General features: G+C 38.1%; 4 protein-coding genes across 7 annotated transcripts; 2 read left to right on the plus strand and 2 right to left on the minus strand.

The window, feature by feature from the left end:
* Positions 1-4,164: 4,164 nt before the first annotated feature.
* LOC103453543 (uncharacterized) lies at positions 4,165-25,966 on the minus strand. 2 transcript variants are annotated; one of them, XM_070817378.1, is made up of 7 exons: positions 25,825-25,966; positions 23,795-23,983; positions 23,160-23,261; positions 22,499-22,549; positions 12,979-13,023; positions 4,827-4,879; positions 4,165-4,740 (listed from the first exon to the last, which is right to left on the minus strand). In XM_070817378.1, exons 2-5 carry the CDS (start codon positions 23,970-23,972, stop codon positions 13,004-13,006), a joined length of 351 nt encoding a protein of 116 aa, XP_070673479.1. In that variant the 5' UTR covers positions 23,973-23,983; positions 25,825-25,966; the 3' UTR covers positions 4,165-4,740; positions 4,827-4,879; positions 12,979-13,003. The 2 variants fall into 2 exon arrangements, with proteins under 2 accessions (XP_070673479.1, XP_070673480.1); XM_070817379.1 differs by lacking the exons at positions 4,165-4,740; positions 4,827-4,879; positions 12,979-13,023; positions 22,499-22,549 and adding an exon at positions 22,853-22,978.
* Positions 25,967-33,792: 7,826 nt separating this feature from the next.
* LOC103453664 (protein THALLO) lies at positions 33,793-45,534 on the plus strand. The gene is made up of 17 exons (XM_008393227.4): positions 33,793-34,258; positions 35,729-35,860; positions 36,137-36,228; positions 36,602-36,668; positions 37,152-37,294; positions 37,471-37,617; positions 37,775-37,914; positions 39,674-39,761; positions 40,824-41,003; positions 41,876-42,049; positions 42,145-42,222; positions 42,353-42,492; positions 42,572-42,695; positions 44,437-44,690; positions 44,902-44,968; positions 45,074-45,142; positions 45,233-45,534. The coding sequence occupies exons 2-17, from the start codon at positions 35,740-35,742 to the stop codon at positions 45,362-45,364; spliced, it is 2,016 nt and encodes a 671-aa protein (XP_008391449.2). The 5' UTR covers positions 33,793-34,258; positions 35,729-35,739; the 3' UTR covers positions 45,365-45,534.
* Positions 45,535-48,366: 2,832 nt separating this feature from the next.
* On the minus strand, positions 48,367-51,402 carry LOC103427476 (uncharacterized). Of its 2 annotated transcripts, none has more exons than XM_008365531.4 (4): positions 51,024-51,402; positions 49,275-49,333; positions 48,769-48,950; positions 48,367-48,556 (listed from the first exon to the last, which is right to left on the minus strand). In XM_008365531.4, the coding sequence occupies exons 1-4, from the start codon at positions 51,184-51,186 to the stop codon at positions 48,484-48,486; spliced, it is 477 nt and encodes a 158-aa protein (XP_008363753.1). In that variant the 5' UTR covers positions 51,187-51,402; the 3' UTR covers positions 48,367-48,483. The 2 variants fall into 2 exon arrangements, with proteins under 2 accessions (XP_008363753.1, XP_008363752.1); XM_008365530.4 differs by having other exon boundaries at positions 49,275-49,336; positions 51,024-51,383.
* A 3,495-nt stretch (positions 51,403-54,897) lies between these two features.
* Positions 54,898-58,323, plus strand: LOC103427475 (uncharacterized). Of its 2 annotated transcripts, none has more exons than XM_008365528.4 (5): positions 54,898-55,580; positions 55,977-56,290; positions 56,402-56,458; positions 56,725-57,158; positions 57,615-58,323. In XM_008365528.4, exons 1-5 carry the CDS (start codon positions 55,198-55,200, stop codon positions 57,921-57,923), a joined length of 1,497 nt encoding a protein of 498 aa, XP_008363750.1. In that variant the 5' UTR covers positions 54,898-55,197; the 3' UTR covers positions 57,924-58,323. The 2 variants fall into 2 exon arrangements, with proteins under 2 accessions (XP_008363750.1, XP_008363751.1); XM_008365529.4 differs by having other exon boundaries at positions 56,734-57,158.
* Positions 58,324-71,523: the final 13,200 nt, after the last annotated feature.

The following is a 71,523-nucleotide window of genomic DNA, read 5'->3' on the forward strand; positions in this document are numbered from 1 at the left end:
TTGGAAGATTGAAAATGCAAAAAAGAAGGAAAGCAACCGACAAAAAAAACATGTAAAATGTCTAACTGATAGAAGCATATTTATGCGACTTAGTGAGCTTGTTCTTGTGCATTTACGTTGTGTTTTCTTAGTTAAATTAGTCTTTTAAGCTATTTTCATGTGTTTTCAGGTTTTAAGGGAAAAGTATGCAAAGTAGTGCATTTTGGAGCCTTTTTGAGCAAAATTGAGCTTGGAATGGATATCACATGCTTGGAACGAAAGGAATGGACGAGATTGAAGGAGTCCTAATTGAAGAAGGATTCCTAATCAACGAAGGAGTCCTAATTGAAGAAGGATTCCTATTCAATGGAGAAGTCCTAGTCAAAGATGGATTCCTAGAAGAATGAGGATTCCTACTCAAACAAGGTTTCCTACTTGAAGTAGGAAAGTTAAGCCTAAAGTTTCCTATTTTGGGTTGATCTTTCCTAAACCTAAATGGCCTTAAGTTTCAGCAACATTGAAGGTTTCCTAAGCATTTTTGGGACACAAAGAAGGTTCTAGAACAATTCCCTATACCTGTCGCACCTAAGGCATTCTAGAAACCCTTTTTCCTTGCCTTGCAAGTCATTCTAGAAGCCTTATCCTTTGTTTCCTTTGCTGCTGCCCCTTTTGGCCTTTTCCCTTGGGGATTCTGATTGTTTAAGCCTTTTTTCCTTGTGGATTTGGATTTTACAAGTCCATATCTGATTTCCCTAGGGTTTTATGTGCCTATATATATTGTTATTTATGCTTTGACCGAACTACCACCTCTCATACACATCATTCACGCCAGAAACATAAAGCCACTCTCTGCCGTAGCCTTCCACCACCATTCTCCATAATTCCTTATCCTAAACACCCCTTGCCGCACCAACCATCCATCCTAAACACCACCATACTATCCCCCATCCATTCTACACCATTCATAACCCCAAAACCTGTCCCCAAACTTTGTGCCGCAGCAAGGAAGAAGGAGAAGTTCGTGGATGCACCTGTTGTCCAAGTTGGAGTGTCTAGGTGTTCTCTTTCTTTGGATTTCAATGTCTAAATTTGTTTATCTTTGTTTTGTGAGTATGAGAACTTAAACCCCCCTTGGCTAGGGGGGATTCGAAACCATGTTTATGCTTGCTATATAATTCGATTACTTTCAATTGCGTTTCATAAGTTGTAAATTCAATTTGCTTATCTACATGAATTAAAATTGATTTGTGTGTGTTGGTTGAAAGTGCACGCTTAATTTTCATGCATAAATCTAATGCTAGGATATAAGGGAGTTTTACCTAATCGTTTTGAACTTATATTCGCAAGTAGTAAAGGTTGTTGATCACAATCGCGTTAAGTAAATTCTTGGCATAAGTTTCATGCAATTCATAGTAACAAGTGTCTCGTCAATGCTTATGATTTTCATAGAACTTAATGATTCTTGCTTGTATCTTTATTATGCAATTCATGTAAAGAACTTGTGGGGAATGCTTTGGGTTGTTGTATGCAATCATCCAATTCAATAACTTTAGGAAAATCTGAGGGTTAATTAGTGCAATTCCCGGTTAATCTGGGGCATTGAGGATTCATAGTTTATTGAAAAGCAATTGGAAATCGTTTTGTATGCAAGTGTGACATGTGTTGATGCACAAAATCAGTGAGGACTTTGGTACAACAGAAAGTGTCAGGTTTTGTAACCTTCGCTTCGTTGCTTCGGTCACTAGTAAGGATAAGTATGTAAATGAATAGAGACAGAGAAGCAAACACAAGATATACGTGGTTCACCCAGATTGGCTACGTCCACGGAGTCGGGGAGTTCTCATTAATTGTGAAGGGTTTACACAAATACATAGGTTCAAGCTCTCCTTTTGTGAGTTTTAGTGAATAGTTTAGTACAAAATGACATTAGAGATTATTGTGGGAGAATGATCCCTATTTAGAGTTTCTAGTTTTGTTCTGACATTGACACGTGTCGTGTTGTGATTGGCTTCTGATGTTGACACATGTCGCGCTGTAATTAGCTTCTGATGTCGACACGTGTCGCATTGTGATTGGCCTCCTGGTTGAAGGGAAGCTCTTCTGGGTCCTTGACGGTATAACGTTGACCGGTGCTCAGTAGTTTCGGGATTGGTCAAGTATGGTACAAACAACATGTGTGGAGAAGAACCCCTTAGCTAGCTTTCCATCCATTCACTTTAATCAAATTCGTTTTAAAATCTATTTTAGTTTACAAAGTTTTTGTTTGTTTTCAATTTCGTCAAAACCAATTCCCCCTTTATTTTGAAGTGTTAGATTAGTTAGAAATCAATTTAGTTTGTGTTTTTAAGTGTCTTGAGTCAAGTTATAACCTATTTTCGTCCAAATTTGTGTTTGGTGTTCAAAACTGTTCAGATTGTGTTTTTAAGGCAGTTTTGAGTGTTTATGTGCTGTTTTGAGTTTTTTGGTTTGTTTTAGTGTTTTAGAGTTTAGTTTTGCATTCTTTGAGTCTAGTTTAGTGTTTTAAACTTCGTTTTTACGTTTTTGAGTCAGTTTTCAAGTGATTTAGCAATCCCTCCTAATCCCCAGCCTAGAACGATCCCTACTTAAATACTTTGCTACAATTGATAAAAAGAGGGTTTATTTTGTGTGCTTATATATTTCGCATCACTAACATCATTCGAAAAAAAAAATTAAGAACTCTGGGTTAAACTAGAATCACAGAGACAGCAAGGGACCTTTGAACAATTACAGAATCACAGAGACAAAACTTAAACCCAAAAAAAAGAGAAACCAACAGACCTTTGAACAATCACAAGATCACAGTGACAACCAAGAATGAGAAACAAAGCAAAGGGAAACAAATAATATAAGCCCAGAAAATCAAACAATAGATTAAAAAACATAAAGTCATGTTGGCTCAAGAGCAGATTATGAAGTTGCGATGGGAGTCCGAACTAAAATGCAAAATATTAGAGAGATTCAGAGTAAGAATTTGAGGTGAAAACAAATGGACACAGGGAAATGAACTTAATATGTGATAGTGTAATGGACTTAATCTATGATAGTGCAATGGACTTAATCCGTGGCACATTCCACATATACAAAAATGCATTTGGACTTAATTTTAGAAAAAAATCACTGCAGAAACACCACCATTGAGCCACTCAACACTACAATTTTCTTTTCCTTTTCCCCCAATTTTCTCAGCCACCAACCAAAAGGTAAGCCTCAAAATATCAAAATTGAAACCATGTTTTTGAGGTTAGTTAGATTGCTTGATGAATATTGTGAACAGCTTTATAGCAGAATAGCCTTCGGTTCCTTAGTGAAGCGTCAGATGAGAGAAAAGATAGGGTTGGGAAATTACTGTGATGATATTTCACCATACATTGTGCTTTTTTATATAGTAAAAATAATGGGCTTACTTACCGTACAAGTAATACAATGTTTGCTAGGAAAGGATAAATTCACATAGGATTCGTAAACATAATCTATTAGGATTTACACACACATGTGATGTAATTCTAACTACAACTACAACATGTTCGTATTTGTAGAGATTTCACTAATGATGTCTATAGTGTAGAGCATACAAAACATTGTGAGGTCATAAATAGTCATTTCATATTGGGGCAAAAAATTTATTTAAGATTAAAATATCTTTATTTTTTTTATATTATTTCTTGAAGACATTTTAGCCAAAATGATACTTGAGATTTGTATAACTCCTTACTTTAGTTCCTGAGATTTGAAATCGATAAAACTAGTTCCTGAGTATGTCCACCATCAATCATTTTGGTTCTTCCGTGAAATTCTTTGTTAATAAGGACCAAAATTACAAAACTACCCTCAATTTTAATAAACAATGGACAAAATATTTTGAAAAAAAAAAGTGAGGATATTTCTACCATTTTCTCCTTATTTAATGGAGATTTTTCATAGAATGACCAAATTGATTAATGGTGGACAAACTTAGGGACCGGTTCTATTGATTTCAATCTCAATGACCAAATTAAAGAGTTAAGATAATCTCAGGGTCCATTTTAGCTAAAAAGCCTTTCTTAAACTGTTTCTCACTAACATTAGTAGTTGTTAGCGAGACTATATACTGAAGTAATGATTTCTATCATGAAACTAGTAATGCCCACATAAAGTAAGCAACCACATATAGCTAAGGGTAAAAGGTGGAAGAATAGAAGTCAAAATTATATTGCTTAAGGGGGGTGGAGTTGCTACAGAGGCCACAAGAGTTGGACATAGAAGTACTAAGAACTAAAAGGTAATCTAGTCTATTTAGGGCGTGTTTGTTTGCCCTCCTTAGCCCTCACTAAATACTAACATATAGTCTAATTTTGTGTTTGTTAGCAGCAGGGATTAGCATTAGTGGGACTAGGAGGAACTCACATTCACTAAAGCCTTCACTAAAGGGTCTTAGCGAGACCCTCCAAAAACAGCCGGACTACAAAGACCAGCTTCGTTCACCCCTCTAATCCTCTACGAGCTTCGTCGATCTCGCCCTTTCTACTTTCAAACCCATGGTTCTCATCCTTCGCACATCAACAACAACAACAGTAGCAAATCGATGACTACGTCATCAAATCGATCCCGCCTTCTATGGAGGCGACGCTAAGGATTAATGGTTTCAGAGGAATCGATCGACGGCAGCAACTCATGCTTCTTTCTTTCTACAGTCCAACCTCTCTTCCTTTTACAGGTAACGAATCAAGGTACTTTCTTCCTCCTTTTCCTCTTTTTTTTTTCCTGATTCAAAACAATTTCAAAGTTTCAAATTGCAGATTGAGAATTTGTAGAATTCAATCTGGCAAAGAAAGACGTCAATCACGTACTGGAAAATCAGGACAGCGGTCTCGCACTGCAGATGCAAGACGGCGATCTCGCACTTCAAAATCAAGACAGTGATTAGAAAAATCTCTTGAAAAATTTGCGTCTTGCAATAAAAATAGTATTGAAGGATCTGAATTGTGCAGAAAAAAGATGGAGAAACGAAGAGAAAGTGATAGGGTCAAAGAGGGAGAAAAGCAGAGAAGTTTCTAGGGAAAGGAGAGTTCTTAAGAAAATGAAAAATGTTGCACAATAATAGAATATTAATAAGTATGTATTAAAATATTAATAGATATGTATTAAATAATGTAATATTAAAGTTTGTTAATCTTTTTATTTTTAGTCCGGCGTTGAACTAAACGTAAAGAAGTACTTTGATCCTATTAGACGGGGGAGGGTGAAGAAGCTAGGACAGAAGGGTAGAGTTCAAGAGAGCAGAATGCGTTTAGGAACGTGGAATATAGGAACCTTAACGGGAAAATCTATGGAAGTAGTGGAAGTTATGGTGAGGAGAAGGATAAATATTATGTGCCTACAAGAAACTAAGTGGGTTGGTCGTAAGGCAAAGGATCTAGAAAACTCAGGGTTTAAACTTTGGTATTCGGGCACAAATAGAACGAGAAACGGTGTTGGCATCATCGTGGACAAGACCTTGACACAAGATGTTGTAGATGTCAAGAGGGTAGGAGATAGAATCATGGCAATCAAGATTGTAATAGGACAATAACTTATCAATGTGATTAGTGCGTACGCACCTCAAGTAGGGTTGGATACGAGTTCAAAGGAGAAATTTTGGGAAGACCTTAGAGACTTGGTGCAAGGAATTGCTCAGACGGAGAAGTTATTCATAGGAGGAGATTTAAATGGACACGTGGGCAGGGAGACAGGCAACTATGGAGGTTTTCATGGTGGCCATGGTTTTGGGGAGAGAAATGAGGATGGGGAAGCTATCTTGGATTTTGCAATGGCATATGATCTTTTCTTAGCCAACACCTTCTTTAAGAAGAGAGAAGAACATGTGATCACCTACAAGAGTGGGTCGTCAAAAACACAAATAGATTTTCTTCTAATGAGGAAAGGGGATCGTATAACTTGTAAGGATTGCAAAGTTATACCGGGGGAGAGCTTGGCTAATCAACATCGCTTGTTGGTGATGGATGTACATATCAAAAGAGTGAGAAAAAAGAACAAGACTTGGAAGTGTCCAAAGACAAGATGGTGGAATTTAAAAGGAGAAAAACAAGTCATTTTCAAAGAGCAAGTAATCACCCAGTGTGTGTGGGATAGAGGGGGGGAAGCTAGCCAAATGTGGGATTCCATGGCTAGCTGTATCCGAAAAGTAGCAAAAGAGGTATTAGGAGAGTCCAAGGGCTTTGCTCCATACCAAAAGGAATCTTGGTGGTGGAATGAGGAGGTACAAACAAAGGTGAAGGCTAAGAAGGAATGTTGTAAAGCCTTATACAAGGATAGGACCGATGAAAATGGTGAAAGGTATAGAAGAGCGAAGCAAGAGGCAAAGAAAGCTATGAGAGAAGCTAAGTTAGCGGCTTATGACGATATGTATAAGCGACTAGATACCAAAGAAGGAGAGTTGGATATCTATAAACTAGCTAGAGCAAGGGAAAAGAAGACAAGGGACCTAAACCAAGTGAGGTGTATCAAGGATGAGGATGGAAAGGTTCTTGCTACAGAGAACGCGGTCAAAGACAGATGGAGAGGTTATTTTCATAATCTTTTCAATGAAGGACATGAAATGAGTGCTTCTTTAGGGGAGTTGAGTAACTAAGAAGAGTGTAGAAACTACTCCTTTTATCGTCGAATCAGGAAGGAAGAAGTGGTTGTAGCTTTGAAAAAGATGAAGCATAGAAAAGCAGTGGGCCCAGACGATATACCGATCGAAATGTGGAAAGCGTTGGGAGAGACAGGTATAGCATGGCTCACTGACCTTTTCAATAGGATTTTGAAAACGAAGAAGATACCAAACGAGTGGCGAAAGAGCACCTTGGTGACTATTTACAAGAATAAGGGCGACGTACAAAATTGCATGAACTATAGGGGTATTAAGCTAATGAGTCATACAATGAAGCTCTGGGAGAGAGTCATTGAGCATAGATTGAGGCAAGAGACACGGGTTTCGGACAACCAATTCGGGTTCATGCCAGGGCGCTCAACCATGGAGGCAATCTATCTCTTACGAAGATTGATGGAAAGATATAGAGATGGGAAAAAGGATTTACACATGGACTTTATAGATTTGGAAAAAACGTATGATATGATCCCAAGAGACATTCTTTGGAGGATTTTAGAGAAGAAAGGAGTACGAGTAGCATATATCCAAGCTATAAAGGATATGTATGAAGGAGCAAAGACTGCCGTAAGAACTCATGAAGGACAAACCGAAAGCTTCCCCATAACTGTAGGATTACATCAAGGCTCATCCTTAAGTCCTTACCTTTTTGCGTTGGTAATGGATGAGTTAACAGGACATATTCAAGATGATATTCCTTGGTGTATGCTTTTCGCAGACGATATAGTGTTGATAGATGAAACTCAGGAAGGGGTAAATGCGAAGCTTAACCTTTGGAGAGAAGTGTTGGAATCTAAAGGTCTTCGCCTAAGCCGATCAAAGACAGAATATATGGAGTGCAAGTTCAGTGCAAATAGAGGCCAAAATGAGTTAGGGGTGAGGATCGGAGATCAGGAAATACCAAAGAGCGACCGTTTTCGCTACCTAGGATCTATCTTGCAAAAGAACGGAGAATTAGATGGAGATCTCAACCATAGAATACAAGCTGGATGGATGAAGTGGAAGAGTGCATCCGGCGTGTTGTGTGATCGTCGTATGCCACTGAAGCTTAAGGGAAAATTTTATAGGACGGCGATAAGGCCGGCGATGCTGTATGGCACAGAATGTTGGGCGGTGAAGCACCAACACGTACACAAAATGGGTGTAGCGGAGATGAGGATGCTTCGTTGGATGTGTGGGCACACGAGAAAGGATAAGATTAGGAATGAGGATATCCGAGGTAAAGTAGGAGTAGCCGAAATTGAAGGAAAACTGAGAGAAAATCGGTTACGGTGGTTTGGACATGTGCAAAGAAGGCCTACTGACGCTCCGGTTAGAAGATGCGACTACGGGACAGAGGTTCAGGGCCGAAGGGGTAGAGGAAGACCTAGGAAAACTTTGGAAGAGACTTTAAGAAAAGACTTAGAGTACTTGGATCTAACGGAGGACATGACACAGGATCGAGCACAATGGCGTTATAAGATTCATATAGCCGACCCGACTCGGTGACTTGGATTTTTCAAGTCTCCAACCGAGAAGTTTTCCCCACTCGGGAAATTAAGGGAACACTACCTTAACCTACATGCTCCACTCACAAAGCTTCAACATACAAGCTTCAACAAAAGAAAAATTCAAAGAACTTAGTGAAGAAAGCTTTGATGTATTTAACACAATACGTTGAAATGAAACAAAGCTTATTTATTGATATCTCTAAGAAGTTACAAATATGTACATATACACAAGTCAAAATAAACAAACAAGAGGGAGCCTTCACAAAGGTTGCTTAGGAGAAGTCTCAGCAGTCGGTAGAGCCCCAGAAAGAGAAGGCACCGGAGGGGGATCATTCGGAGCCTCAGTACTGGACAGCACCCTAGAAGGAGGAGGCATCGGAGGTTGATCATTTGGAGCTTCATTACGCGGTACAGCCCCAGAAGACGAAGGCAATAAATGCCTTTGGAACAAACCCACAAACCTCTTATGATCATGTAAAATCTGACCATCAGATTCCTTCATCTGGTCAAGCTTCCTCTTCATGTTTGTAGCATAGTCATGAGCGAGCCGGTGCAACTGTTTATTCTCATGCTTGAGCCCTCTAATCTCCTGTTTGAGACTCATCACTTCAGCCGCCAATGATTCAACTTGGCGGGTTCGAGCAAATAGGCGTTGAGCCATATTAGACACAGAACCTGCACACTGAACACTGAGAGCCAGAGAATCCTTAACAGCCAACTCATCAGACCGTTTGGAAAGTAGTATGTTATCTTTGGGAGTAAGAAGGTTCCTGGCCACCACTGCAGCGGTCATATCATTCTTCATCACGGAATCCCCAACAATAAAATGACCAGTAGGGGATAAGAATGATGGGCGCCATATGTTGTCTGGAGAAGGCGTGGCTGCCTCTTCAACAAGGTTCAAGTCAAAACGACGGTCGGAGGGGCCAGACATTTTCAAAGGTGTTGAAGAGAGAAGAGGTCGGACAAATCAAGATCTTAGAAGTGCAAGAAGGGAGCTTCTACTGGTGGAGATTCAAGTGTGCTTTGGAACTTAATACCAGCCTCTATAAAAATCCGCACTCGACGGAGCTTCAGAAATCGAAGAGGCGCCTGCTCAGAAATCAAAAAGGCGTTTGCTTTCTCAAAAGCTGGGCTGCTCAGAGACCACGAGGGCCGATCTCAGGAATTGAAGAGGCGTTTGCTTTCTCAAAAGCTGGGCTGCTCAAAGACCACAAAGGTCGATCATAGAAATCGAATAGGCGCTTGCTTTCTCAAAAGCTGGGCTGCTCAGAAACCACGAGGGCCGATCTCAAAAATCGAAAAGGCACCTGCTTTTTCAGCCTTGTCAGCACCTGTCACATGCACACTCAACTTTGCAGAAATTACGGGCATTCTGTCGAAGATTTCTAGTGAAGTGGAAAGCACGTGAATGTTACTGTTCAATCATTCACTTTCCACACGCAACATCAGCTCACGGGTACCACAGATAACTTTGCAAAAAATCTCTGACAAAGTTTAGACACGTGAAGCTTGCACCTCCTATTACATCGCTATGACCAAGAAGGGTAAAAGAATAGCCAAGAAACAGCACTAACAAAGTTTAGACACATAAATTTTGAAGATCTAGCTACCATATTATTACCCACAAGGGTAAAGGAACAGGACCATTGCTGGATAATTGGAAAGTCCCTGTGGGTCAACCTCTGTGCTCCGTGGCAAGGTAGACTAGCAAACAGGCCTAACATTTACTCACATTCGAGAAAACACTCCCAACAAGATTGCTTGCTTCAAGATCGAAGAGGCACCGTCCTCCGAATCTCGAGAGCCAGACTCCCAACATGATTATTTTCTCAAAAAACGACGAGACACCGCTCTCCGAATCTCGAGAGCCAGACTCCTAGCAGGATTGCTTTCTCAAAAATTGAAGAGGCACCGTTCTCCGAATCTCGAGAGACAGATCCCCGACAGGATTGCTTGTTCAAAAACCGAAGAGGCACCGCTTTCTCAACTTCGAGAGCCCCTTAAATAAAGCTTGTCTGTAATCCTCACACCGCTTCCTCAACTTCGAGAGCCAGATCTCCTTGGATAAAGCTTGTCTGTAATCTTCACACGTAACATCAGCTTTCCAGATACCACAGACCACTTTTTCAAAGTGCTCTGACAGAGTTAAAACACGTGAAGCTGGCAGCTCCCACTACCGTGCTATGACCAAGCAGGGTAAAAGAATAGTATTACTCCTTGTTAGGGAGACTCCTATATATGTCGACCTTCATCCTCAACGGACAGGCAGACCTGCAAAAATGCTCAACCCTTCCTCATATCTGAGAGGGCACTCCCAATGAAGCCTTTCGAAATACTCAGCTTTCTTTCCCCCCGAGAACACCTCTGCAAACAAGCTACACTAGAGCAAGAATATCTCATATCATCAGGGTTAAAAGCAAGAGTATCCCATATCATGCTTTTTCCCTATCTTTTCCTTTGGCCTTGTTCTTACCTGCAAGACAAGGAGAAAGAGAGCAATCAGTCAGCACTTGGAATCAAGCTTCCAGTCCGGAACTGATTGCCTGGAACCCCATTGCTCTCAAGTACTCGTCTTCAACATCTTATGCTTCCCGAGAAGATACCACATCTGCCTGAGGAACAAATAGGGCAAGTGAGAAAGATACAAGGAAGCATGTGGAGACAAGCGCAACAGAACACGTGCCGATACAACCACTACTTTGTCAACAGCAAAAGTATCCCATATCAGCAGGGTCGAACGTACTCTAGATTTGATGGACTTGTTTTGACCCTCAAATTCTTCAGTCGGCCTTATACTCTGGTGGAAACAAGAAAACCCTCCAGCCCAGTTCAAGAATAAGCATGTGGAAAGTTACTTCTTCAAAAGCAAAAGTATCTCATATCACATTTTCTCCTTTTCTTCTCTTTATCCTTCATGCTACCTGCAAGATAAGGAGAAGGATAACAATCAGCCGGAACTCGAAATCAAACTTCTAATCTGGGACTGATTGCTTGGAGCTCTGATTGCTTACCTTGTCTGTCACCTCTTTCAGCAGATCCCCTAACTCGGCGACTTGGGGGACTCCTACTACATGGTTTGTATCGCGCTTGACAAAGCCTGAAACTACAAGTAAGCGTCAAGTGAAATTGATACATTACCTTGTGCATCTCCACCAGTTAAAGATACCACCCCTGAAGGGAGGAAGAGTACTTCCAAAGAAGATGCCACATCTACCTATGAGACAGATAAGGCAAGTGAAGATGATACCACACTTCGGTACTTAAAAGTTTCGTGATTATGAGATCATTCTTCCACAATATTTCCTAATGTCATTTGTACTAAATCATTCACTTGTACTCACTAAAGGAGAGCTTGAACCTATATACTGTGTAAACCCTTCACAATTAATGAGAACTCCTTTACTCCGTGGACGTAGCCAATCTAGGTGAACCACGTACATCTTGTGTTTGCTTCCTGTCTCTATCCATTTACATACTTATCCACACTAATGACCGGAGCAATCTAGCGAAGATCACAAACTTAATATTTAAGATGATATTCTTTGGTGTATGCTTTTCGCAAACAATATAGTGTTGATAGATGAAACGCAGGAAGGGGTAAACGCGAAGCTTAACCTTTGGAGAGAAGTGTTGGAATCTAAAGGTCCTCGCCTAAGCCGATCAAAGATAGAATATATAGAGTGCAAGTTCAGTGCAAACGGAGGCCAAAATGAGTTAGGGGTGAGGATCGGAGATCAGGAAATACCAAAGAGCGACCGTTTTCGCTACCTAGGATTTATCTTGCAAAAGAACGGAGAATTTGATGGAGATCTCACCCATAGAATACAAGCTGGATGGATGAAGTGGAAGAGTGCATCCGGCATGTTGTGTGACCGTCATAGGCCACTGAAGCTCAAGGAAAATTTTTATAGGACGGCAATAAGGCCGGCAATGCTGTATGGCATAGAATGTTGGGCGGTGAAGCATCAACACGTAGGTGTAGTGGAGATGAGGATGCTTCGTTGGATGTGTGAGCACACGAGAAAGGATAAGATTAGGAATGAGGATATCCGAGGTAAAGTAGGAGTAGCCGAAATTGAAGGAAAGAGGAGAGAAAATCGGTTACGGTGGTTTGGACATGTGTAAAGAAGGCCTACTGACGCTCCGGTTCGAAGATGTGACCACGGGACAGAGGTTCAGGGCCGAAGGGGTAGAGGAAGACCTAGGAAAACTTTGAAAGAGACCCTAAGAAAAGACTTAGAGTACTTGGATCTAATGGAGGACATGACACAAAACCGAGCGCAATGGCGTTCTAGGATTCATATAGCCGACCCCACTTAGTGGGAAAAGGCTTTGTTGTTGTTGTTGTATCTTGTTCAATGAACGTGTTTGTATGGCTTTGATTTGGTTCACTTATGGATTTAAGCTTCAGCTTGACTTGATTCTTCAACAAACAAATATTAACAGGCTTTTTCTCAAGCAAAACTTGAGCTGCTCAAGAGCAGAATTACAAGGGTACATGGGTACTCCCCACACCAAAAAAAAAAAAACATTTACTTGCAGTCTTAAGGTGAGAAATGACAAAAAACTACATATTTAAAATGCTTTCATCTTATCTTCTCGATTATCAGAATTTGGATTTTTTTTTTTTTGTTTTTTTTTTTTTTTTTTTTTTGAGAAACGAGGACTGAGCCCAATTTTATCAGGAACAAGAATTCATTGTAACACTAATCACTAATTATTAAGATAAATCCGTATTTATGTTTTATGAAAAAAAACTTTTTCTTTTTTGAATGGGCAAACCCCCTATCCCACCCCTCCCTTATGAAAAGAGAAACGGAGAGCTAGAAGAGAATCTGGATAAAGAAATATGATTACCAAGTTCTTGCTCAAGAGAGCCTGATCAGCATTTTCTATCAAGGCCTGCAATGAGAGAACAGATGCAACAGTGTGAGTTAGACATGATAAGTTCTCAACAGTTACAAATTAGGTTACAACTTTACAGGTAATACTGACTTCCAAGCCATTGAAAGGCACACGCCTAATCTAATATTGTCAGTAATCCAAGGAAACTTTTCTGAATACATGGAGAAATATAATAACATGTGGATCCAACTGTAGGAGGATCCATGAAAATCTTTTATCTCTACCTGTGGATCAATTTATGGTAAAAAACCAGCAGGGACAAGATCTCTTCCTTATTATTGATCCAGAAAAATTCACCAAAACTTGAATGTGGTGAGGGGCAATGGAATTGAGGGAGAATTAGGTTAGATTTGTTAACCGAATACAATGAGAATTATAGCGTATTTGTTTCTTTTGAATTAAAATCCCTTTTGAACTCGAATGTGATTCTATCTGGCATAAAGTGATGAGAAGCAAGTATGGTCTCAGTGACAATGGCTGGATTCCAAGATAAAGCAGAAGTCCTCAGAAGAAGAAGAATATTTCCAAAGGTTATTGTTCTTTTCTGGAGTGTTGCCATTTTTGGGAAGACATTTGGCTGGGCGAAAACTATCTACAGTTCTCATTTCCTAGGCTGTTCAACATATCCAGGTTTCATAACAAGAGTATTTCTAGTGTAGCGAGTTTTGCTCAATATTCTGTGAGTTGAGACTTTGGCTTTAGAAGGACTCTGTGTGATGTGGAAGTAGACAATTTGTCATCTTTCTTGACAAGATTGGATAAGACTCACGTATTTTCATTGATTTGTGAATCTCAAGCCAATGGCTACGCAGTAGAGGTGGAGAGCCAGGGGTGTTGATACACCCTTCAAGGGTTGATGCAAGAAGTTGGATTCTTGATTCTTCATGAAGCTTCTCTGTTAAATCTTATTGTGGTTACCTAATCAAAACCGGAGACCTAATTCATGCCTTCCACCTGATTCATGCCTTCCACCTGATTGGTGCATTTTATGCAACAAAGGTTCAGTTTGTTGATCATTTGCTTCTTCACTGTCCAGTGGCTTTACATGTATGGTTGAAGTTGTTTAGGGAGTTGGGTATCAGTTGGGTTTTACCCAGGGATTTTATTCTTTTATGGTAGAGAAACATAAATTACCAGGAAAGGGGAAGAAAGCCAAGGTCTTATGGGGTTATATGTAGTTTCAGCTATCTTTTGGGCCATTTGAATGGAAAGAAACAAGCTGATTTTTTACAACTACGTAGTTAGTAGAAGGGAGGATCTTAGGGATAAAGTTGGGTCATGGTCATCTAGGTGGGCATCGGCTACTACAGAATATAGAGATTTTTATTTTTCAGAATTTGGCGTAATTGGAATGCTGCTAGTAGTTAGTTTTGTGTCTTGTTTGTTCTTTTGCGGACTTGTTGCCAGCTCTTGTATTTTTATTGTTTGTTTGCAATAAAAATTTGATTGTTAAAAAGAAATGCAATCTCATTCTTACTCAGGTCGTGCTGATCCATGCTTCATTCTAAAAGATATGTAACAACAGGTTACTTAAAAAAGAAAATTATGCAATACAAATGCGTGTATAAAATCGGTATTAGTAGTCCCCACGAAGCTTTCGGGAAGAGGGGTAGTCTTGTGTGTAAGCATAGCATCTGGTCCAACCCGCCCAACCCAACTAAGAAGAACCAAACCTGACAAACACGTCTTTTTCCTTTAAAAAGCCATCTGTACTGAAATTTCAAATTACTGATACACAACAGGTTTGAAAGTCCAAGCTTTCTTTTCCTTCTCCTTACTTTATTGGCAATCATATAGAGATTAAACGTCGTAAAAATTTAGCAACGCTTCAGTTGGAAAGAAAGGCTACACATTATTGGAATGGTGTATTTATTATTTATTATTTGTATTCTCTTACATGGCCGGTCCCAAGCCCGGATAAAGGAGGAGGGGGAGGGCGTCAGGTAGTCGACAGCCGGCACTCCATGATCACGTCGAATCCTTATGAAAATGAATCCAGAACAAAATAGCGCTAAAGCTAGGGCGTCACCCGTAAGTGGCGCGCTGTGCGGCCCGAGCACAGTGATAAGTGAGCAAGGGTCGCTGTATCTCCATCGGCACCCGGATGCAGTGTTAAATGAGCAAGGGGGCCATAGAAACTTCTTTTCGAACGACTCCACTCAAAGTTGTTTGGGAGCATATGCTCCTATCAACTTTACCCGGGACACACAAAAGAAGTACTTTGATCCTATTAGACGGGGGAGGGTGAAGAAGCTAGGACAGAAGGGTAGAGTTCAAGAGAGCAAAATGCGTTTAGGAACGTGGAATATAGGAACCTTAACGGGAAAATCTATGGAAGTAGTGGAAGTTATGGTGAGGAGAAGGATAAATATTATGTGCCTACAAGAAACTAAGTGGGTTGGTAGTAAGGCAAAGGATCTAGAAAACTCAGGGTTTAAACTTTGGTATTCGGGCACACATAGAACGAGAAACGGTGTTGGCATCATCGTGGACAAGACCTTGGTACAAGATGTTGTAGATGTCAAGAGGGTAGGAGATAGAATCATGGCAATCAAGATTGTAATAGGACAAGAACTTATCAATGTGATTAGTGCGTACGCACCTCAAGTAGGGTTGGATACGAGGTCGAAGGAGAAATTTTGGGAAGATCTTGGAGAGTTGGTGCAAGGAATTGCTCAGACGGAGAAGTTATTTATAGGAGGAGATTTAAATGGACACGTGGGCAGGGAGACAGGCAACTATGGAGGTTTTCATGGTGGCCATGGTTTTGGGGAGAGAAACGAGGATGGGGAAGCTATCTTGGATTTTGCAATGGCATTTGATCTCTTCTTAGCCAACACCTTCTTTAAGAAGAGAGAAGAACATGTGATCACCTACAAGAGTGGGTCGTCAAAAACACAAATAGATTTTCTTCTAATGAGGAAAGGGGATCGTATAACTTGTAAGGATTGCAAAGTTATACCAGGAGAGAGCGTGGCTAATCAACATCGCTTGTTGGTGATGGATGTACATATCAAAAGAGTGAGACAAAAGAACAAGACTTGGAAGTGCCCAAGGACTAGATGGTGGAATCTAAAAGAAGAAAAACAAGCCATTTTCAAAGAGAAAGTAATCACCCAGTGTGTGTGGGATAGAGAGGGGGAAGCTAGCCAAATGTGGGATTCCATGGCTAGTTGTATCCGAAAAGTAGCAAAAGAGGTATTAGGAGAGTCCAAGGGCTTTGCCCCACACCAAAAGGAATCTTGGTGGTGGAATGAGGAGGTACAAACAAAGGTGAAGGCTAAGAAGGAATGTTGTAAAGCCTTATACAAGGATAGGACTGATGAAAATGGTGAAAGGTATAGAAAAGCGAAGCAAGAGGCGAAGAAAGCTGTGAGAGAAGCTAAGTTAGCGGCTTACGACGATATGTATAAACGACTAGATACCAAAGAAGGAGAGTTGGATATCTATAAACTAGCTAGAGCAAGGGAAAAGAAGACAAGGGACCTAAACCAAGTGAGGTGCATCAAGGATGAGGATGGAAAAGTTCTTGCTACAGAGAATGCGGTTAAAGACAGATGGAGAGGTTATTTTCATAATCTTTTCAATGAAGGACATGAAAGGAGTGCTTCTTTAGGGGAGTTGAGTAACTCAGAAGAGTGTAGAAACTACTCTTTTTATCGTCGAATCCGGAAGGAAGAAGTGGTTGTAGCTTTGAAGAAGATGAAGCAAAGAAAAGCAATAGGCCCAGACGAGATACCAATCGAAGTGTGGAAAGTTTTGGGAGAGACAGGTATAACATGGCTCACTGACCTTTTCAATAGGATTTTGAAAACGAAGAAGATGCCAAATGAGTGGCGAACAAGCACTTTAGTGCCTATCTACAAGAATAAGGGCGACGTACAAAATTGCATGAACTATAGGGGTATTAAGCTAATGAGTCATACAATGAAGCTTTGGGAGAGAGTCATTGAGCATAGATTGAGGCAAGAGACACGGGTTTCGGACAACCAATTCGGGTTCATGCCAGGGCGCTCAACCATGGAGGCAATCTATCTCTTACGAAGATTGATGGAAAGATATAGAGATGGGAAAAAGGATTTACACATGGTCTTTATAGATTTGGAGAAAGCGTACGATAGGGTCCCAAGAGACATTCTTTGGAGGATTTTAGAGAAGAAAGGAGTACGAGTAGCATATATCCAAGCTATAAAGGATATGTATGAAGGAGCAAAGACTGCCGTAAGAACTCATGAAGGACAAACTGAAAGCTTTCCCATAACTGTAGGATTACATCAAGGCTCATCCTTAAGTCCTTACCTTTTTGCGTTGGTAATGGATGAGTTAACAGGACATATTCAAGATGATATTCCTTGGTGTATGCTTTTCGCAGACGATATAGTGTTGATAGATGAAACTCAGGAAGGGGTAAATGCAAAGCTTAACCTTTGGAAAGAAGTGTTGGAATCTAAAGGTCTTCGCCTAAGCCGATCAAAGACAGAATATATGGAGTGCAAGTTCAGTGCAAATGGAGGCCAAAACGAGTTAGGGGTGAGGATCGGTGATCAAGAAATACCAAAGAGCGATCGTTTTCGTTACCTAGGATCTATCTTGCAAAAGAACGGAGAATTAGATGGAGATCTCAACCATAGAATACAAGCTGGATGGATGAAGTGGAAGAGTGCATCCGGCGTGTTGTGTGACCGCCGTATGCCACTGAAGCTCAAGGGAAAATTTTATAGGACGGCAATAAGGCCGGCGATGCTGTATGGCACAGAATGTTGGGCGGTGAAGCATCAACACGTACACAAAATGGGTGTAGCGGAGATGAGGATGCTTCGTTGGATGTGTGGGCACACGAGAAAGGATAAGATTAGGAATGAGGATATCCGGGGTAAAGTAGGAGTAGCCGAAATTGAAGGAAAGATGAGAGAAAATCGGTTACGGTGGTTTGGACATGTGCAAAGAAGGCCTACTGACGCTCCGATTAGAAGATGCGACTATGGGACAGAGGTTCAGGGCCGAAGGGGTAGAGGAAGACCTAAGAAAACTTTGGAAGAGACTCTAAGAAAAGACTTAGAGTACTTGGATTTAACGAAGGACATGACACAGGACCGAGCACAATGGCGTTCTAAGATTCATGTAGCCGATCCCACTCAGTGACTTGGATTTTCCAAGTCTCCAACCGAGAAGTTTTCCTCACTCAGGAAATTAAGGGAACACTACCTCAACCTACATGCTCCACTCACAAAGCTCCAACAAAAGAAAATTCAAAGAACTTAGAGAAGAAGGCTTTGGTGTATTTAACACAATACGTTGAAATGAAGGAAAGCTTATTTATTGATATCCCCGATAAGCTACAAATATGTACATATACATGAGTCAAAATAAACAAACAAGAGAGAGCCTTCACAAAGGTTGCTTAGGAGAAGTCGCAGCAGTCGGTAGAGCCCCAGAAAGAGAAGGCACCGGAGGGGGATCATTCGGAGCCTCAGTACTGGACAGAACCCTAGAAGGAGGAGGCATCAGAGGTTGATCATTTGGAGCTTCATTACGCGGTACAGCCCCAGAAGACGAAGGCAATAAATGCCTTTGGAACAAACCCACAAATCTCTGATGATCAAGTAAAACCTGACCATCAGATTCCTTCATCTGGTCCAGCTTCCTCTTCATGTTTGTAGCATAGTCATGTGCGAGACGGTGCAACTGTTTATTCTCATGCTTGAGCCCTCTAATCTCCTGTTTGAGACTCATCACTTCAGCCGCCAATGATTCAACTTGGCGGGTTCGAGCAAATAGGCGTTGGGCCATATTAGACACAGAACCTGCACACTGAACACTGAGAGCCAGAGAATCCTTAACAGCTAACTCATCAGATCGTTTGGAAAGTAGTCTGTTATCTTTGGGAGTGAGAAGGTTCCTGGCCACCACCGCAGCGGTCATATCATTCTTCATAACGGAATCCCCAACGGTAAGAGGACCAGTAGGGGAGACGAAGGATGGGCGCCATATGTTGTCTGGAGAAGGCGGGGCTGCCTCTTCAACAAGGTTCAAGTCAAAACGACGGTCGGAGGGGCCAGACATTTTCAAAGGTGTTGAAGAGAGAAGAGGTCGAACAAATCAAGATCTTAGAAGTGTAAGAATGGAGCTTCTACTGGGGGAGATTCAAGTGTGCTTTGGAACTTAATGCCAGCCCCTATAAAAATCTGCACTTGACGGAGCTTCAGAAATCGAAGAGGCGCCTGCTCAGAAATCGAAGAGGCGTTTGCTTTCTCAAAAGCTGGGCTGCTCAGAGACCACGAGGGTCGATCTCAGAAATCGAAGAGGCGTCTGCTTTCTCAAAAGTTGGGCTGCTCAAAGACCACGAAGGCCGATCTCAGAAATCGAAGAGGCGCGTGCTTTCTCAAAAGTTGGGCTGCTCAGAGACCACGAGGGCCGATCTCAGAAATCGAAGAGGCACCTACTTTTCCAGCCTTGGCAGCACCTGTCACACGCACACTCAGCTTTGCGGAAATTATGGGCATTCTGTCGAAGACTTCTGGTGAAGTAGAAAGCACATGAGTCTTACTGTTCAATCACCCACTTCCCACACGCAATAGTAGCTCATGTGTATCACAGATAACTTTGCCAAAGTTCTCTGCCAAAGTTGAGCACGTGAAGCTTGCAGCTTCCACTACATCGCTCTGACCAAGACGGGTCAAAGAATAGCAAAGAAACAGCACTAACAAAGTTTAGACACATAAATTTTGAAGGTCTAGCTACCCCATATTATTACCCACAAGGGTAAAGGAACAGTATCACTGCTGGATAATTGGAAAGTCCCTGTGTGTCAACCTCTGTGCTTCGTGGCAAGGTAGACTAGCAAACATGCCCAACCTTTACTCACATTCGAGAAAACACTCCCAACAAGATTGCTTGCTCCAAAATCGAAGAGGCACCGTCCTCCGAATCTCGAGAGCCAGACTCCCAACATGACTACTTTCTCAAAAATCGAAGAGAGGGTAAAGGAACAGTACCATTGCTGGATAATTGGAAAGTCCCTGTGTGTCAACCTCTGTGCTTCGTGGCAAGGTAGACTAGCAAACATGCCCAACCTTTACTCACATTCGAGAAAACACTCCCAACAAGATTGCTTGCTCCAAAATCGAAGAGGCACCGCCCTCCGAATCTCGAGAGCCAGACTCCCAACATGATTACCTTCTCAAAAATCGAAGAGACACCGCTCTCCGAATCTCGAGAGCCAGACCCCCAGCAGGATTGCTTTCTCAAAAATCGAAGAGACATCGTTCTCCGAATCTCGAGAGCCAGATCCCTGATAGGATTGCTTGTTCGAAAACCGAAGAGGCAACACTTTCCCAACTACAAGAGCCGGATCTCCTTGGATAAAGCTGTCTGTAATCTTCACACGCAACATCAGCTTTCCACATACCACAGACCACTTTTTCAAAGTGCTCTGACTGGGTAAAGGAATAGCATTACTACTTGTTGTTAAGGAGACTCCTATATATGTCAACCTCCATCCCCAACGGACAGACAGACCTGCAAAAATGCTCAACCCTTCCTCATATATGAGAGGGCACTCTCAACGAAGCCTTTCGAAATATTCAGCTTTCTTTCCCCCCGATAATACCTCTGCAAACAAGTTATACTAGAGCAAGAATATCTCATATCATCAGGGTTAAAAGCAAGAGTATCCCATATCATGCTTTTTCCCTGTCTTTTCCTTTGGCCTTGTTCTTACCTGCAAGACAAGGAGAAAGAGAGCAATCAGTCAGCACTTGGAATCAAGCTTCCAGCCAGGAACTGACTGTCTGGAACTTACTTACCTGGCATTGCTCTCGAGTACTCATCTTCAACATCTTATGCTTCCAGGGAAGATACCGCATCTGCCTGAGGAACAGATAGGGCAAGTGAGAAGGATACAAGGAAGCATGTGGAGACAAGCGTAACAGCACACGTGCCGATACATCCATTACTCTGTCAAAGCAAAAGTATCCCATATCAGTAGGGTCGAACGTACTCTAGATTTGATGGACTTGTTTTGACCCTCAAATTCTTCAGTCGGCCTTATACTCTGGAGGAAACCAGAAAACCCTCCAGCTCAGTTCAAGAATAAGCCTGTGGAAAGTTACTTCTTCAAAAGCAAAAGTATCCCATATCATCTCTTCTCATTTTTCTTCTCTTTATCCTTCATGCTGCCTGCAAGATAGGGAGAATGTGAACAATCAGCCGGAGCTCTGATTGCTTACCTTGTCTGTCACCTCTTTCAGCAAATCCCCTAGCTCGGCAACTTGAGGGACTCCTACTACATGGTTTGTATCGCGCTTGACCAAGCCTGAAACTACAAGTAAGCTTCAAGTGAAATTGATACATTACCTTGTGCATCTCCACCAGTTAAAGATACCACCCCTGGATGGAGGAAGAGTACTTCCAGAGAAGATGCCACATCTACCTGTGAGACAGATAAGGCAAGTCAAGACGATACCACATTCCGATACTTAGAAGTTTCGTGATTACGAGATCATTCTCCCACAATATTTCCTAATGTCATTTGTACTAAATCATTCACCTGTACTCACTAAAGGAAAGCTTGAACCTATGTACTTGTGTAAACCCTTCACAATTAATGAGAACTCCTCTATTCCGTGGACGTAGCCAATCTGGGTGAACCACGTACATCTTGTGTTTGCTTTCCTATCTATATCCATTTATATACTTATCCACACTAATGATCGGAGCAATCTAGCGAAGATCACAAAAAGCGACCGTTTTCGCTACCTAGGATATATCGTGCAAGAGAACGGAGAATTAGAGAGATCTCAACCATAGAATAGAAGTTGGATAGATGAAGTGTAAGAGTGCATCCGGCGGGTTGTGTAACCGTCGTAGGCCACTGAAGCTCAAGGGAAAATTTTATAGGACGGCAATAAGGCCAGCGATGTTGTATGGCACAGAATGTTGGGCGGTGAAGCATCAACACGTACACAAAATGGGTGTGGCGGAGACGAGGATGCTTCGTGGGATGTGTGGGCACACAAGAAATGATAAGATTGGAAATGAGGATATTCGAGGTAAAGTAGGAGTGGCCGAAATTGAAGGAAAGATGAGAGAAAATCGGTTCCGGTGATTTGGACATGTGCAAAGAAGGCCTACTGATGCTCCGGTTCGAAGATGTGACTACGGGACAGAGGTTCAGGGCCAAAGGGGTAGAGGAAGACCTAGGAAAACTTTGGAAGAGACTCTAAGAAAAGACTTAGAGTACTTGGTTCTAACGGAGGACATGACACAAAACCGAGCGCAATGGCGTTCTAGGATTCATATAGCCGACCCCACTTAGTGGGAAAAGGCTTTGTTGTTGTTGTTGTTGTTGTATTCTAGGTAGGTGCAGATCAGCACCACATTAAGCAGTAGAGCCTTCAGGAAGGACTACTACTGCTAGAACCATGCAAGTTCAATTCCAAAAGAAAGTAAAATGATGACATATTTTACGCACCAAATTTAGTGATGAGTTGCACAGCATGAACATTTCCAATTCCATGGACTCCTGCAATTATAACAACCAGGTCCAAACATAAAATCCAATGATCATTTTTACAAAAGATTAAAAAAAATATATATCATTTGAAATTCCAGTATCCTTTCCCAAAATTAGATATTCTTATAAGCAAGTGTCATTCATTAGAACTCCATTTTCCTCCCCCATTGCTGAACTAAGGACAAGAATCAACTAACCACTCATTCCCGGTCCAAATCTAAGTAGATCCGTCTCAAGTCATCAGTTTGATGCCAAGAGAATTTGTGTAGATACCTACGATTTTTCTTCATTCAAATCAACTCAATTGCAACATTTGAAATAAATGCTCTCTTGCATTTCATTTTTAAAATATAATGAATGCGGGACTGGCACTTTCCCAGGGTGGACATTGTTCTCATACAAAAATATCGTCCTGAGGCTGATGAATGGCATCTCAAGCTACAGGAAAAATTCACTGAATTTCATCTCTCACTTGGTATTCATAAAATAAAGCATCTAATATCATGCTATAACTAAATTTTAATAACTGGACTATTATCCAGTAAAAAGGAAAAAAAATGAAATAATCACTTTCCTCCCTTCTCATTTGAATTTTCACAAAAAACAAAACGAAAATAACCTGGAATATTATCGGATTTGTCACCGACAAGTGAGATCACATCAACCAACTGAGAAGGTTGAAGGCTTCCATATTTTTCAGCAAAATCCTCCATAAACCATACTGAGAAATCAGTACACATACATCAGCGTCTCAACTCTACAAATTCAAATAATAATAAATAGAAAAATATATGACTACAAAGTTTGGGACTTTCATCCTCCATAAAAACTGTCAAAAGAAGAAAAAAAACTGGTACACAGCACCATTTTCTTTACAAATTGTCAAGAAATGCTGCTATTTTAATTAATTTAATGTAAAAGAAAATAATACTGATGAATTCTGCCGCAATATGAGAATTTTAAGTATCCTAAACCGATCAGACCACATTTTCTGTTTGTTTTTTTATTTTATTTTGAGCAAAATTTTCTTTTCTTTTTAAAATTAAGAATTTTGAGACAATCAATCACCACTTGATGATTTCTAGAACTAAAAAAGCAAGGAATACACCGAGCGGCAGAGGTATTTTATGCTAAACAATATTGCATGAACATAAGAAATTAAATACAAGCAAACATGTACAGATTTTAAGAATTTTTATACAGGTTAGAACATACATTACTAAGTAAAGATAGAAATTCAATAAAGTTACTTACTCAAAGCCACGTGGAGCAATTCGTAGAAGGCGCAGCGAAGGAGATAGAATCTGAAAAAAGTCTTTGTCTGGGGAGACAACCCGTACCTGTCAAAATTTAGGTCGTCGTACCCAGTGCACAAGGCTCCCGCTTTACGCAGGGTCTGGGAGAGGTGAATGTCGGCTAGTCTTACCCCCATTTATGGAGAGGCTGCAATTCAATCAGAAAAATGACCGAGCAAAACAATTCATACAATTCTTTTCAATTTTCATACATCTATCCTACCATGTTATCTGTAAAAACTATAAATGATTTTGTTATTACACGAATTCTATATTCTCCATGGAAGAATGCTGATAGAAGAACTATATCCCACTTTCACGGGGAGAAAATCAGCTAATGGTTGCATAACTGTCTAAGACTCATCCAATCCCACAGTCACTAATTATCCAATCCCACATTCAGTAATTATCCAATCCCACAGTCATTAACTATCCAATCCCAGCACATAAGAAGTGGGGTCAGCTGTATGAATCCTAGAACACCACTGCGCTCGATTTTGCGCCAAGTCTTCCATTAGCTCCCAATCCCAGCACATGTGATGCAGAAAAATTATTATCTGGTTAATCTTACTAGGTATTGAGGAATACTTATGCATAGAAAAGCTAATGGGTTTGGTGGATTATTAATGTTGTATGTATAGTCTTGGTAGTTGTTATGGGAGTAGTTGTTATTAGTGATGTATAGGAAATTTAAAGATTCTATCTGGAAAGACTAGAGTAATTACTAATAAATTATAAAATGGCATGAGCTAGTCTGAGAAGGGACTTCAGTTTTGGACGAAGTTTATCAATGACACCAGTTTTCTCTGAAGGCTTTCCTTGACCTCCCCTTAGAAATCTCCACTTCAATGGTAACTTGGAGTATCTTGTTCCTCTTAGAACTAGGATAACTTCTACCTTGATATTATTTAGGACCTGTTTGGGACTGCTTATTTAGAAAGCATGTTTGCTCATACGTGCTTTTGCTAGAAGTGCAAGTATTACAGATACATTGAAATTTTTATTAAAATCCAAGTGATTCCTAGAGAAACACTTGGGAGTGCTTGGTGAAGGAGTAGATGTCAGGTGCTTTTCCAGAAAGTGCTTCTATAATCAAAAATGTTTTTAAGTTTTTCTACTAAACACGGTCAAAAGTCTTTTGGTTCGTTTGGAAGTGCTTTTAAATTACTGCAAGCACTTTTAGAGAAAATATTTTTGGGTTCAAAAGCACTTGAAGCCCTCCCTACAAGAAGAACAAGTTAGGTGCTTCTTGCAGGAAGCACTTAAAGTGCTTTTCCAGGATTAACTTGCAGTTTTACTAAGGATTGGTTTGAAAACATTTTCTCTAAAAGCGCTTTCAATCATTTAAAAGCACTTCCCAAACGAGCCCAAAATGTCAAACTGCTAAACCATAAATAGTTTTGAGACAATGACTGCAGCCAAACGTTTCACCCCCTTCTATTTACTAGCAAAAAATGTGAAACTGTTAAACCACAAACAGTTTTGAGACAATGACTACAGCCAAACTTTTTACTCACCCACTTCTAAACATTTGAACCCTTTTTGGGTTGTGACTAATGAAACAGGAATTCAGTTTTGTCACACGACAAAAACAGAGAGAACACAAGATTCATTAGTCACAACCCAAAAAGGGTTCAAATGGAACACAACCCTGGTTATAGAAGACATTAAACAAAAACCAAATCACTTTAACTAGATCACACAAAAAGGTAGGAAACAATATATTCTTAGATTTCTAATTACAATTAATCTCGAACACTCTGGGAAGGTGAGCAGAGATTGAAGTCCCACTTGACAATCAAAGTGACCTATTTTCATATGGATAGAAATGAAATTTTGTTTGTACCAATTACCAAAAAAAGAAACGAAATTTTATTTAATCATTCTTTAGCTACAACCAAAAATATAATCATACTTGGATAACATTAAGTATATTTAAAAAATAAATATAGAATAGTCTTCTTTCATAAAATAACTTAAGAGTTTTACCTTGTACCCACTATCAACACTTCTAACAGCCAATGTCCCAATCACATCATCAGCTTCCACACCGGGCACCTGCCTTTGAGTAGACTCATGATCAATCACAACATACCTATGGGGTTAACTGGTCATATGAAGCTGTGATATGGAGCTATTTCCTCAATCACCTTAATGGACATAGCCTTGATTGATGCTTTCAAGTATTGGAGTCCCTGGACAATGGTGTCAGGTGTAGGGGGGCGACTGCTCTTGTATGCGGGGTACAGAGTATGATGAAAATTCAGGCCTTCAAATAAAATAAAGATAATATAAAGACACATCATAATCTCTTATTGTTTTAAAACATTAGCTTACAAATCTTAAGACAGACAAATAATGCTGGGGCAACAAAGCAAAAAAGAAGGAAGGAGAACAAGGATATCAGTAAATGCTAAAGTCAAAACTTACTTCACATGGTAAGCTTTAAATTACTTCAAGGTAAAGGCGTACAAATGAAAAGATGAAATACATGATATAAAGCAAAATGTGACTCTCTAAACAAAGATGAAAGATAGATAAACATTCCCAATTTACCTCCCATTTGGGTCTAAGTCAGTACATAAAACGGAAACCGGTCCAGGGTATACTAGGTTCTATGGTAGGGGCTACAGTTACACTATGTTCTATGGTACAGGGTAGGCTCTAATGCACATACTACATACATCATTAGGGGTTTTCATAATTGATTGATAATTTGGGCCGTAATCATTTTAAACTATAATCCAGAAAGGTTCAATTACTGTATAACGTTTCATATATTCTATAATTACATCGACTTATGTTTATATATTGTGATATATTAACAAACGAAGGTTAATAGGACAATAAATGATGCATGCAAACCGACAAACAACCACTACTTTCTTTTTCAGAATGGCCTACAATCTCAACTCCAACATGCAAACCAAGGGAAAAAATAAAATAAAAGAAGCATACCTTTTCCTTTTTAACACTTTCTTTGGATGAATTACATGTTTGACCAAATGAAATTCCTGAAAAGAGAATGTCTGTCTTATCAAAATTGGGCTTGGAAAACATGCTCCCCCACCTACATATTGAGCACAGTAAGTACGACTTCACTAGCTAAACCCAAGACTTTATATGTATATAGCATTTAATGAGCTCTATGGTGATGCAATTTGGAAGTGTACAAGTAAATACAAATATAAGAATATCAATAACAAAATGAAGAGGCCAACAAAATTTGTATCACACCATCACGGTCAAACACCACCTACATGAAAAGACAAAAAAAAGAAGAAGAAAAAAGTTATTAGTTGTGTTACAGGACAAAAGTGGGGGACTATGATATCAGAAATTGAATAAACTCAAGGAGAACAAAACCAAGCAAGTTTAATGGCTCCATGTCTACTTATAAATAAAATTATTTCTAACAACTAATATCCGCATTTTATATGAAAAAACATTTGAAAGTTGAAACCACAAAAAACGGAAACAACGATAACTAGTTGATGGACAATGAGGTAAAGAAATAATTTGGGAGGAATACAATTCAATTAAGGAATTCAGTTAACTATGGATTGCCGATTGGGTTATGGAGCTACTTAATTTGATGTAGTTGATCATCTAGCTCTTCAAGACATGCTTGCATTATGGAATACTGAAGCCTGCCTATAGTTCTCTTTCGAGTCTTCCCCTCTCCTTCTCATCTCTCTGTTTTCCCTACCAGTTCAGCAGCACTAATCCTTTTAAGTTTGTTTAACCAAGGTAGAATGACCCGATCAATATGAAACACATTGCCAGCCAACTCCGTAAAAATAGATAGAGAACATGCAAACTAGAAGTCTAGAACCTACAAGTGAAATAGAATGAAAATACACAAAATACATACTGGAATAAAATCACACTGCCACATGGGAAGGGATAAACATCAGGACATCAATTATCTGCAAGAAAATCAATTAAAAAAAAAGGCCTTAGACCAGAAAAATTCCAAATGACAAAAGACAATGTGTCTACTTTTGGTTTGGGTTCAACACATCCATAAAGACTTGTTAGTGCATTGCACCTTATATAATATTGCTATACCCAGTTATAGCACTTTAGAAAGGTTCACATATTTATCAGTGAAAAAGAAATTGTAACACGAAAATTATCATAACAAGAGGATACCCCATGGTTGTGCATATGGTCTAACTTAATCAAAAGATGCACAACTAAAACACTTCCAATTTAACCAAGTTACACCCTCAAAAAGCCCTAGAGTGACATTTAATAATAAAATAAATATCTTTTAAATTATTATTGGGATCAGGATGCCTCGATTAAATAGAAAAGATCATCAATAAAGTTTAGTTTTATTACACATCATATATTTACACAACAATTAATGTATCTTTGCTGTTCAGTCAACAATCTATAGACACCACAACTTCTTGAGTACATTGCAACTGAAGAGGAGAATAACATACGTTTTGATCTTATTACAAGTACATGAAAAGAAAAAACAGCAAAAAAGCTCAATCTTTTATATAAATATCACTTACAAGAGAAAGTGCTGAGAAGATGGTCAACACCCAATCTCCGTTTCCAACGGCATGTGACAGATGTCCATGATGCAGCTTTGCTACTCTCATCAACAGAAACAAAGATTAGTGGATACTATCGAATGAAAAAGAAAACAACATTAACGAAAATCAAATAAGCTAATTTTAAGATGCACGCTATGAGTAAAAGTAACATGTATCCCAATAAAACCAAACTATTGTTCAAACAAATTCTTGTGCAAGGTTCAAACAAATTCTTGTGCAAGGTTCAAAATATGCAGAAAACGTCCCAGTATAGAATTAACATGCTACTCCAACATTGCACATATGTGATCTTTTGCAAGTAAATATGTTGTTGTAAATCGAAAGTGATGACAAAACCATTAGTGTTATATATATTATACCAAGAGAAGGAAGGAATCGACACCAAAAATCTTATAGTATGCTCTATAAATGATGGATGTGCCGTCGACGAGCATTACTCTACCATCTGAAGGGTTACTATTCACTGTTTTCTCTTCATGCTTTATCAAAGTCGAAGCCAGCAGCATGTCTCGGTGTACTACTCCCTCACTTTTAGAGTAAAAGGCGGGGGTGGCGGCAGCATCAACATTCTCACTAACAACTCCTGGTGAAGCCGAATAAAAACTACGATTGAACGTATTGCAGTAGCCCTAAATTTATGAAAAATAATTCCGGTTAAAAAATACGAGAAATTGGAAATTCAGACGCTTGCCCAAGAACCAATTAGCTAGCATATAGTGTGTGTGTGTGTGTGAATATGTATGTGTGTATGAAACAGCAGCAATTGAAAGAGTGACTTGTGGGAGGTATTTATACCTTATGGGAAATTAGGGGAGATTGTTGTTGTTGTTCCTACCAATCTGAAAGTGAAGCTTCTCCATCTGCAGAGGGAAAGGGATTGAATATTGGGGAGCAGCCAAGAGTGGGAGTGACAACAGGCCATCCCCGGGGTCAAAATCACAAACGCTGCAACCGCAAGCTTTGCCTCCGCACAGAAAACAGTGTCACATCCCTCCGCCTCTGTCCGTAACCATCATCTCTTCAGACTTCCAGTTACCGTTTTGCTTAAAAAAAATATAAAAAATAAAGTGCCAAATTAATCTCTGAACTACCACCTCACTACAAATTAGGTGAATTATTTTTCGATAAAATAAATTCTTAAATTCATTAAAAATTACTAATTATATCCCTACTGTTATACTCAAAGTTATTTTATCCAATTTTTTGTCAACTTAAATCACTTAACATATTTTAGAACGTAATATCGCATTTTTCTAGTCTATAAGCCCTTAACATTTCATATAGATTGCGAATTTAATGTTTAATTTACCCTTCAAAATTAACTTCATACACTATTTCTTTATGAAAAATTACTTATCTATCCTCCAAATATAATATATTAGCTTCAAATCTAATATTAGGAATGTAATTAGCAAATTCTTATAATCCAATGACTATTTTTTCTAAAAAGATAGTTTAGAAACCTAAGTTTCACTCGGGTGATAATTCATGGACTAAATTAACAGTTCACCCAAAAACATATAAAGAGTGTAATGGGCAACCACTAACATTATCTTCCACCCACCTAAAACTTTTAAGACCATCCAACTCTTGAGTCAAAACTTAAAATTATTAACTCATAAATAGTTTTTTTGCTTCAATAGTTCCCGGTTAAAATTTTAACCTCAGATTATTAAAGAATGAATTTAAATTAAATTATTTTAATTTTTTTTCAAAATAAAATATATGCAGGTTATCATAATTTATTTTTGTGAACATTTTAACTCGAAAAAAGTTAGAAATTCACTGAACATTTTTTTGTGTGAATTTTGAAATTCACTAAACATGTATTTATAGAGTTTAGTAACAAAACTACCCTTTTATAAAATTACATATAAAGGACCAAAATTAAGAATAAAATTATAAAGGAGAATTATTATTTTCATTCCAAAAAAATTCAAATGTGCGTTCTATATTAAAATAAAAATACTTTCTTAACAAAAAAAATATTTTTATAAACAGTGCACAATTAAAATTTTAAAGTGTTAATAATAGTTTTTTTTTAAGAAACAAAAACTAAAATATTGAAGGCATTATTTCTCTTTTACTCTATCATGTTTTATTTGACATATTTTACTATTGAGACCTATTCACAATGGTAGCATTTTGCAACGTAGGATTAATGCTACCATTTTGCAACGATGGAGTTCTCACTAACATGAATATGTGTATAGTAAACACTAGCAATAGTGCCCAAGCATTGTTGCGGGTCTTAAAACTATTGGATGTAAAAGAAGAAAACAGGCAGTACAAACTTGTAATGGATAGTTTGTAATTAACAGGTTTTTAGTATGTTCATGCTATTTAAACACAGAAAATATAATAAGAAAAAGAAGCAGAGTGTTGACAGAAAGTGATACACTAAAATTTCAACACAGTCGACTATTACAAATATAAAAATTAACAAAATGCAAATCAAAACTAATCAATTAAATTAGATAATACTGCAGATTTCATAGGTATTTGTTAAGGTGTAAGCAGGGTTCTAAAAGTCGCTAGGCGCTAGTCGGGCGGCGGGTTGGGGCCTAGCGCCTAGGTGGACTAGGCGGATTTAAGTAAATCTATCATATTTCAGGTAAATAAGTGTCTGCTTCTACTTGAAATATATATAATTTCATCATAAACTACAAAATATAATGCATATATATCATGAAGTATTGGAACATAATGAAAACATGTGAAATAAGGATATAATGTGCGTTCATTCAAGTATGCAACAAGTCTCTTACAATTTATTGGAAAAAAACAAAATGCAAAATGAAAGTTATGTATTTTCTGTCTAAGTGAGTTGCAACCTAGGCAGGTCTAGGCGGGTTAGGTGGGTGCTAGACGGGTGCCTAGGCGGTGGGCTGGGGCATAGCGCCTAGGCAGGGCCTAGGCGGCACTAGGCGGGGATTTTTTGAACAGTGGGTGTAAGGGGTGGTTTGGGAGTGAGGTGCTTAAAAAAAAAGCACCCATGAAAAAAAACTGTGAGGGTTTTAGGTGTTTGGTAAATTGAAAAAAAAATGGCTTATTTTGGAAGCTGCTGTGAGAATAAGCTAAGACAAAGGAAAAAGCTGAAGCTGCTATTTGCAGCTTTGGAAAACTGGTTTTTTTTCAAAGCACACGGAGCTACGGTGCTCCTTTAATGAAAAGACCCACTATCAGACCGTTTTTTTTTTCCAAAAGCACTTTTACAAAAAAGTTTACCAAACACTCTGCTGATTTATTTCACAGCCGCTGATTCTCACAGCAGCTTTTTTTCAAAGCACAGCAATACCAAACTAGCCCTGGCATTAAATTTATGCAAACACGTTAAGTATGTGCGTAATCTATCATAAATCAAATGTAAACAAAATAAGAAAAAATAAATGGGTAAATATGGTTTAAAATCATTTCACAAAAAAGGGAATTAACATGCCATCACAACTTTTCATACCGCTATTTTATTTCTTAGGTCTCACCTTCAAGTGTTCTAAAATCATGGAGTGTGTTGCATATGTCCTTTACTTTGCAAAAATGAAACGTGCAAAACAAACAGCCAAATGAAACCTGTAATCATAAATTTTAGAAGCATCAGAACCATAATAACTTGTTGTTTCATACACCTTAATTCCCTTAAGGAAATAAACTTTGAAAGAAATGGAGCAACTTGAAAACAACAACTAATATTTCTAACGAAAAACCTCTTTGCTTACCAGCATAGAATATATATTAAGGTATACGTTACAACATTTGGCTATCGGCAGTAGAAACACAAAACACTATTCGGTTAAAAACATTTAAACATCTAAAAAAGTCATTCTTATTCATGTAATGTGAGACTTTAACTTTTTAATGCATATTTCCAATACATATAAATTGATATAATATATATGCCCCCAAGGATTGATCATATTACCAATTATCAAATCACAATCTCTGTTTCTCTTTCTAACATTTTTTTCTACTCAGTTTCCAACTCATTCTAATTTTTTTTTCTTAGCCAATTCTTCAAATTGATGTAGCAAGAAAGATTAAACACCAGCTGAAAAAAATAATAATAATAAGACAAAGATCGATCTCATGCACTAAAAATACAACAAACAAATATCAAAGCAACATTAACATAATAATAACGACATATCAGGGGCACCAGCAGAAGTACAAAACCAAAAACAGAATAAAATTGAAGAGCTAGTTAGTCTCTTTTATATAAACTAATAACTTTTAGGGTGCAAAATTAAAAATATGACTATGGGTAGGTTGAATAAACCGAAAACAGAATCGTAACTAAAAAAATTGAATTGAAGAAAAAACCGAACCGAAAGTACAAAACCAAACCTTACCAAAATGGCTTGATTAGATTTCAATTTTCATGATTCAGAAACTGAATCGAACCGAATTTATAAAATACGACGCCTTTTTTATCCCCGAATAGCATGGGACACGTAAAATTTTGTGTGAATCAGCATGGATCACTTTGCAAGGCTAAATACTCTGAAGCGAAAGTTCATTCGGAAAGAAGCTATTCATAAACAAATGAAACATTGTTTACTTTAGGAACAAATATAAATTAAGTAATTACTTTGAATCTTCTATTATACCAAGCAATTTGTTAACTCGAAGAAAGAAGTCCACCAAACATTAAAACATAATTCGACAAAAAAAAAAAATATTAAAACATAATTAATTGGGGTGTGTTATCCACACATCCCTTTTTACTTCTTCTTACACACCGCTTATTAATTTGTATCCTTTAATCTTCTTCAATTCATCTGATCTGATGGCTAATTAAAAGGGTGTTTGAGAAGTAAAAAGGGTGTGTGCACCTCAATTAATTTAGGGGAAATTTGATATAAGTCTAATTTTTTGAGTCAATAGTGGGAATAATCCAATTTAATAAAATACGTCCAATTCCTTAAATTTAATTATTTAATTATCAATAATTATCTCTTCAATGAAAAAATTTATTGTAAAAATCAAATTTCTTTCTAATTATCTCTTTGATTATTTCTTTTTATTTATTTTTTTGTTATTTCTTGTTCTTCCTCTTGCTTTATCCTATTTATAGATTTTATGCCACAGATTAATGTGTCTTACTTGTAGGTATATTATGTTTTTTCTACCTTTTAGTTAGGTTTCATATCTCACTTATAGGTATAATATACATTCATAAATTTGCTACTTGAGTTAGGGTAGAATGTTTTGCAGATAGATTTGTGTTAGTATATTAGTTTTTTCTGTTATTAGATATTAATTAGATATTTTGGAGTTGGAAAATGCATAATATTAAAAGATTTTAATTGATTTTTAATATATTTAGAAAACATTAAATGTTTATAAAAGAAATAATACATATAATTAAATAATTAAACTCACTCCTAAAAACACTCTATGATTTTGGACCTAGATCTAAAAGCCCCATTAGCTTACTAGTCTCACTCTAAAGTTTTAAACCCTAAACCCTAAACCCTAAAACCCTAAACCCTAAACCCTAAAACCCTAAACCTAGCGAAAACGATCATTTGTTTTGGATAACCGTAGCAGATTTTCAAGTTTCAACTTACTTCGTTCCGTCTGATAACTTTCTTCTGTCTCCCCGCGCCGCGCCTTCCTCAGTCGGTCACCACTCTGATAATTTTCTTGGTTCGAACTTGAGAGACTCGCAGGCAGGTCGCAGGCTCGCAGGCTCGCAGGCTCGCAGGCTCGTAGCAGGCTGCGGCACGCCTCAACCCTTTCACCATCTTGAATCTGGACAACCCATTTTGACGTCGACCACTCGCCTGCCTCGCCGTCAACCCTAAAGCCGTCTCGGTCGACAGCTGTCAAAGCCACCTTGATTCGCGGAGGTAAGTTACCTGCGGCCATGAGCAGCCCATTTCCCACTACATGATATATATTGTCTTCAATTCAATTGTTTGCTGATAATTGGCTGAGAAGGACCCAATTGTTCTAGTTGAAGTGGTTAATTGGTTGAATAATGGTTAATTGGTTAATTGCTGACGATAGATCTTAGCAATTAGCAAATTAGAAATGGTTAATTGTTTGAATAATCAGGCAATATAATAGAAAATTAGCAGAGAGGGACCCTATTGTTCTTTTTGAACTTCGATCAGTTTGCATTTTTTATTGTTATGATATTGTAAGAATCAATACAAAAGAAAAAGATTATTGATCATCTTCTCTCAAATGAATATGTAACCTTTTTCTTTCGAGGAGACGTCCAACATAAAACTATAATTCTGCAGTTATCATTTCTGCATTCTACACATGGTTGAAAGTTGGGTTTAACTGTTCATCTTCAACTGGTGAATTTAAGTTTGTTGGCATCCATTCGTTTTTGCTCAATCCCCTGCTATGCTAATACATAAAAATGATAGTGAAAACTCAATATGGTTGATCTTTTGAACCCGCTTCACGTCAGGATGACCAATCAACCAATCTTGGGGGGAAACGGTCTCTTTTGTTTATATTTATTTCCGCTTAACTCTCTAACTCTTACATAGAAAATGTCTATGGTAAATCAATAGGCTCACAGATCTATTCTTCTGTACAATAAATCGCCATCTTGTAGCACCACCACGACACCGATTCTTGTTTTTTTGGGAGCCCTCCATGCTTGATTATGATGAATGAGTGGAAAGATCTTTATAGGAGTCCGTGCTCGGTCCAACCAAAGAGTTAGTATCTAAAACACATATATATTGAGGGGGGTGGGGGGTGGGATAGTGAGTTTTTTCAGAAAACACTTGCTGCCCCCCTTCCGAATCCCGTGAGTGACTAAGCGTAGAGGCTTGGTGTACATAGCAAGAACCCGCTCAAAGTGACGAGATCTCGTATGACTGAGTTTGGCAAGGACCCTATAGGAGAAAAAAGGAACTATGCAATTGAATCGGGGGTAGGTGACAACCGACAAGGTTGTGTTACCATGGCTTGTATGAGATATTTTTCTTTGACCCATCATTGCAGACAGCCTAAATGTGTCTGTGAACAGTGACTTCAGTTTGGTTTTCGGTTTCAATAAAAAAACTGAATCGAATGGAACTGACCCACCCTTAAATATGACTGTCAATGTTCTCGATAAATGGGTATTTAACTTGATGCATGTTTGTCAAAGAGACTTCTAACTTCTTTTTATTCCTTTTACTTTTTCTCTCTTTTTTGCAAAATTAATGGTATTACTTCTGAACCTGATAGTTGTAGTAAAGTTGGTATTTGCATTGTTTGGTAAATTGAATTTGTTGCACCATGAAAGTCTGTAGAACCAATTAACTCAACTGCTGCATTTACTTTGATTTTGTATATTCTTATTGAAAAAGGTTGCGAAAAAATGGGCAAGAGAGGAAAGAGTCTGAAGAAAGGCGATGGAAACCCAATTCAGAGTAAGAGAAAGCTCCGGGATGAATACAGTCCCATTCAAGATGACGACATGGATGACGAAATTGATGCCTGTATGTTACTTTAACTAAAATCATTTGTTGTTGTCTTGTTAATTGAGTTGATGTTTGCTTGTTTAATACCTCGTTGAAATTGTTTTTATAAATTAATTTAACATTTGTTACAATCACTATCGCAAGAGAATGAAATTTGGACTGGGAAAGTAACGGGTTTAATAGGTGTTTAATCTTCTTTTTGCTTTCATTTTATAATATTTCGAAATCGATGGTTGTGTATAGTTCATGTTTGGACAAGAAACTGATGGGTTATACTGAATCCTTTGGTTGCAGTTCACAAACAAAGAGATATAATTCCTCTTGATGTTAATGAAGAGGATGAAGATTCCGATGAAGACAACGAGCAACCCGTCTTTGGTTTGGAGGTTTTCTATTCATTATATTCCCTTTCATTAAGTTCTAAAATTGCTATGGACCTTTTACAACTATTTAGTAGTTTAATTTCTTTAGTTGGAGTGATGCAGAATCAGTTTTTAGTTGCTGCAATGTGCTTTTCATTTGTTTTTTTATTGATGAAATTCTTAGGTCTGTGTCATTCACAATTATGGGTTCATTTTTACTCCTTGGTAACTGAAATAACTCTCTGATGGTTTCTATAAAGAGCTTCAGTTTTCCATGAATTTTATGAAATTTTTTTGTATATGAACTTTTGAACTTCATTTTATTCCCATCTTTAAAAGTGATAATTGATATTTATATCTTCAGATTCTAATCTTGTATTGGTAATACTCTTAACAGAATATTCATGATGACGACGACGACAATGACGTTGATGATGAGCAGGATACCGGCTTTTCTGCAAAAAGTAAGATGTTCTAAGATTTTTTGGTTTTCAGATTACAAAAACTTTCCTATTATGCTTGATTTCATAGTTCTCAGTTGAAATCTTGGGAAAATTGAGTTTTGTCAAGAATAAATGTTTAATGAAGTATATGTGAATAGGTCTGCATTAGATGAAGAAAGTAATCATCTTTTGAAATTTTATGCACTTTGCAATGCCACGTATTGACAGGGTGTATAATGAAATATACATGATATGTTATTGGTCACTTTATATTCATTGTATGAATGGTTCTATCCTCATCAGGTGAACAAACTACTTTGTTTCAAACTCCATTATTCTATCTTGAAACTTTTTGTTCCTTTTGGGTTGAAAAATCATTATATTTATGTAATTACTCATGAAAAGTGTCATTCTTAACATTCTCGTGGCTATTACAAGTTACTAGTTTTAGGACCACACCCTATTTGAAGTTACATAATTGCTCATAGTCATGTATGATTACAGTTGTTAGGCAGCAGAAGTTCTTAAGGGAGAAGTTTGGTGCTGAGGATGATTTGCATGATGATGAAGAAAACGAGGAAGAAGAAAAGCCTGTATGGGGTGGAAAGAAGCAAAACTATTATGGTGTTGATAATGGCGATTTTGAGGTGAGGGCATGTACATTAAGTGCTAATATATATACCTATTTCTACTTACTGGAGTTTAGACAAATTTTCTGTTAAGCTTTTTCTTCCCCCTTTCAAATTCAATCACAATGTCCTGTGTACACATTAATATTCTTTTGTGTTGATTTTTTAAATTAGTTATTTTGTTATTGATGTAGCAAAAATCAAGTGATGATGAATCTGCTGAAGAGGAAGAAGCAGAAGTGGTGAGGCTGCAGAAAGAAAGGGCAAAATTTTCAACGCTGGATGACTATGGGCTTGACGATATTTGCGAAAATGAGAATAATAAGGAATTAACTTTTGAGGTGAGGTTTGAAGACAAGGGTTTCTTTTGAATCTCTTCTTTGGATTCGGAGAAATGGATGAAATTATTAAGTTAAATATGGTCTGTACCAAACTTCAAAAGAGGGATTATGATGTAATATTCTTTCAAATGCCCATCAAATTTCTTTATTTATGCAGGAAGTTTCAATGAAGGGAAACAGTACAAAAAGGTTTCCAATGGAAATTGATGTTGCAGATGGCACGGGTACAGCTTATGAGGAGGTGAAGAAAGATTTGAGTGCCTTGTCAAAGGAGGAGCAAATGGATGTTTTATATAAGTAAGGTTTTTCATTTATATATTTATTGAAAAAAATATTAAAGTATAAGTAATTTTTTTTTTCATCTCTGTATTTTCTTTTTAAATTAAAGATTTGAGTGTTGTGCAGTTTTATATTTTATATGTGCGTACAAAATTGCATGAACTATCATACAATGAAGCTTTGGGAGAGAGTTATTGAGCATAGATTGAGGCAAGAGACACCGGTCTCGGGCAACCAATTCGGGTTCATGCCAGGATGCTCAACCATGGAGGCAATCTATCTCTTACGAAGATTGATGGAAAGATATAGAGAGATGAAGAAGGATTTACACATGGTCTTTATAGATTTGGAAAAAGCATATGATAGGGTCCCAAGAGACATTCTTTGGAGGATTTTAGAGAAGAAAGGAGTACGAGTAGCATATATCCAAGCTATAAAAGATATGTATGATGGAGCTAAAATTGTCGTAAGAACTCATGAAGGACAAACCGAAAGCTTTCCCATAACTGTAGTGGATGAGTTAACGGGACATATTCAAGATGATATTCCTTGGTGTTGATAGATGAAACTCAGGAAGGGGTAAATGCGAAGCTTAACCTTTGGAGAGAAGTGTTGGAATCTAAAGTCTTCGCCTAAGTCCATCAAAGACAATATATGGAGTGCAAGTTCAATGCAAATGGAGGCCCAAATGAGTTAAGGGTGAGGATCGGAGACCAGGAAGTACCAAAGAGCGACCGCTTTCACTACCTAGGATCTATCTTCCAAAAGAACGAAGAATTAGATGGAGACCTCAACCATAGAATACAATGAAGTGGAAGAGTGCATCTGGCATGTTGTGTGACCGTCGTATGCCACTGAAGCTCAAGGGAAATTTTTATAGGATGGCAATAAGGCCGGCAATGCTGTATGGCACAAAACGTTGGGCGGCGAAGCATCAAAACGTACATAAAATGTGTGTATCGGAGATGAGGAAGCTTCGTTGGATGTGTTGGCACACGAGAAAGATAAGATTAGTAATGAGGATATCCGAGGTAAATTAGGAGTAGCTGAAATTAAAGGAAAGATGAGAGAAAATCGGTTACGGTGGTTTGGACATGTGCAACGAAGGCCTACTGACACTCCGGTTAGAAGATGTGACTACGGGACAGAGGTCCAGGGCCAAAGTGGTAGATGAAGACCTAGGAAGACTTTGGAACTCTAAGAAAAGACTTAGAGTACTTGGATCTAACGGAGGACATGACACAGAACCGAGCGCAATGGCGTTCTAGGATTCATATAACCGACCCCACTTAGTGGGAAAAGGCTTTGTTGTTGTTGTTGTATGCAGTTTTTTTTCCATTTTAAATTATTTCTATGGAGCGACTAGGCATTAAAGAGTCAGGATTCTTTTCTTCTCTTTCTCTTTTTAGCACTTGGAACCTGAGGGTCTAGGAACCATAATATATTTTAAATGTAGTTTTAACTACATGTACCTACTATAGGGGATGTTCACTTTAGTATTTTCAACTGGACTGGTTTGGGGTGTTGCACCAAGTAATTGTGCAGTGTTTTGTTTGATTTAACACTTTTTTTTTTCCAGTTGGTTTATGAAAAGTTTAAATTTTCCGTATAATGCGGATTTCTGCTTCTTTATAAATGCTTTTAAGCATTTATTTTACTTTTCCTGTGCCTTGTTGGGTTTCTGATTCAAAATTGCACATCCTTTTGTTTTGTATTTATTTTAGTTTTTCTTTGCCTCTTCTGTTGTACCCTGCTTAGTTAATGCTTTTTCGTCCAGTTCCACACCAGAATTAGTTGGGTTGTTGTCAGAGCTGAATGATGCACATGAAGAGCTTGAAAGAAAAGTTAATCCACTTCTGGGCAAGGTATTGTTCTTTTTGTTTTGTTTTTTTGCAAAATCTACCTATATTTCGTCAAATTTGAGGTGTTATCCCATTTTTTTTTTTGAATGCACTCTTAAGTATCACTGCAAAACACTTTTCTTGGCATCTTGGTATGAAGGTTTCTTTTTATTACAAAAAATGGAGGGTTTATTAGGAACAGTAAAGAGGCATTTTTTCAGGATAATGTTGTGTCTTGTTTGTCCTGATGTTGAAACTAAAGCCTTTATAGTATCATTCTTATGGATTTACCCCACTCTGATGTTTCCTTTGTTTCTGTTTTTTTTTTTTGTTTCCTGGAGAAGGTTTCCTTTCTACTTTTTTTGTTTCCTTGACAAGGTCTCCTTTTTTTCTCTTAGGCTTTGCAATGTTGATACTTTTCCCTGTTCTATATTTGTCGGTTTTATTCTTGCATTCATGGGTTTCACTGCTTATAGTTATAATAAAATAAATCGTGCCTGGAGATGGGATGTTCATGTCTGCATCGGGAATCTGTTTTATATTTTTCTTAAATCATTTTTAGCATTACTCCTTGATTCTGTCTCACAGATTTCTTTTTGGCCCCAAAATAATGTGACTGTTCTAAAAGATGTGATGATAGCGTTTCTATCTATATTTCCTGCAACTTCAAAAATAATTTCTAACCTACGCCAAGATGAAACTTAAAGTGGCAATTTTGGAATAACAATTTGATTGTCCAAGTTGTACCCTTTTCAAAGCATACACTGATTTTAAGACACAGGACTCATGTTTTTCTGTCTTCAGCATGAATGCCTGTAGATGTAGTGGTATGATGATCAGTCCCTTTGAGGAGTTAATATGTTGGGATAAGTTCATAATCATCCATGTATTGGGTTCCTTCTAGCTGTAAATATGCTCTTATGATTTTAAACTTCAATGTCTGTATATCAAATACTGGGGCAAGTTTGTTTAGGTTTCTTCTTATTGTCTAATTTTGTTTGATTTTTCCCCCTGGTTACATGCAAATGTTTTTGATACATTTGCGCGGTTGTGTTAAGTTTATTGAAATTTTCGTGTTTTCTGAAGGTTAAAAAAGGGGAGGTCATGTTGGAAGGAGGGATGCGCTATTTGGAGATTAAGCAGCTTCTTCTGCTTTCCTATTGCCAAGCAATAACATTCTACCTTCTTCTCAAGTCTGAAGGACAACCAGTTCGTGACCATCCAGTACTTGCTCGCCTCATAGAGATCAAGATTTTGTTGGATAAGGTGGTCTTTTTTCCTTTAGCTCACTCCCTACAGCATCTTGAACTTGCCGGCCTTACACAGATCTATAGTCTCCATAAAGATTTTAATTTGAAAAAGTAAATAATATTCACATATGTGCGTACAAATTGCATATACATTTGATGCAGTGCTTTTGCTCCCATCTCTCAAGTTATATTTTATTTACATGTTTTCTTTTGAAAAGATGGAATATGTGTGACCATTGACTAATGAGAATGTGTCCCTTCTCTATAATAAGCAACTCTCCTTTTGATACTTAGCATAAATTTAGTTGGATTGTCTGCCACTTCTTTTGGGTTTGTGGTCATGGTAGCAGACCTATAGCAACACTGGAATTTTAATTATCAGGGCAGAAACCATTTCTAAAAATCAAATGCCTGCTGAAATAGTGGTTATATCACTTATATGGTGCATATTACAATTATTGTGACTTTGGATATATAAGTATAACTGACCAGACAATAATGTCTGAACCTGTTTTCTAATCGCTCTCGTAAAATGTTGTCCCAATTAATTAAGGATTTTTAATTGTTATCTTCAAATTTATATTTTATTGGTTTCGATGGAACTATGTTGTAATTAATTTGCAATTTAAAGGTCACATTGGAGATCAGGATACTTTTGCAACTTGGTATTGTTTATAACTGGAACTGGTGTGGGGCAAAAGGAAAATTACAACCCATTTGAGTCGAACTTCAGCTTGTTTCATAATGATCCCTGCATAGTGCAGATTAACAATTACGTATGGAAGTATAGGGTTTCGTTTCCTTTTGATCTTATTATAGTAATGGTTTGTATGAAGATATGCTGTTTCATGTTCCAAAGATATTGGCTAATGTGGGTTTCCCTTACAGATGAAGCAACTTGATGGGAATCTACCATCTGATTTTGAGGAAATTTTAAACAAATATAATGGGGTGGAAGAGGTGGCAAAGTCTGGTAAAAAGACTTCTATTGACGCATCTGATTCTTTTGGTAAAGAATACAAACCCCAGCCTATCTTGGTTGAGGAAGAAGAAGCAACTGTGGTAGTTACTGCTTTAATCACTGTCTTTGAGCAGTATACATTGTATTGTTTTTCAGAAATGATATCTTAAGAGATTCATACTTTAATTCATTGCAGTTGCATGACATTGCTAAGGTAGAAATAGTGGAGCCTCTGAAGGATAATGAAAACAAGGTGGGAAAACACAAATTTCAGGTAAATGCATGGCATATTTGTTAACTAGTTTCTGATTCTGTTCTCTTTCCTAAATTTTGTAATGTATTTCTCTTTGTGGCTGCAAGAAGATTATCATTTTGTTTTATGCTGACCTCTTAGTATGTGGCAGAATGATGAAGTTGGTGTACAGAGCATGAAAATGTTGAAAGTAAGAGCTGCCCTTGAGGAAAAGTTGAAGCAGAAGGGTGTCTTCAGTTCCATCGCTCTGAAAACTGATAAACCCAGGAAACTTCTGAAGCCATTGAATGGGTACCACTTTGCTCCTATACTTACTAGTATGTACTTGTACCTATATTGTGAGTACTACTAACTCAACCAATTTAAACAGGAAGCTTGAATCATATGATGATTTTGATGATGACACTGTAAATATTGAGGGTGGCGTCCATGGATTGAACAATGGTCGTGCAAGTAAACTCTCCCAACTTGCTGCTAATCCAAATAAGTCCAAGGTATGACCTCACCACTGCTGCCTTCCCAATCAATACTTGTTTTTAACTTCTTTCCTAGGTATGATACTTATTGAAATTTATAATTAATGCCTTCATTTTTCCTTTAGAGATTCGAACTGGAAATAAACCCCTGCATTTCCTTCCACTGGCTTATACATCTGGATGCTGTTTTCCTACGTTCGGTGTTGTAGATTTTGTGGAGAATGCAATCAGAACATTAGCTGTCTAGTTGTTATGATTTCAACATAGTATCATGTAATCATGGTTCAAGATAACCTGGTGAGGAATAGGGATGGGCAATGGACACCTATAGGTACCCGCACCATCACAATTACCACAACCAGTCACCACCCCAATTAACACATACAACGTAACACCTAATGAGTACACATTGGCCATCCCTACCATGTAGTTTCTAGGAAATCTGCCTCCGATCTTTGTGGCCACTGTCAATTTGTCCCCTGAACTAGCTTTTTTTATTGGGAAAATTTGGTTCTTAATTAGCAAATTTCCCCCGTCGTCAATTTTTATTTTTCACTTTCCATTCAATTTTCTGTCTAATAGTGTCACCATTAGGCATGTCCGTCATTTTACAGAGTACATAAGTCTTTTCCATGCCAATTTGGGTCAGAAACATCCATGGGTTAAGATATTGGTTGGTGGATATATCAGTAGTCCCAATTTATGGATATATTGGTAAAAAATATAAAGGCATTATGGATTTTATAATGAATAGAAAGTAGGAAAAACTAATGTTCATGTATAATAGAAGAGTTGTGTTGACTAACAACTAATTTTGGTATATTTTGTTAAATGAATTTAAAAGATCAACAGTTTTGGAAAGAAAGATTTGGTTAGTGCAGTGGGGACAGCTGTCTATCATCAAATGAATTAAAAACTATAGACAATTGTTAATTAATAGGGGTGTAAAGTCTGAAGTTTGAACTTTTACCGTCTTCTTCATTCTCTGAGAGTTTGAAGCTCTTTTATGAACATCGACTGGATTTTCTTCATCCATGCCCACGGTGGTCCTAGCTGGGAGGTTGGGTGGTCTGATCTCGGTCACACGATCTAGAGGGAAGTTGGTGAGCACATAATCTCACCAAAAATGGTCGATTTTCTGCTGGGTTTATACCGAATTTTAATCGTTATTTCGCTCAAGGTCGGTTATATTGGAGATTTTCCATCGTAGAATCAATATTTGATATTGCACTGAGTTTTCGTTGAAAGTAAATACAGATACTTTACCCCCCCATTTCGATTGTCAGAGGCATGAAATTACTGATATTCGGTAAATTGGTGGTGAAGGGTAGAAAAGGACAGGTAAGAGAGGTGAGGAAGCCTTTAGGTCCGTATGGTGGAGAGGCCACCGGAATCAATGCAGGAATCAGTCGGAGCACCAGATTCAAGAACTAAATGTTACTTTCCATGGAAACTTCACATTCTGAACCCATTTTGTTGAAGTTGGAGACTTGTATTTGATCCCTCTCAACCCAATTCGTGTTGAAAATACCAATATGCACTCTAAAGTGTCACAGTTGCCCATCATGTGATATACTGATGAAAAATTTGATCAGTAGGGGTAAATTGTTAGTGACCATAAAATTCTAGGGGTACATTCGCAAAACAGCATTTTTCCTCTTTCGAAAGAAAAAGAGATACACTGATGTGTTTTGTCATTATGCTGAAATATATCATTGGATTATTAAAATAATTCCCTCCGTCCTTTTTTTTTGAGAAGGCTATCTCAGGTGATGATGATTTACCTCGGCGAGATGATATTGGGGAAAGGCGGAGAAAACATGAGCTTCGAGTGCTTGCAGGAGCTGGAATCAAGTCTCAGGATGACGCTGGAGATGAAGATGGCACTATTTCGGATGATGGAGATGTGGAGATGGAGGATAGTGAAACTGGAGATTCAGAAGATGACTTCTACGAACAAGTGAAAGAAAAACGAGCTGCAAAACTTGCTGCCAAAGCTGAGATTTATTCGAGGTACATTTTTCATTGTGGTTAGTTGCTACATTGTTTTAGCTGCTGTGCAATAAATGTTAATCTTACATAACATATTTCATGTTTGGGTTCATTCTTTTTTGTACGAGTTTGTTTTCATCATTGTTGCTCTCTGAGTTATTGTTGGTTGAGGAAGGGGGTTGGTGGTTTTGAGTTATTGTTGGTAATTTGTGTTGGTGCTTTGCTTCTGCAGGTCCTCGATGGTTCCATCTTTGGTGGAAACTGAAACTGTTGATGGGAAACGCCATATTACTTATCAGGTAAATACAAGCCAGTTTTGACCATGCTCATCTAATTTGGCTACATAATATTTACCATTGTTTGTTGGCTCACCGTATTGTTTTCTTCCTCTGTATCTGCACCAGATGGAGAAGAACAGGGGACTTACTCGTGCTCGTAAGAAGCTGATCAAGAATCCAAGAAAGAAGTACAAGGTATTTTGATCAAATAGTCGAACACACGTAATGTTGCAGGCTATTAAATGATTGCTCTACTAACTCATCTCTTTCTCTGTGCGTGTGCAGTTGAAGCACCAGAAGGCAGTGAAGAGTAGAAAAGGACAGGTAAGAGAGGTGAGGAAGCCTTTAGGTCCGTATGGTGGAGAGGCCACCGGAATCAATGCAGGAATCAGTCGGAGCACCAGATTCAAGAACTAAATGTTGCTCATGATTTTGTCGTTGTGTCCCAATTTTGGTAAAGTGAGAATTTCTTTTGATAAAGTGACATAATTTTGAGTAACTTAAATGATGTCGCCAAATGTACTTGTATACAATGACGAAATCATGAATTGAATGGAATTGAATGTCGTCGTTGGGATAAAATCAAATTTCATATCGATTTGAGATTTGAGATTGAGTAGTAGAAACCAGAACCCAAACCCTAAACCTCCAATTCTCAAAACTTGTAGGAAAGCTTCTGGGATTCTGTCGAGAATGGCTGGGAACTCCCCCCACACCAAATTATTAGTTCCTACATCTCTCTCCGAGGGCACTCAAGACGAGTCCAATGGCAGGCGCTGCGACGCAAATGCCCTGTCTGCACTTCAAGTGCTGTTCTAGGCACGAGGGTAATGGGTAATTGATTTGAGTTTTGTGTTGGGAGAATACTAGTTCGACTACCAAATCTTTGTGTGCAATTCAGCTCACACAATCCTCGTCACATCCCAATTGATTAACTTCTAAGATTTGCTTACTCTTCTTTAGTAATATTGTTTAAGAATATAAGAATCTTGCATCGCAATATTTTGACTAAATGAAATACTCACGAATTTATAACCCCCGATGAACCTCCTTAAAACCCTGTATGTATTTTGGACCCTGAAAATTACTCCATTTTACAACAATTAAAGAAGTAATACTCACGAATTTATAATTTAGAGACCAATACTAACGGATCTTCATCGTCCAAATGAAAGAGCTTAGATCGAATATTCGAATTTATGGAAACAAATCCCTTCCCTCTCTAACTTAGATTGGTTGGGGCAAGACTTGATTCGTAAGTTTAGCTTCTTTAATATGTCAGTTGGGAGGTTAACTTAAGCAACTGGCTCACATACAAGGCTCCCTAAAACCATGAGGGGATCCATTTTGACATCTCACAACTCCTAGTCGTAGAATACAAGAAGCTCCCCATATGAACTTACTTGGGAGTTAGGACCAGTTTTTCAACCATATTCTTTCTCACATCTCAAGTAGAAAAAGTGAATAATAAAACGTAAAAACTAAATGGTCATCAAATAGGCAAACATGTCCTTAACATCAAAGTTTTTGTTTTCATGCCATCTCCTTCATTTCTCCCACCACCTCCCTTCATCATTCTCCGTTCCTCATTTTTCTCATCTACTTTTCTTCTATTTCAAGTATGCACAAAAACACTAAAATTTGAAAACGAAATAGTTACCAAATGAGCCGGCTTAGGTACCACTTGTAGAACACTATCAAATGATCCCTATGAACCCTGTAATTTGGATATTGTTAAGGATGAAGTGCTGATTTTAGGGGTTGGTTCAAAAAACCGAAAACCGCACCGAACCGAAACTGCCAAAACCGAACCGAACCGAATATGGCCAGTTCGGTTTCGGTTTTTGAGGTCCGGAAACCGAACCGGACCGAACCGAACCGAAAAAAAAAATCATATATAAATAATAAAAAAATATGTTGGCATCAGGGTTTGAACCCTTGACCTCAGGTTGGGGAGTCGTTTCAAGCCAACTTGACTGTCAGCTTTGTTTTGTTATAATTGTACCGTTAATTGATTTATAGGTTTCTAATAGTTAACGCTTTATAAAATTTCTTAACTTACAAACCCTAGCCGTCATTCACATTCCCATTTCAGTTTTTCACGTTTTCTCAAACTCTCTCTCTCCCTCCGCTACTTCCTCCTTGAGTCTCTGCCTTTGCTTCCTCAACCTCTCTCTCTCTCTCCCCTTCATCTCTTCCTCCAAATCACTCTCTTCAATATTCTCCTGTCCTCCTCGCGGATTCCTTCTTCCAAACCATGATTGTTGTTGCAGATTTCCTTTTAATTATTTTGTTGTTGTTTCTGCGTGTTTTTGGGGTTTTTTCTTTTAATTATTTTGTTGGGGTTTTGCATGTTGGCAGCAGATGCATAAGTTTTTCTTTTAATCTTCCAATTTGACAGCAAATGCATAAGTGTTCCATGGCTGGCGAGAGCTTTGGGACTAAAAATAAACCCCCAAGGTAAAAAACTCTCATGGTTGCTATTTAGTTCTATTGGGTTTATTTTCATGGAAAAATCAAAAGATTTAACACATGCATGCATTTTCTCTGCGAGAGCTCTCAGATCCACAACAAGAAATACGCACCGACACCCAATAATGTCAGATCCATGGCCGATCGTCCCAGTTCGTATTCATTTGATGCAGAAGTTTCTGCATCTCCATTGCTCAATCGTTGCAGATTTCTTCCAGATTAAAAAAAAAATAATGGAAAAAAACCGAAAATAAACCGAAACCGAGCCGAAAAAAATCAAAACCGAAAAAAACCAAAATTTTTTTGAACCGAACCGAACTGAACAAAAAATTCGGTTCGATTTCGGTTTTGGCAAAAAACCGAACCGTTTCAAACCGAACCCAGCCCTAGCTGATTTAGTCCATGAATTATCACCTTAGTGAAAATTAGATCCTTGAACTATTTTTTAGGTAAAATAAGTCCCTAAATTCATTAAAAATTGCTAATTTCATCCCTACTATTATATTCAAAGCTATTTTATCCAATTTTTCGTCAATTTAAGTCACTTGAAACATTTTAGAGTATAATAACGTCACTTTCTCGCCTATAAGCCATTAACATTTAATATAGGTTGCGAATCTAACTATTAATTTACCTTCCAAAGTAAACCCCATACACTATTTCTTTATGAAAAATTACCAATTTACCCTCCAATGTGTGTCACATGCAAGTAACTTGACTTAAATTGACGAAAAATTGAATATAGTAGCTTCGAATCTAATATTAGGGATGTAATTGGCAGATTTTTATAATTCAATGACTAATTTTTCTTAAAAAAATAGTTTAGGGACCTAAGTTCACCCTATTGTTAATGCCGGATGACCAAATCCAAACAGTCACAGAGAAAAAGTATGAATTGCTGATGCTATTGTAAGAAATCTTCTGACTACTCATGCACGCAAATAACCTAAGCTTAAAACCTCTGGAATAAATACACGATCAAAATTTCCAAAAAGAGGATACAAAAAATACATGATTGTGTTGAGATACAGATTAAGGTGGTGACAGAAGATAATAACAAGTATTCAGATTGCAGAAGCAGGCTTTACCTTCCCTTGCAGAAACTGCAAGATATGTTCACGCTTCCAATTGTCGATTCTGTGATAGAGATAAAATAATAAGTTTGTAGAAATGCGACTTTTCCCATAAGGAATACCAATGATGGTAAATTTCTAAGCAAGATATTATAGATGTGCATGGCCAGGTTCAGGCAACATTCAAATGGGCCGTCCATATTTTGAGAAACCTTGTGAAAGAAAATTAGAGGGATGTGTCCACTGTTTCTATGTGAATGATAAAAGGATGCTCACCTTATTGTTTCCTTATGTTCGCCTGCATCATCTAGCAAGATCAACTTTGGTGGAGAATTGAAAATGTATTGGACTTTGACTGAAGGGAACCAATCCTTCTCTTCTTCAATAAAGCCAACAATTTCGGGATAGAAAACCAGTTTCCTCATGCAGACTTCCAGTATAGCACCAGAATACGTGATCTGTAGTTATAAATAGTCATATTAAGCATTTCCTTATCTATTAAATAAAGGTTAAGAGAGAGAAGCCTCCGATGGAAACTGACAATTTGCAGAATTAGGTAACGTGTACCAATGGATAACATTTTTATAGCATAACCCTTGGAATCAAAATTCTCAAAACATCTAAAGTTGCCCTAACATGTCCTGACATTAAAATAGCAAGTCTCATGCAACTAAAACTGATGAAATCAACAATCCCTAGCAAGTCTCAGACCCAACAGGATATCGGCAGATTAAAATATAATTTCAACTTCGAGCAATCATCGTGTGTATAACTTTACTTACCTTTGTCATTGAATCATCAGAATCCCCGGTGCAACATTTCATACAGTCGGATACCAATTCTGCTGTCAAAACTAGGACTTCAGTAAGCTTGTTTGTGTCTTTATTTTTTATTTTTTATTTTATAAAGAAACAATTATATTAAAAAAAAGGAAAGAAGCAGAAACAACAGAAGGAGTGGTCAAGCAAACCACCCGAAACAGAAAATGGAAAGAGAAAGAGACAACTCCACAGAGCTGAAGAGCACCCTAACACAAAGTCACAAACTAAAAGGAAGCTGCCTTCCAATCTACTCAAATTAAGGAGAGGGTAATTCCACTGAACTCACAAGACACGGAAACCGGGAGGGCTGACAAAAACCTCCGCAAAACCAGCTCCTGCATAATCTACCTAAACCCTTCTATTTATCTCCATCCAAACCACCCAAAACTTAGTGAAAATTATCCAACCCAACATCATCTTCACTTTATTACCCTGCTAAACCAAAGGTGAGCTTTACTAAGCAGAGAGAGGCAGTCCCTTGGAATTATACAGTACCCATCTCCCTAACCAGCTTCGACCACAAACCCAATGTCATCATACAATGAAGAAAGATTGATCAACAGATTTCAAATCTAACTTACATAAGATACACCAATAAGGCGACCAGCGGTTAGAGCGGTGCCTTCTATGAACCATGTCACAAGTGTTAACCTTGACACGGGCAATTATCCAACATCTTTACTTTACATGGAGCTCTGGATTTCCATATCGTGCAATAGTAAAGAAAGAGTTTCATTGTCGTGATTAGCAATGAAACTATAGTAAGATTTGTAAGAATACCTTCCTTTGGGTTCCAGGGACAATTTCCTTGAATCCATCATAGAAGGGTGGAAAATGATATTTTACAGCAATCTCAAAAAGGGGTGAAGATTCTTCCACTTCCCCTTCGATTTCTCCTGAAGCAAAATTTCCAGTTCATCCATCCACTGGAAAAATCCACAACACTAGAAATGGCCATATTACGACAACCGGTATACTGTACTACTGTAGAGCTTGGAACTGAGATTTAAAGGTAGAATTTCCCAACCACTCATATTCCCAAAACTTGTTTCTATCAACATGTTTGCGCAACAAAGTGGCATTTTGTAATGAAAGAGTCGTAACCACGAGATCTCTCCTTCCAAGGGCTTGGACAAATGCAAGTGATCTCCAAAAAATGCAAGTGATAGTGATGTCTTATAACGCAAACACCATTAGGAATGGCCACTAATTACATCGTCTTGCCACTTATTTCCATGATCATCAGCTATGCAGTTGTATTTACATTATTCGGTACGGAATATCGATGGAATTCAAGACTCAAATATCTTTCGGTGCTCCTAATATCTATGTCCTTAATTGATACAAATGATAATTGCCAAAGTTGGGAACCTGAAGAAATGGAGACTCCTCCTCTTCAGATCACAAATTCCTTCCCAAAAAGTCAATAATTGCCATTTGCCAGTGTTAAAACTCTCAGACTTTGTTCTATGATTGCACCAATCAATGTTTGCTAACCTAAACACCTCCTAAACAGTCACTCTTTCTTTTTCTTTTTTTTTTGGGACAATTCCTAAAGACTCACTCTAATTTGGATTAAAACACTTCAAACCCCATCAACAACAACAACAACAATTCACACAACCAAAATATACAACAACAACAAAGGTAAAGTGTGGGAATTTGAAAAAGAAAGAGAAAAATGGAGGAGAATTGGATTGGATGGGTAACCTTGATCTTTGACATACTCAGCCAAACTGTTACAATCAGAGCATAAAGCGAGACCTGTGAAACCAAGATTCTCGCATTCCCTTGTGCTCATTTGCTCTTTCGATGCACCGGAAGCTACTGCCACCGCGAGCACCACCAACATAGCCACCATCAACGCTCCCATATCTCTTCCTTCCGAGCTCACGAGTCTCAGTCTCTCCTCCCAAGACTCAAAGCAAAAACAAAACGATGGTCTTGCTCTTGGTCTGGGCGGACCTTGGATCGTTCCGGGCTTTAGAGCATCCGGTGTTGGGTTAGAAAAGTGATGGATATAACTTATTCTAGGGTTCTGAAGAAACTTTGGGGTGTTATAAAAGAATTTATTCTAACGAGGGGTTATATCTTTCAGGCTATATATATTTATTTATATAGTACTTTGATTAAGCGATGATTTTATTTTATTATTATTTTGTTGTGTTAGTTTTTTTTAAATTGATTTTTAGACGTGATATCTTAAATTTCTTTTTTTTTATGAACCTTTCAACCTAAAAAGTTCAAATTGTGACAAAGTTAGATTTCATCATTTATGAATCGTTCGTTGGATTAGATTCTCTTATCTCAATCTCATCAGTTGAAATAAACAAACTCCCACTTCGCCCTCTGAAATAATTTTATTTTCATGTATAAACAATTTACCTAGCACCAATTGATAAATTAGTATCATACAATTTTGAAAAAAATTATTTGAAAATTTCGCCCACCAATGCCCATGAACGTTAAATCAATTTGAAATTTTAATTCTTATGAAATTTAAAACAATCATTAGTTACCCATATTGCAAGAAAAATAAGTAAGAAAAAAGATTTTAAAAAATAAAAATAAAATGAGAGTATAAATGTATTTGCAAGTGGAGAGAGAGTGATAGAATTTTGCTCACATGGGTTGCTACTTGTTGTGTGGTACCCACTGTTTTTTGGGGCTAGATGTAGCCCGATTTTATGCTATCCAAGAAAGAACGTTGCTAGCCCTAGTGGCGGATCTAGCCCCATTTTTCGGCTCATTGGGGATAAAATTTCTCGCTAAGACTTGAAATATAGTAGCCTCATGGAGGATAGAGTCCCCATTGTGGGTGATCTTACACACCACAAAGAAATATTTCCCCAACGAAGGAAAAACATTTTTGACATCTAGCTTACGTAACGACCAATCCCGAGAAACTGCCAAATTAAGAAAAGTGCGAATGGTAGCGGGTTTAACGACGGGATTGAATGTCTCGCCATGACGTTATGTGCTACTAAAATAACATGGTGTCTTGTGCCACTAAAATAATAAGGGTGAAGTGCCGATTTAGTCTTTGAACTATCACTTTAGTGAAAATTAGGTCCCTGAATTATTTTTTCAGTAAAATAAGTCCCTAAATTCATTAAAAATTGATAATTTCACCCTTACTATTATTTTCAAAGCTATTTTATCTAATTTTTCGTCAACTTAAGTCACTTGACACACTTTAGAGTGTAATACCATTATTTTCTTGCCTATAAGCCCTTGACATTTCATATAGGTTGCGAATCTAATATCTAATTCACCCTCCAAAGTTAACTCCATACACTAGTTCTTTATGAAAAATTACCAATCTACCCTCCAATATGTATCACATACAAATAACATGACTTAAATTGACAGAAAATTGAATATAGTAACTTTGAATCTAATATTAGGGATGTAATTGGCAAATTTTTATAATTCAATGACTGATTGTTCTGAAAAATTAGTTTAGGGACCTAATTTTTACTCAGGTGATAATTAAGGGACTAAATTGACAGTTCACCCAAATAATAATGTAAACAAAAATCCAAGCTTGTTACATTTGAGGCCCACTTGTTATTTTATAGCTTCTCTACGATTATGAATAACTTAAATTCATTTAGTTAATTATTCCATCTCCTGATTAATCATAATTAATTAGTTCAACCTGCTTTTGTAATCTTACACTATGTTTAGATGAAGAAATTTAAAATTACTAAAGAATTTAAAAATGACGGAAATCCTAAAAGAACAATGGAATTGAATACGGAATTTGTTATTTTTAAACTCTCAATCATAGAAATTGGGAAATGGTGTTACATGGAATTTGAACTTGGGAATCGGAGGTCCCAAATTCCAAGTTTTTTTATCCACGCATAAATTCTAAATTTCTATGTTTATGTATCCAAACAAGGAAATTGGTGCATGTAAATTTATAAATTCTGACTTTTATCAAAATTCTAAGTTTATTTCCCTCATCCAAACATAGTGTTAGCTTCCCAATAAGGTGTGTGATCCACTAGGTTTTAACCGACGAGGCAGTAAGAGCAATTAATCTCCAATAATCTCTATAGCGAACTTAAAACCTTTTTAGTACTATCCTTATTGTGAAACAGATTATCCATTTCACGAGTCTTACTAACTATGAGTAACACCTAGCTAACTATATGTTATGGTGTCCATGTCGATATGGAATAATTATACAGAGAACCTGTGTAGTTTGGAATCACAGTATAATAGTCATTCTCTACTACAATACTTTCGTTTACATTTATAAGTACAGATGATTAATGCCAAACCCTTTTGGTTATGAACATAACACCAATTTAAACTATTTTGCTCGTATGATCCTTTTAAGGCAATGAGTTTTTGCATATGCAAACATAAGTGTGCACTGATCCTTTCGAAATTACCAATATCCACTCGATAGTTCCACGTTCGGGAATAGTTTTAGGATAAACACATGAGATAATTGTCTCAATAACTTAACTCATTATGTTACTTCCTTCTTATGTATGAATTATCTATACAACTCATTGAAGTTGTCCATGGACTCACCCAAAAGATTTTTATATGGTTTAGTTGATGTTGGTGATCATGCCCGGTGATTAGCTCATGAACTATCGTGGTATTGTCCGAAATAGTTTATCAACTCGTTGATTGTTTTTAGGACATACCTCTAACAACTACATATTTCTTTTAGAAATATAGAAGAAGGATGAACTAAACTCACCCTTGAAGCTATTAGAAAAACCCTTACAAATTGCTTCACCAATCTTCTTGTTCTTCAAATCTTCTCTTTAAACTCTCCACCTTTGTTTCTCCTTTAGTTGTCAAAGTAGTCAACCTTTAGCATCACCACACGACTTAATCTTGAGTGGTTAGATGAAACATAGAAGAGAGAAATAGACTAATGAGTATCACTTAGTTGATTTCTGATTTATGCTTGAGCTGTCCCACAAGTAATGAGTGACACTTGGCCGCATGCGATGACTAATCAAGTCAGTGGGGTATATTGGAGAACATATTTAGCTAAAAATGAAATGCAACACAATACCTACATTACTACGGTCATATTATTTGTCAAACCACTAATGTAATTTTTCTAAAGGAGGGTAAGAAATAAAGAAAGATGAATACAAATAAAATCTTGAAAGCGAAAACAATTTAAAGTAAGTTTTTGTTTCTGATTTTCAGCTTTTATTTTATTTACCTTTCTTTGTGTGTGTGTGTGTCTACATAGTTCTACCACACCTTTCCCACCATCTTTCTTACTTCTCTCGTGCCCTATCATATATTATTCAACTAGCACAAAGTAAGTTCTCATTATTTCAGTGTAGCTGGAACATAAGGGAGTAGATCACATTTCATAATATAAGTGAAAGAACATTGAAAAATATATATCATAAAGCGCGATATATCAATTTTGTCAATCACTTATATTGAAACATGTAGTATAACACTTTATATTATAATTTATTGTAACACGCGGCAAATGGCACACTCACACGTGTTACCAAAAGCGGGAAAGCCTTAACTCTGACTAGGAAATTAAGAAATTATTAGGAAATTAGAGGCCATTGTGTAATTTGCGTTTAGGTTTTTATAACGTTACGCACTCATCACTCCCTACTTGCTTTCATCGGCCGCTACCGCCACCACCACCTTCTCTTCTCCTCAGCTCCTCACTCACTCCCACTCTCACTCACACTCTCTGGCACCTCTCTCTCTCTCTCTCTCTCTATATATATATATATATGTGCCAATTATGCATGTATGTCATGCTAATGATCGATACTCGTGATATTCCAACATCAATTCCTCCTTGATATTATAAGTAAGCATTCGTAAATTGATGTTATAAGAACATAGCTCAGCTCAGCTGGTGGCTATGGCTCCTGCCCAACCATTCATGGAGGCTGACCAAGACTGTAAACCATTTGTCAACCCAAAAGTTGAACTTCTTGATGATGATACAGAAATCAGGAGGGCTTCCTTGCCAAACTCTGCTTCTGCTTCGGCATCGGAGGGAAAACACATGGCTTCAATCTTCGACATTGATATAATTCAGTGCACAAGTAATCAGGAGCAGCCTGAAACTGACCATCCTGATGCTGATGCAACTGATGAATATTCAACCTCATTTGCCGACACTACGTCTGACACTGGTAGTTTTTCTGGATTTTGTGAAGAAGGTGAAGTGCAGTCCCATTCGTTTGAGGACAGTACTTTGACATCTGCTTTTGATGCATTTGCGAGGGCATTTCAAAGCAGGTGTGTGCCAGCTTCTTCTTCCCTCTTTGTAATTTATTATTTCTAGTTTATATCTAGTTGTGATTTCCATTTGTACCGTGCAAGTCGTAACTCGCACGCTACTTCATACATGATTAACTGCTTCTAGACTTGAGCCTTGGAAAGGCAGGATGAAACCCTTTGTATTATGCACATCTTGATTTGACAAGCATTTTTAATTTTGGAACAATCTACATTCTAAGGTGGTTTTTCCATCTAAAAAACACTGGTCAAACATTCTCTGTCTCTCCAATTTTACAAGTATGTAAGCATAGGCATGAGTTTTTGATACTTCTGTGTCATTTTTTGGGCATGTACTTCTGGGAAATAGTATAACCCCTCACGTGAATCTTCAAACTGCCTTTGTTTCTAATTCAGGAAGAAGAAGTTGACAAATCACTGGAGAAACTTTATACGTCCAGTAATGTGGCGCTGCAATTGGATGGAATTGAGAATTAAGGAAATTGAAGAACAAGCACTAAAGTATTCCAGAGACCTAGGAGTAGCATATGGTAAAAAAAGACATACAGGACTCGACCAATTTCCTTTGGAAGAATTTGGTTCAAAGTCATTGCCATTTTGTAGTCAATTCTGCAGAAAGAAAGCTATGAAGAGGAGGAAACGCAAAAGAGTTGAAGACACAACTGATATAGCATCATATATCTCAAATCATAATGTCTTTTCCTATCTTGGTGGGAGCTTCTTCTTTATACTAAAATACACCATGTTTTTGCTCTTTCACTCTCCTTTACAAAATACACCTCCCGCAATGATATTTATCCTAGCATTCTAATGTATTGCAGAAAATAAAAGATCCGATCATGATGGCACTTCCTTTGCTGATGACTTTAGTAATGCCGGTATAGTTCTTACCATTTGTCGTTTCTTTCTCATTGTTGGCTTGCCTTGCATGGTATTTCTATATTTGTATGAGTGCTTGCATATGTATAATAGCTGTAGGACTCTTCATTCTTGCCAATCTTATTCAATTCAGCAGCTTTTTACATTTTGTTCTGATGCTTGTGTATAGTTTTTTTCTTTATTCACTTGTTCAAGCATAATTTGTTTCCTTAAGATAGACTCCGAAAAAAAAAACAGACTAATTTTATTATTGTTGAGGGGATAGTAATCGCAGAGCAGAGTGCGGATTACAACGATAAACTCAGCAGTGGTGATAACTGGGCATTCTTTGAGTACCGAGATGGTGACAAGCCTTTGGAGCATGTCCTTTGGAAAATTGAGACAGTGCACTCTCGGGTTCACAAGTTAAAGTATCAAATGGATGTGGTGATGTCCAAAAATGCTGCTAGGTTTTCTTCCAGCGAAAATTTGAGTGTTCTTGTACCCTGTGATGCACAGACCAGCTCTGCACATAGTCCAGCATTGTCTCCTGGCACTGGAGACACAATCTCTGCGGGAGCTATATATACTCCAGCTCAACATGTCTCAAGTTTTGTGGAGGGAATCACTGTTCCTGATATAATTGAAAGCACTGTGGGACTACCATCTGCTGTTGACGTTACCTTCCATCAGCCGCAGTTTGGAGACTCAAGCGAAGATGTAAGTCTTCCCTATGGAACATAACTTTTATTCCACAACTTTCTTTTAACCTTCGCATTTTGTTCCGCTGAGTTTAAAATGATTAGTTGAAATATGCAGCAAAAATATTTCTACTATGTGATGATAGATACATATCACATATCAAATACGGTAAAATTGACACAGTGGATGTCATCTCTCCAACAACTACCACACGTGGATACTAATTTTGTTTTAACAAAGGGCCTAATTGGGAGTTAACAAAGTTACGCCAAACCCGAAATTTTCCCATCATTATAGTTAAGATAATTAATCAATATCGCTGGTAGCTCGAAGTATTTTTGTTTGTGCATTTAGTGGTAATATAAAGATACCTTTTTAGTTACCTTTGTTTCCCTGCATAACAGAAACTTATCCCCAAATTTTTGGTCAAGTCCATCAATTACCTTATGGTAGACGGAATGTTATAATTTACAGATTGTGGATAATGTCCCGATACATAGCGAGGTGGCTGAAGCAGAGAAGCACACTTTCCAAATGATCAACGACCAACCTAAAGAGGAACATGAGCAACCAGAGAAAGACATACAAGAAGCCGTTTTTCCAACTCCACAATCAGACCCTGCTCCCTCGGCAGAAGCTGCTCTTCCTCAGGAGCAATCGACTCTAGAGTCATGCTTGGCTTCAGATGTAAGTTTTCATAGAAACAAGAGAAAGCGAGGGGAGCGAAAAGCAGGTTCGGTTGTTTGGAGCAAGAAATGCTCGGGCAAGCCTGATAGCCAGTGAGTTTCATTTCATTAAGTTATGCTGGTTCATGGAACTACATAGACATTTCCTATTATTTTTCACGAGTGGATACACGAGCTAGATTACAGTTACTGTGAACTAGCATTTGCTGTATATAGGGAAGTGGTTTCAGTTCCCGAGTTATGTCGCGGTTTGCAGCATTACCGCATACACACTGTGACAAGCCAGTTTAGTGTAGTTTGACAAGTGATATGTGGAATAGTTGGTATAATTTCGTGTTCCATCAAACAAAAAAGCGTCTGAAATCTTTAGGACCCGTTTGATAACTATTATGCCAATGCCTTCTCTTGCATCACCGGGCATGAGCTGTTTTGTTGATGAATTGTTAGTGTTTTATTTTTGGAATACATGCTAGTAAAAAATATCTTATAGTGACAAATATTTTACTTTTGTAATGGCTATTGGAATGATTATAACTTCTACTTATTATCTATGTTACATTCTGTGGTCAAATCTGTTAGGATTTATATCCAAAATTGAAACTTTCATCGTCCCTCCTCGGGTAGCCTGCAAGTGAGTCTCACGTGTGAGGCTAAGATGGTCACTTCATCCCGTTCATTCCATAATCACTCTCCATTCTTTGATTGAACTGCTCCTCCTAGAAGAAGCACAATCATATCTCATGACCATTGTATTACTATAATGGAAGTTTGAATCGCATCATTTGTGATATTCCCATAGGAGGACTTCACCCATCTAATTGGGCGGCAGGATGGGGCTAGTCAACGCCTAGGCCGACTTTTAGAACAATACTTTTGCTTTTCTTTCCCCTTTTTTCATTCTTCTTCTCTCTTCTATGCCACATACAAAAACTAAAAAGAAAATGGTTATCAAGCAATCATGAAGTGCATTGTTGTGCACTACAAGAGAAAAGACTTATGAAACAAAATCTTTTATTTATTTTCAGAGTAATTTTGTTGTACCTATATTGTCATAAGATATTATGTTTTTATAACAAACTTTGTTTGGGTTTTTTGACAACAAAAAAAATCATTTAATTTTTTTTAAGTGTAAAAAAACTCTATTTTTAGCCCCGCACCATTATTTCATCTTTTTCATTATTTCTATTTGATGCATTTAATTTGATGACCATAAATAAAAGAAAGGGTGCGAGAGAGGCTAAAAAAAGTATGTGAAAAACAAATGTCTTTTTTTCTTTGAAAAGAAACTGTAGGTAAATATAGGATCAGGATCCTCTCCTAAATCCTTCTGACCAGGCCCATTGAGCCGTTCATTTTTATCCAACGGTTATAATTATTATAACTTTTAGAAGGGCCTCCTGTTTGTAACCGTTGGATAAAAAATGAATGGTCTAATGGGCCTGATCAGGAGGATCCTCTCCATCTGCTCAGGAGAGGATCCTGGTCCGTAAATATATACAACATATATGATGATTGATTTCATTTTTTATACTAATTGATGTGATGAACAAGAAGGAAATTTAATATATTTGACCTTCATTATATTATGACCGCTGTCCCCTTTCCGTGATACAATACATGGTAACGAGTCTTTTTTATTTTTCTTGACCAATGGTAACGAGTCTTTCAGTACAACATGAATGTACAAAAGCAAAAGACGACTGTAAGCTGCCTTTATATATATATATATATATATATTTTTTTTTTTTATTGTTTAAAAACACAGATACAGGGTGGGAGTTTTGGAATATAGAACCTCTAGGAACATAGGGCACTCCTTCGGTTATTATAGTAAACTTCTTGAAAACAACAATATTTACACAGAGTAGGGGATTTAAGCTAAGCAACATAATGAGTTAGCCATAATAATTGGTCAGAACTCGTTATCGTTGAAAATTGACTTAAGACCTCTTACCTACAAGCAAATAAGAATAACACTAGACTTTATTGTTAAGTGGTTGGTAATCATTATAAACTTAAATAATCATAAACAACTAGAAACATTAACAGGCATTACCTCGTTGATTTTTATTTTTATTTTTTATATTGGCATGGCTTGGAGAATATGTATTAATGATGACTCGTTTATATAATTGTAATCAGAATCAATTACAGAATTGAATTATTTTGATTACGGGATTATTCCGATGTTTGTTAAGTGGGTAATGCTAGGAAGACCAACTATTTTAAATCAAATTTTATAAACCATATGATATGATTGTTGATGATTTGATTATTACTTAAATGTTGATTAACGTGTTTATTTCATATTAGTAACATACCACATGATTTGCAAATTTGGTCTAAAAGATTCGTTTCTCTAGCATTACTCTAATAAATAGCATAAACCATATGATATGATTGTTGATGATTTGATTATTACTTAAATGTTGATTAACATGTTTATTTCATATTAGTAACATATCACATGATTTGCAAATTTGGTCTAAAAGATTCGTTTCTCTAGCATTACTCTAATAAATATTGCAGAATCAAAAAATTGGTGGAACACACGCCAATGGAATTGGACTCTCTACATTTAAGTGGTGTTCTAATTCTGGGTCTTTTTGGGGGAATCGGAAGTGAGTTGTTTGGGGGAATTCCGAATGTTCTTTGTTGTATTTGGGATCAGTTGTCAACCGTTGAGAAGTAAATCGGTTGATATGCATGATGGCTATTCGGGTTTGTCGCTTACGTTCTCAAACAAAGAGTTGTACAGTAGACGCATAGTTTAGAATGAGTCGAACTCAAAATTAATAAAATTCTCTTCGAAAAAAATAAATGAGGGTGGAATTATATCGAGTGAATGATTTGTTTACAGTTCTTGTACAATTTTTTTTTTTGGTAAAAGGATATTTTATTAAACACCACAAACAAACATACAAGCAAACCAAGGCCCAAAAGATTTCATATTAACAAACAAAAATATGCCTAAAACACTAGAAAGCACAAAATTAGCCCAAAAACAGTTAGACCCAAGCTTAACACCAAGCTTCCAAAACCAGAAGTATCCACAGCTTTCCATAGCTTTCTCTACCAGTCCAGTTCTAGTCCATCAGTCAGATTCCTTGTCCACCACCAAGCACCGCCTCAACAGACGTCACATCTAACTCCGATTTACTACCTGAGCATAACCATAAGTTAGGGATAACTGACAACTAAGCGAGAGAAACCAACTATCAGTATGAAGCTCGTGGAAACCCACGACGATGCTGCCGGAACCAGCAGACAACAAGGAGAAAGTGGTGGTATTGGAAACACCCATGCCGGTGGATACACTAGAACTCTACGCACAATCTTGGTAGGATTCATGGCTGAAGATCGGAGCAAGGAAGAGCCAGGAAGAGTAATACCCTCGAGGATAGAGGAATAGAATAGATCGAAGTAGAAATTTGGGAGAAAAAGCAGTAGTAGCAAAGAAAACAAAAGAGAAAGAAAGCAAGAAGGCAACATCAACCAACCCCGGCCGAAGCTAGGGCCGGCGCCACTAGGTTTTCTTGGGTTTGAAAGCCTCACACAAGAAGTGAGAATAACTCTTAGCTTTGAGACAAAAGCTCTCACCATGGAGAGAATTTTTCTGCCTGAGTTTGTTCTAATTCTTGTACAGTTTTTGCTCAACAGAGGGTATGGTAAACTATCAAGTTGGAAGGACAATTTCTTAGAGCACCTCTAACAATTTTATTAATTTATGTTAGTTTAGCAGGTGAACAATGTCAAAAAACTATTTTAGATAATCTCTTAAACTTTTCATCTGTAACAACACTATTTCATTTTTTAAACTACATTCTCTCTATTCCTTTTTTCATTGTCTCATGAATTCGCCCATGAGTTTTATTAATTTTTTAATATTTAGCTTATGAACAGTTGCTTTACAAACTTAAACACTAACTGTTCATTTTCCTATAATAGAGACTCTTTGAAAATTCTTTTAAAATGACACCTCCTCCCCCCGAGCTTCGAATTTTGTGTCAAAGTTTTGTTGGGTAAAACTTATGACAAACATCAAATTCATCGGAAAACCTTGGGAGTTGACGTGTAGGCTAAAAAGTGGAAACTTTTTAGTGTGTCAAGAACCACGGCTCGATATATCTAGTGTCATAATATAATTGGTTGAAATTTTTTTCTTTTCAAGTTTCCAATCAATTGTATTATTACAGTTGGTGTATTTGTTCCTATCACACTAAAAAATCTGAGGTTAGTGTGGAAACCCAACAGCTGGTTCCCATCTTAACCTAATCATTTAGGACCTCAAACTATGACTTTGTTCTCTTAATTGTATACGAGTCTCACGTGTCTGACGTACCACCAACGTAGTGAATTATAGACTAACAAGCTTGCACTTTATTTTAATTTCCTCTAAAAAATAAAAATAAAAGACAATTCCCTTTATATTAATACAATAAAGGATTGAATAGTGATTAAATGGGGGCAAATTCTAAATTAACATTTCTAATTATTGAAAAAATCTCAGTGTACCCAGAACATGATTGGTACGCCACATGTTGACACACTTCAACTCAGAATGTCCACTAGGACTCCAAATCGAGTTGTGCTGGCCGACACTTGGAAGGTGACGAAGCCATAAAGTGCCTAAATATAAAAGTGCGCTATGAGTGTAAATAAACCCATTTCACACGTGATGTCAGAGCATAAGCAAAGTACAGTAAGGTAGGATGAGAATTATACCATCAAAGGTAATCTCCAATACCAAGATTTGCCAAGAATCCTCGTTGATACGAAAGCTCAGCTACTAAAACCTGGATGGGTGAAAAACAAGGGTGAGTGGGCATGAAAATAAAGTTTTAATAAAAACCTTTTGAAAACGTTATAACCCCTTGTCGGAAATGGCGAGAAATTGCTAGAGATAATCTTGAGCAGTGGCAATGCCACTGTGCAAAGAGGAAAAAGGGAGAGAGAGAGTGGTTGGGTGTGTGACTCTGTCATCGTTCATCGGTGGAGAGTTTGTGAAGGAGGTGTACACCGACAAAGATGGTGTGCGGTGGCCGTGTTGCTGTCGATGTTATGGTGAATGAGAGACTCGGGAGAGGTGAAGGAAGAGTGAGGGAGCAGAGAGAGCGTGAGAGTTTGAGTGAGAGAGATAAGAGAGGGAAAGAAAGAGAATGCCCGAGACTAGGGGAAGGGACATGTGGATGCAAATTTCTTCCTCCTTGTTCTTGAACAAAATTGCACCTACAAAACAAATAACACCTTAGATCAAGGTCAATAGCCTCACGCGCCCACTACGAATTTGGCAGGGGGGCTTTGGCCGAAAAACCTTCGATGCCAAAGTTAGAATTTTGAGGGAAAAGTGTTTGGAGAATTTTGAGTATTTAGCAAGAGTATAGACCTAGGTTTTTAGAGAAAATGGGGTAGTAAATATAGGGCATGGCGGGCTTCCTTGGGGGAGAATGTGGCCGACCCTTTGTGGTGTTTTTGAGTGTATTTTGTAGTTAAATGGATGAAACAGGTTTTGAATAAATACCTATTTTGGGCACTTTTGACTTGAATGTGGGGCGTCCATCGATTGTGCGTGGGAATTCCAGTGCTCATCGAGGGTAATTTTGTCCTTTATGCCCAAAAATCCACATGTCGTCTCTTGATTATTTTTGGCTCCACAAATGCCCCCACACCTGCTGGGCTACTCACAGGAAAGGGCACTAGGTGTAGAGATCTCCAACTTTGATGCAAATTCTCTATTGCACTTGGAATTAGATTCTTCTAGGAAAGGGAAATAAGTCGCCACCAAAGCCTATTTAAGCTAACCTTAAGTAGGGGATTAAATCAATTTCAGAGGGCAATTATTTATCCCTACAAGAAAGAAAGAAAGCTAGAGGATATTTGTTCCCCCTCCCCTAGCACTCTTCTTTGCTTGCTTGTGCAAAGAACTGTCTTTCGTTGATTTCTTAGTTTTCTTCACGCCGCACCGATGTAAGAAAAACTTAATTTTCCTTGTCTTCTTCTTGGGAAGTGCTGCCACGGGGTAGCCGTCGGGGTGGTGTGGCACGTCGGCTGGTAGGGGCCAGGAGTCAGCTTGGCATGGGCCAATGAGGTGGTGTGGCAGGGGCCATTGCTTGTGTTGCTCAACTTGATTGAAGCCAAAGATTTCCAAAAATGAGGAAACTGCTTAAGTTTGATTTCTCAGCTACCGCATATGAAGCAGTCAAGGGTGGAACTGCCAAGATCAGAGCTGTTAAAGATGAAATGTCGGATGAGCGTACTATGAAGTGCAAAAGTAGCTGTTGCCCCCTGACCATTTGCTGCCTAGTTGATCTTCAAGCATTCGATCTTTTGAGCTATGTGGCCTTTTTGTACTGGAGAGCTTACCCAGATGGGTGTTGGGGAATTAGTTTACCCTCTCGTACTGGAGAGTAATTAGTTTACCCTCTCGCACTGAAGAGCAATTAGTTTATCCTCTCGCACTGGAGAGCAAACCCATATGGGTGTCAGGGAATTGGTTTACCCTCTCACACTGGAAAACAATTAGTTTATCCTCTCGCATTGGAGAGCAATTAGTTTATCCTTTCGCACTGGAAAGCAGACCCATATGGGTGTCGGGGAATTGGTTTACCCTCTCGCACTAGAGAGCAATTAGTTTATCCTTTCACACTGGAGAGCAATTAGTATATCCTCTAGCACTGGAGAGCAGACCCATAAAGGGTTTTGAGCAGTTGTCGTGGACAACAGTTGAGGAAAGCTGGACTACTGGACAATTGAAATAATCCTCAGCCTGCAAGGTCTTGTTTGGCGAACTGCTTGAGATTTCGAACTGCTTGTTGATAGAATTATATTTATGTGACTTAGTTAGCTTGTTTTCTTGCATTTTCATAGCTAGTTTCTACTTATTATAGTGATTTGAGCTATTTTCATGTTTTTTTAGGTCCAAATGACAAAGTTGGCAAGAAAGTGCAATTTAGAGCATTTTGGAACAGTTTTGGGCCAAGAATGGATAGCACATGAATGGAGCAAGGTGGATGGACATTTTTGAAGTTCAAGAGGCTAGGAATATGCTGAAGAGATGAAGAAAATAAATTCAAGACAAAGAAGATAAGGAATCAGCCAAAAAGAAGGAACATTATCCAAAACCTTATCTAACCTTATCTTATCCAAACTAACATTATCTTATCCTATCCTAATCTTATCCTACCTTATCTCCAGTTACAAAAGGAGTCCTTATTCTATTCTAAATCCTTCCCATCTGAATTTAGGAGTCCTAACCCATCTCTCACCACAATTTCGACCACCACACACATAAGAGCCATAAAACTCAGAAAATCCTCATTGTGCTGTAGCTGTGCAAGGAAGGAGAAGAAGGAGCCACCTGGAGCCGTGCTTGCCATTTAAGACGTTGGATTGTTGGAGCGTTCTTAGGTGTATTCTATATCACAGCCCGTCCCGAAATTTCATTTATTGTGGATGTGAATTGATGGAATTGCCCTTAAAGGTTGCTAAGGTATGTGTGACTTATTTATTTGAATAATGCATACCTTCCTAAGTTTTTGGAAAAATTAAGTTGGACTAAAAATTGTATGCATTTTTGTGTGGTTAGGGACTTAGAGGACCACACAAATCCCTATCACTCTCTCTCTCCTATCCCGTATCTCTCATTTCTCTTAGAACTCACCCTCTCTCTCTTCCCTCACGTACGGACCACACCCAAAGAACCTTAAATTTTCACAAATCGAAGGCATTGAAGGTACCATTGTATTCCTTGTGGCGTGGCGAGTCCAGGGATACCATTTTCAGGTAAGAAATCATTCGAAAACTCATGAAATCCGAACCTTAGTTTTGAGTACTGTTCATGTGGACGTAAATATGGTTGTTTCAGGGAATTTGAAGCTTTTAGGAAGCTTAGTGAGGTTCTAAGGAAGCTCGGAGAAGAAGAATCGAAGGAATTGGACGTAAGAATCCCTAGTTTTTCTAATCCCCGAATTGGTCACTATTCATGAACTTTTAAACCCTTAAGTTTTTATGAATTTTAGGACCATAGCAAGCTCAAGATGGTCCTCACGATGCTCGGAGTGCATCGTTGGTAAAAATTGGCCCACGGGAAGCCCAATTTCGAAGTTCACAGAGGTCGCCAGAGTTTCAACCTTTCCCCGACGTGTTTTCATGGATTTCAAAGCTTGAGACAGGTATATCGTGATTCTACATGTCGTAAGCTTCAAATTGGTACCAATTATGTAGATTTTGGTTGAGAATCAAGCGAGAAAAGGGGAGTTGCATGGTTACCCAGTTTCCGGTGCCAGCGAGATTTTCCAGCGTTTGGAGGTAGGGGATGACGCACATGGGGGTGCGTGCGGCATTGAAATTTTTTTCTAAAAATATCTCAACGTCCGTGACGTCGAGTAGGTCACTGTGGTATATTCATATACCCAAATTGAGCATCGTATGAGAGATTATTACGTATTGTTGATTATGTGCTTTTAAATAACGTTTTTATAGTTGTTTCGCATATAAGTGAGACCTATCACGAGGACGAGCGCATTCAAGGGCATCACGGGGGTTACGACCCTTCGACATACCAATGAGTAGGCAATTATTTTCTGTTTATACCTATATACTACTGATTTTTCCCAGAAATTGAATTTAAATGAAAGTATGTTTTAAAATGCCATGCATGCATAATATATGAAATATATGAATTAGTATTTGATGCATATATGTGAAATGGTGTTATGGATACACATGTGAGTATCAGGTGAGTTTTATGTTGTTCATGTGATTTATTAATGATGTGAATTGTGTTGAGAGCTCATAACCTGCACCCCTGGTGTTAGTGCTTATATTATTCACTCGCACCACACGCTCACCTTGGTTCCAAGTAGGTGCATGTTGTACAGACCATTAGAGGTGGTTCCGACTTGTAGGTGACTTTAGATTATTATACAGCTGTTGATGAGAAAAGCACTAGAGCGTATTCTTACACCATTCTTGTCGTACAGACTACTTCAGGTAGTTCCGATTTATGTGCAGAGTAGCGCCGTACAGGTCATAGTTGGTGACTCCAGTTGGTTTGGATATTAAGCTATAGAATTAACCGTACAAGACAGCTGCAGGGTCTCCGGTTGATTCCTTATTTCATCTGTTATATTGATGCATCCTTATTATGTTTTGAAGCATAGCATGGCATATTTTCCTGAAAAGTGTTAAAGAATTGTGATTTGAGTTATTTGCTGTTATATATGGTTATACATATACTATTTTTCTGGGAAAGTATACAGGTTTTACAGCGAGGAGTTAGAAGTGTTATTAAATGAAATATTTTCGAAAAGCTTTGTTTTACTGACCCACTCAATCTTGTTTTGCGCCCCTCCATGTTCTAGTTAGCAGTGTTGGTGGCTCACGAGGATTCCCACGGCGTTCTGACAGACAACTTAAATGTAGGACTCACCTTTGGGTGTTGTAATTTAGTAATGGTCCTACTTGACTGCACCTAGTACTTATGTTCTGATTATGTGTGTTTCACACTTAAACTCACTCTAGCATGTTAGTTGGATATTATTGCTAGTAGTTGGTTTTTATTCCTTCGTATTTCTTTTACCTTGTTGCTTCCGAGTCGCACTTTTGGTTACGTCACGCCCACGTGACGGCCAGCACGCCATGATTCTAGTATCGGGGTGTGTCATTCTATCTTTGTTTTCAATGTTTAAATTTAATTGTCTTTGTTTAATTGCGAACATGAGGAACTAATTTCGTTTTAGTTAGAGGTGAATTCAAAGCCATGAACATATATGTGATATGAATTGATTACATCCAGTTATGATTCCATGAATCGTGAATGCAATTTACTTATCTGTTTGATTGATAACTTATTCTTGTGTGTTGATTAAGGGTGCACACTTAGTTTGCATGCAGGGATTTGATGCTAGAATATAAGGGAATTTCACCTAATCGTTATGAACTTATATTCACAAGTAGTAAAAGTCACTAGTCATGATTGTGTTAAGTGAATTCTTGGCAGGAGTATCATGTAGTTCATAGTTACGAATGCCTTATCAATGCTTATGATTTTCATAGAACTTAATGATCTTTGATATGTATCTCTATTATGCAGTTCATGTAGGGAACTTGATAAGAATAATTTGGTTGTGTCATTGAGTTCAATTCAATGAATTTAGGAAAATATGAAGGTTAATTTGTGCAGTTCATGGCTAACTTAGAGCATTGTCATTCATGGTTTATAGAAAGAATAACTGGAAATCGATTTGTATGCATACGTGTCATGTGTGGAAAAGGACCATTTAACTAGCCATTCACCCATTAAATCACCAATTTTGTCCAAAGTTATTTAGAGTCTTAAATTTGTTTAGTTTGAGTCTTAAATTTGTCAAAAACCAACTCCCCTATTTATATGTCGTGTCTTTAGGTTAGAATATGTCCAATTGGTGTCTTATTAGTGTTTTGAGTCAAGTTTAGTTAGAATTCGTCCAAAGTCACCCTTAGTTTATGTTTTGAGTCAATTTGGTTGTTTTGTGCTGTTTTGAGTCATTTTAGTTTGTTTTGAGTCATTAGTTTTCTATTTTTGAGTCTAATTTGAGTTAATTAGCAGTCCCTCCTAATCCCCCGCCTAGAACGATCCCTATTTATCCATACTACAATTGTCAAAAAAGAGGGTTTAATTTGTGTGCTAATTAATTTCACATCACTTATGGAACCCACGTAAAGGTGTAAGCGCAGTGAGTTGCTCCTATAATTATTGCATCATCATTAGGTGTTTCGTTGTGTACCATTTTGAGGCTTGGTTGACGCCAGCAACATGGCATAATCGGTACAGCTGGGAGTCATGGTGCAAGATTGGCACAGTTATAAGCCATGGTGATAGGTCAATGGCTATCGGGAGCCGTGGAGCAGGTAGACACGACTGCGAGATAGTTATAAGCCATGGTGATAGGTTAATGGCTGTCGGGAGCCGTGGAGCAGGTAAACACGACTGCGAAAGCAAGGCTTGGGCCAGGTTATGTACAGTAGGAAGAATTGGACCAGTAGGTTTATGATACTCGACTACTGATGATGTGCTGCTTTAACATTGAATCGTCTGAAGTGTTGAGAACAAGGCCTGCCCCCGGTTCTTGGTAGTTGGGCTGGTGTGTCATTCTGGTACTCGTCTGCCCCCTAGTGTGCCATTAGGCTAAGCTGCTGTGTTTTTCAGAATAAAAGTAGTCTTTATATCTGGCAATCTATGTGGGGTAGTCCCATCTGCTCGATCTTGTCATTGAAAAATGACTCGCTTATGTTGGTCATGTCTCATCGGAACACCTTGTTAATAGCTTCGTTGTGCGGGAAATTACGTAATCGCTTGGTCATGAGCCTTTCTACTTCTTCTTGAATTTACCTTTGTTGGGGGTAGCGAAGCTCTCGGCAGCCCCCGATCGTGACCCGCCGGTTTAGGCTGCTCATCCTTGTGTTCGACTCATCTACGGCATGGCTGCGGTGTATGTGGTATGTTCCTAGCAAGCAAGCAAGTAACTCGCAGACTGCTGGTTGAACTTGAGCCGGATTTAGTGACTACTTCTCTCCGTCTGCTGTGCTACCTACTTTGATATGAGGTGAATGATGCTCCTTGTGGGCCTTGCCGTGAATGAACACTTCACTTGGAAGGTTGCTTATGTTGATTATCGGAGTGTGGCCCCAACCGTGAATGTATGTTTATCCATGGGCCTAATTGAGAATGCACCCTCATCCACGTGCTAAGACGGAAGTATACGTTATCTTAGGGGCCTAATCGGGAGTGTGCTCCGTTAAAACGCTCGGTTTGTGACTGGTCAAGTGGTTGCTTGCTGGGACGCTGTTGGAGAGATTCTTCGTCTACCCATGTCCTACTTCGGGACACCTCGTCAGGGGCATATTGTATCTCGGTACGCTGCAAAAGCTGATTCACGCCAGGGGCACATTGTATCTCGGTGTGCTTCAAGAGCTGATTAACCAAGGTCGTCTGCTATGCGAGGGCGCTCGTCAACTCTATAACTTGTTGAGACAAGTGTTGTTCTCTATTTGGGTAGAAAAAGCTTGGAAGAAATGTATCTCATTGAGCAGTGGAAGTGTGGTAGACTCCGAGCGCGAGATTTGAGTTGGGAAATGTCAAATCCGTAAAAAAATGTGGTGAAAATGCTCCCGTTTCGATCGTCGGGACTGTTGAACTAATCTTGGATTGATTTAGGCTGCTTGGAAGGCCAACGGAGCAGGCTGGGCCATGGGAGTAGGCTGGGCTGTGGGAGTAGGCTGGGCCGTGGGAGTAGGCTAGGCCACGGGAGTGGGCTGCTTGGTGTGTGGTGCATGCAGATGTGAGGTTTGGGCTTGGCTTGGCAATGCGTTGGGCTCACGTTAGGCATAGAGTGACTTGGCTTGGGCCGTGACCTTGGTGTCGTGGGCCTTGGATGGCACTGCTCGGGCCGTGGTGGTGACACCATGGACCTTGCTGCGCTACCGTGGTAGCCACTGCGGTGGTTCCCGTGGTGGAAACTCTTGGTGGTGGTGCCGCTCCACTTATTGTCACATTTAGCCTCGTGGATTGCCGCTGTCCCATCTCTTGAATATTGGAATTTTCACTTTTTGAATTTTCTAAATTTCTAGCCATTGTACTTCTTTTTTACGTTTTATCAAAGAATTTTTACAAATAAAAAATTCTAATAATAAAAAAGTATGAAAAATCTACAAATGGACAAGAAAAATAGAAAAACCTTGGATGCGAGAGTCTTCTATGAGTGTGAGACTTAACTCTCAATGAAAGCACCAATTTGTGGATGCAAATTTCTTCCTCCTTGTTCTTGGATAAAATTGCACCTATAAAACAAATAACACCTTAGGTCAAGGCCAATAGTCTCACACGCCCACAATGATTTTTTTTTTTTAGGGGGGGGCTTTGGCCGAAGAACCTCCGATGTCAAAGTTAGAATTTTGAGGGAAAAGTGTTTGGAGAATTTTGAGTATCTAGCAAGAGTGTAGACCTAGGTTTTAGATAAAATGAGGTAGTATATATAGGGCATGGCAGGCCTCCTTGGGGGAGAAGGTGGTCGGCCTCTTGTGGTGTTTTTGAGTGTATTTTGTAGTTAATTGGTAATTTAATTAGCCATTAATAGATTAATTAGGTAATAAATCTATTAATTAGCTAATTAATATAATTTGAAAGGAATGTTTTGAGGGTTACCTTGTGGAGAAGATGAATGAAATAGGTTTTGAATAAATACCTATTTTGGGCACTTTTGACTTGATTGTGGGATGATTGTTCACTGCTTGTGCGTGGGAATTCCGATGCTCCTTAAGGGTAATTTTGTCATTTCTGCCCAAAAATCCACCTGTCGTCTCTTGATTATTTTTGGCTTCACAAGACACACGAGAGAGATTGAGAGGTGAGTGTGGGCCCCAGGGGCCACAAAATAAATTAATAAAATATTAAAATATTAAAATATCCTTTTAAAAATATTAAAATAAAGAGATAAAAATATAAAAATTTGAAATAAATATATAAAATATAAAATAGTAATCTTTACAAAAGTATTTTCGAATTCGTAGTTCCGTAAAATCTTCATCGTAACTCCGATTTCGATTCCACTTGCGCCTACGTGTTCGTACCGTCGAGTTTTTGGAGACTACGGTAAAATAGTAGCTCGTACACGTCATGAAATGACTGTCAACGAAAGTCAACAATCTCATCTTTAGGG

Source organism: Malus domestica, chromosome 17, assembly GCF_042453785.1.
Source record: "Malus domestica chromosome 17, GDT2T_hap1".
Classification (NCBI taxonomy): Eukaryota; Viridiplantae; Streptophyta; class Magnoliopsida; order Rosales; family Rosaceae; genus Malus; species Malus domestica.

Bases quoted from the DNA above. Each gene is read 5' to 3' on its own strand.
- LOC103453543 (XM_070817378.1), bottom strand. From the start codon at position 23,972: ATGGGGGTAAGACTAGCCGACATTCACCTCTCCCAGACCCTGCGTAAA. The intron at 23,262-23,794 runs GTAAGTAACTTT...CTGATTTCTCAG, and splicing joins ATTGCTCCACGTGGCTTTGA to TATGGTTTATGGAGGATTTT. The intron at 13,024-22,498 runs GTGCGTAAAATA...CTCTCATTGCAG, and splicing joins GCAACTCATCACTAAATTTG to GCCTTGATAGAAAATGCTGA.
- LOC103427475 (XM_008365528.4), top strand. From the start codon at position 55,198: ATGGCTCCTGCCCAACCATTCATGGAGGCTGACCAAGACTGTAAACCA. The intron at 55,581-55,976 runs GTGTGTGCCAGC...TTTCTAATTCAG, and splicing joins GCGAGGGCATTTCAAAGCAG to GAAGAAGAAGTTGACAAATC. The intron at 57,159-57,614 runs GTAAGTCTTCCC...TATAATTTACAG, and splicing joins TTGGAGACTCAAGCGAAGAT to ATTGTGGATAATGTCCCGAT.
- LOC103453664 (XM_008393227.4), top strand. From the start codon at position 35,740: ATGGGCAAGAGAGGAAAGAGTCTGAAGAAAGGCGATGGAAACCCAATT. The intron at 37,618-37,774 runs GTGAGGTTTGAA...TTATTTATGCAG, and splicing joins ATAAGGAATTAACTTTTGAG to GAAGTTTCAATGAAGGGAAA. The intron at 39,762-40,823 runs GTATTGTTCTTT...TGTTTTCTGAAG, and splicing joins TTAATCCACTTCTGGGCAAG to GTTAAAAAAGGGGAGGTCAT.
- LOC103427476 (XM_008365530.4), bottom strand. From the start codon at position 51,186: ATGGGAGCGTTGATGGTGGCTATGTTGGTGGTGCTCGCGGTGGCAGTA. The intron at 49,337-51,023 runs GTTACCCATCCA...TAGTTTTGACAG, and splicing joins TGAGTATGTCAAAGATCAAG to CAGAATTGGTATCCGACTGT. The intron at 48,557-48,768 runs GTGAGCATCCTT...TCTCTATCACAG, and splicing joins GAACATAAGGAAACAATAAG to AATCGACAATTGGAAGCGTG.